This window comes from Microtus pennsylvanicus, chromosome 20 (assembly GCF_037038515.1).
Source record: "Microtus pennsylvanicus isolate mMicPen1 chromosome 20, mMicPen1.hap1, whole genome shotgun sequence".
Lineage (NCBI taxonomy): Eukaryota > Metazoa > Chordata > Mammalia > Rodentia > Cricetidae > Microtus > Microtus pennsylvanicus.
In genome coordinates, this window is record NC_134598.1 from 27,255,245 (window position 1) to 27,327,333 (window position 72,089).

The 72,089-nt window shown below is 38.4% G+C and overlaps 1 protein-coding gene across 3 annotated transcripts; it reads right to left on the reverse strand.

The window, feature by feature from the left end:
* Positions 1-3,581: 3,581 nt before the first annotated feature.
* On the reverse strand, positions 3,582-35,169 carry Dcn (decorin). 3 transcript variants are annotated; one of them, XM_075954080.1, is made up of 8 exons: positions 34,759-35,169; positions 30,860-31,103; positions 23,990-24,102; positions 15,831-16,044; positions 14,870-14,983; positions 10,974-11,067; positions 8,426-8,564; positions 3,582-4,290 (listed from the first exon to the last, which is right to left on the reverse strand). In XM_075954080.1, the coding sequence occupies exons 2-8, from the start codon at positions 31,077-31,079 to the stop codon at positions 4,096-4,098; spliced, it is 1,089 nt and encodes a 362-aa protein (XP_075810195.1). In that variant the 5' UTR covers positions 31,080-31,103; positions 34,759-35,169; the 3' UTR covers positions 3,582-4,095. The 3 variants fall into 3 exon arrangements, with proteins under 3 accessions (XP_075810195.1, XP_075810196.1, XP_075810197.1); XM_075954081.1 differs by lacking the exon at positions 34,759-35,169 and adding an exon at positions 31,886-32,143; XM_075954082.1 differs by lacking the exon at positions 34,759-35,169 and adding an exon at positions 31,890-32,072.
* Between the last annotated feature and the right edge of the window lie 36,920 nt (positions 35,170-72,089).

Sequence of the window (72,089 nt, forward strand, 5' to 3'; positions counted from 1 at the left end):
ATATTTATGAGTTTTTCTCCAGTTGTAGTGATCTTTTCAATCGCCAGTGACTGTCCTGTCCTTTTCTTAGTGTTCTAGTTACTTCCACAGGGTTTGATCTTTATGGTACTAGAGGTTTGAATGGGAAGAAAGGGGACAAAAGGAGAGGAGAGAAAAATGTATAGCTCAATCAAATCAATAAAAGACTAAAAAAAAAGGAATAAGAAGAAGTAAGTGATATGCATCTGGTTTACACTACGGTAGAAATAGAAGCCCGCCCAGAGTCAGAGCTCATTGGGGTTGCATCCCTATAGTTATCTTCTTTGTCTACAGAAGCTCAGCTGCCTCCCCTGTGCAATTAGCTGTTTGCACCATGGCCCATCCTAAGACATCCCATCATCTAGTTTTTGGTTTTGTTTTGATTCAAGAAACTGAGTCCACTTACAATAGTCCCTTCATTAACACGTCTTCCTTTCAGCATTCTAGAATAACGTCTTTTTCTGAGAACCTTTTAATATAAAACTAAAAGACACTGGTCTCAGTCTTTCTTGGTACTTGACTATAAGGAAGTCTATTTTTTAACATTTTTCAAAAATTAAAACATAATTACATCATTGCCCTCCATTCTCCTTTCTTACTCCAATTCCTCCTATGTCTGTCCCCTCAAATTCTTGTGTCTCCTTCTTTAGTTGTTATTGTTAATGCGCTCTCTCTCTCTCTCTCTCTCTCTCATAAATATAGATATACAATCTTCTTTGTCTGTTCACTGTTGCTTGCATGAACATGGTCTCAAGGCAGACTACCTGGTATTGGATAATAAATCAGCTCATCCAAGGAGGAAGATGACTTTTCTCACTCAGAATCTTTTAGTTGTCTGTAGTATGTTGCTTCGGGACGAATTCTGTGAGATTTCCCCCTTTGTGTGTTATTATGTTTATTGGTGTTGTCATTGTTATGGCTTTATTTAGGCTGAAGAATCATGGGTGAATTTTCCCTTTTATTTCTGGTAGACACAGTCCCGTGGAAGATTCCCTGGGTCTCTGACTTCAACAATCTCCCTGGCCTCTCTTCTGCAACATCCTTTGAGCATTAGGAGCAGGAATTGTACTATAGATATATTCACTGGTACTGGGCTCCTTCCAATCAGTTGATCACTGCATTATGACCAGTCCTGGTTTTCTGTATCTTTTTTTTTCTATTGCAAAAAGAAGCTTTTTCCATTGCTACCTACACTTGTCTGTGGGTATAAATGTTTATAAAGTTAGGAATTATGCTGGTTTAGTAAAGTGGTAGTAGTAGATTTTCCTCTAAGATATATGACCTCACAAGTCCCGTGTCTGACTAGATTTCCAGTACTCAACATGATTTCCTTCCTATTATATGTTCCTAAGCTCCAGACAGATGCTGGTTACCATTAAGAATGAATGCCAGCATTGCACATTTAAGGGCATCTTGGAATCTTGATCATTGTGGTTTGTGAGGTTCACAACTGGGTAGGACTTAGGATTGCTTCTTTCCCTTGGTAGCTTCTATAGCATTGTTTGGGACTATGAAAGTTAGTACACAGTCTAGAGGCTTTCCCGTCAGATACAGCCCTGAGCCTCCAATTCTGTGCCTGAATACAAGGATTCTTCAGCAACAGGGGTTTATTTTTAACTTCTGGGAGGCAACTAAGGCAATTTATTGTTTTGGGAGTCTCATGAATTATCCTAATCAAGTACATTAAGGAGTTTCTCATGCCTAGTACTGAGATTTTTATTAGATAGTTTATGGACCTTGAGGATAACATGGTCAGTCCAAGAGGCCTAACTTTATTTAGATATCTATGCATGTGCTTTTATAAATATTTATTGTAAAGAAACTAAGTCTAAATGGATTAATGACATTAATTGTGAACTCTGAAATACAAACAATATTACGCAGGACCCTGATGAGATACAGGTGTAGCAAAAGAATTTCTGAATGGGTTTTCATTTACCTGGGAATTAAGGCTAGCAATTAACAAGTAGAACCTCATAAAAATAAAAGGCTTCCACACAGCTACAGAAACAGTCAATTGAGTGAAGAGGAGGCCCACGTAGCAAGAGACAAACTTTTCTCGCTGTACCTCTGACAGTGGATTAACATTCAGAATATATAAAGAACTCAAAAAGCAGTAAAGAGCTAAATGACCCATCAAAATTGGGCCATGGATTTGAACAGAGAGCTCTCACGGTAAGAAATAAAATCGCTAGATGCTATAATCACAGCTGTACTCTTGTGTTTCCTCTTCTACAGCCTGTCCTTGCATGGTTTCTACCAAATGAAGAAATGAATGGAAGTAGTATATGAAGTTGGAACGGGAAGATATGGAGGAAGGATGTTTTTTATACTGATTATGTCTTTCCCTCCACCCTTACTAGGTAAGTACACTCTGCTCTCTTCATAGACTATGCCTCAGTGATCTTTGCTGAATGAACACGGGGTCATGAGGCTGATCATTGGTCTGGTCACTGGGTCATTTAGACAATAGAATCATCTATCTCTGGATTTTCTGTTTGGAACTTGGAATTCAGATTCAAAGTTGGCCCTGACGGCACACACCTATAACCTCAGGATGTAGAAAGCGGAGGCAGGTGACAAGTTTGAAGCTATACTGGCCTCATAAGGATACCTCAGTGCTCACAAAGCATATGCAAAGCAGTACAATCATAACAAAACTGCACACACAACCACCACCACCACCACCACCAATCACCACTGCCACTGCCACCACCATCACCACCTCAAAAAAAAAGACAGAAAGTAAAACAGGAGGGAGAGAGGAAAGGAAGGAGGTTGAAAGAACAAAAGAAAGCAAGAGAAAGAGAAAGAAAAGTAAAATAGCCAAGAGTTGTTTTTTTTTTTAATTATCCTTGGTGATTAAGGAAATGCAAATCAAAATAACTCTGAAAGTTCACCTTAGCACAATTAGAATGGCTAAGATCAACAAAATAACTGAGAACAAGTGCTACAGAAGATTTAAAAAAGGGAGCCCTTATTCCCTGTTTCCGGGATTGAAAACTGGTGCTCCTTGTGCTTAAAGCCAGGTTTAAATTGCTGTCTTACAATTGCTGATGATAAGACATCTACTCTGCAGCTGACAGAGACTGTTCTCCCATACTTTCCCACTAGGTATTGCTGGCCCGAACATTCTAAGTCATAAATTCTCCAAGCCCAGCCGTCCACTCCGGAGGCACGCTTAATTGCTGGATTCCATAGCTATTTCAAAATCCAAGTCAAAAGGATGTTTTCAGGAAGTCAGAGGTTAACTAAAGGCTATGTTGATTTCCAGGACATCAGTAAATGCAGAAATGTCTAGACAGCAGCCTGACTGTGCTCATAGTTCTCTTAAAACTGATTTCATAAATGAGTACGGGAAATATGAGTTCTCTATGCTCACGAAACTGCATCTTTTCTGCGCTTTGCAAGCTTAACACTGAACGTAGCGACTCCTCATTGCCATTCTCAAATGAAAGTATAAAGAGTAGAGGAAGTGTTAAGAATTTGAAAATATATACTAATACTGTCAACTGCCCAGAAATTTCAGCAATAGTTAGGATTAAATATTTATAAGATATCTGTTTTGAATGCATTTTCAAAATTTTATTTTTTTCAGTATAATGGCAGTGAAAATTTTACAGAGCCTGTATTGACTTTACATATTCAAAATGAGGCATTACCAATAATAAAGGAGACTAATACAGTGCTAGAGTTTGGCATTTGACTTTGTGTCAAAAGAGTTAATTTAGCTCTATGAATTACAAAAGATTTTATATTTGGTTCCTTTGAAAGCTTTACTAAACGGTTGACCTCTATGGTTACATCAGATTTTGATAGCTTAGTTTACATCTACAGAAACCTTTAAAAATGATTCTGACTATTGCAGGCAAAATACTTTTATTGTAGGCAATTATTCAATCTGCATATTTGGCTTGATGCATAATAGGTCATGTGGAAAAGGCATTCACAAGGTGCTTGAGTTTCCAACATCTAGCTTTCTTGTTTTTTTTTTTTTTTTCCTTTTAGTAATGATATTGACAGATTGGATTTGGGGGCTTTCTTTGCCAGATTATATAAACGAGACTTTTCGGGGAGTTACTTGTAGTTTCCGAGCTGAATGGCCGAGCGCACATAGACACATCTGAAGGTGGATGGCTGGATCTCCCAGTACTGGACGGGGTTGCTGAAGAGGCTCACTCCGGAGTAAGAAGCCTTCTTAGTGTTGTAACCAGGTGGGCAGAAGTCGTTGGAGCCCACTACGGAGATGTTGTTGTTGTGCAGATAGACAACCTGCGGCATGAAACGGGGCAGAATGGTTAGCCTCCCTACGTGTGCTGAGATTCTTCACGTACATATTATTTTAATTCCGACCTTTTGGCGGTAGGCGTGCGTCGCGACTCCATGGACCAGATTTTGATTCCCGCCTTCCCTCCAGAAATTGCTTTTTCCTTCCTCAGAATGTCATACTCTGTGAGCTGCACCTCAGTCCTTCTAGATGCTCATGCTAGAAACACTACAAATACTTCTGCACTCAGCTCCCTCTCACACTCTCGACTCCATCATCCCATCCGTCCCTCTGCAAAGCGTGTTCATAGAGAACTCCTCCTCATGTCGAACTCCCACAGCCCAGTCTAAGCCTCCAGGGCCTCTTCCTCAACTATGGAAGCAGCAGGTTGCTCCCCCAGGTTCCTTTTTCTTTTTTCAAAAGTCCATTTTTTAAAAAAAAAATTACATCTGAGATGAACTCCAAAATAAAAGAAGAAGAAGAACAGCAACAAAAACGTGAGAACAAAAATAAATTTAAGAGAATATCCAGGCCACAAAAACAGAAGCAGGTGAAAATGATTCCTTGCCTTTTCGTGGAGGAGAAAGAACAACAACAAAAGTTCTCACCAGGGCGTGCCCATCCTACAGTCTGACACCATTCTGCTTCCTCATCACATACAACCCTTCTCTCAACATCCCAATCTATCACTCTTAATTCAGAGTTATGTCTGTCTTATATTCATAGTGGTTATCACTATGCCATGTAATTGGCTTTCTTTGTGTTTCTTTTCTAGAACAGAAGGGTAATGAGGAATGTGTCCCCTTTGTTTGTGACCACATCTCCAGTGCCTGCTATAGTCAAAAAGTACCCTGAAGGAATGGTGTTGCTTCGCATATTAGATATGCTTTTAGCATATACTGTCTTTATGGGACATTAAAACTTTAGAGCAAAAACCAAAATATTAAATCACTTAATAAGGATATATAGAAGGAGAAAATAATGTGTAATGAAATAAAAAAGGAAAATGTACATATTAGAATTTAAATTAAAAAACACACTAAGTATATTTAAATATCGCATTTACAAAAGCAGGCTTAATAAGGTTTTCCTTTTATTTGTTATTTTGTTTGTTGGTCTCTGGGATGGTCTTTCTGAGTAGTTCAAGTTGTCCTCAAGCTTTCAATTCTCCTGACTCAGCATCTCCAATTCTGGGATTACAAGAGAGTACCAAGGTAATACTCTGCCGACATTTAGTTTACAAACTCCATTCTAAAACTATTAAACTTCAACTCACCAAAATGTTTTATAAAATACTTGTTTGTTGTCATGCTTAATAGAATGGCAATTTGTTCATAAATTTTCTTAGTGTTGCTAGACACAAGGTTTATTTAAAAACTAAACAGACATCAACCAGACGTGATGGAGCACTCCTATAGCCCTAACACTTGGGAGATGGGGCAAGAGGCTCATGAGTTTGAGTTCGGTCTAAGGCTATAGAGTGAGATAATGCAAAATAAATTGGGGGTTAAGGCATTGGAAATAAGATCTTCAAGTGATGTTTTGCTGTCTGTTACCAACAAGGAAATCCATGTCTGTGTAGTGTTAAAAACACCCTTATGAATATAATTGTTTAAAGGGACAATGACATATAGTATAGAAATCAGAAAGGAGTATTGTTAAAAAGCAGTGCAATAGTTTTGATCATTTTTTTCAGGATTTTTTACATTTTGAAAATGTTGTATTGTTATCACTGTCCTCGATTCTAGCAGAACTTGTCAAGAAAAGTGAGTAATGCTTAGTAATAATTGATGGCTCATGTTGAAAGTGAGAGAATATGTCAAGGAATATGGCAAGCAATAAACTGTGAACAAGAAGTGGATGCCACATCCTACCAGGTAGGTGTTTTCTAATATCAAGGCCAGATTGAAAACTTAAGAGAAAATCATAGTCTAATAAGCACAGATTTTTAAATATTAAGTGAAATATTAAGAAGCTGTATTTTGCAATATACAGAAAGAATGTATACTATTTCCAAGAATGATTTGTTTCAAGAATTTAAAACTGATTTAACATCTTATAATGAATTAATTTAATACACTATACGGACAATGAAATGCAGAACATCATCTCAAAAAGCACAGAGAATTATGCCAAAAAAGACAGTGTTCAAAGGTGCAGCCAAGCTAGATACAGAGGGGCGTTTCATCATTTGATAGAGAGCATTTGCAAATCAGCTGCAGCTAGTGTCTTCCTTAGTGGGAAATGTGAACAGCTGGCCCCTTTTAAGACAAGAAAGTTACCTCCCTCTCTAGAACTGTGCTGTAGTGGTGTTATGACTATATAGGTCTGTGCTGTAGTGGTCAGATGACAATATAGGTCTGTACTATAGTGCTGTAAGTACTAAAAAATTATAAAGAAAAAGCTGAGAATGCTACTTTCCAACGATAGGTTACTGCAGAATTATTTCCTTAAGTTCCACAGACTTCAAAGTGTCGTGTTCAATTATCTATCCCTGCAACTCACAAAACAAGTGGGCCTCAAGCTCAGAGCAGAAACATAGGAAGCAAAATTATAGGAGGTGGCATCAAAATGGACAAATGTTTCCTAACAAAATGCGTTTCATTCCTTAATGTTCCTGGTGAAAGAATTCCACGATCTCAATAGTGTGTGCTGATTTGATGAGAAAAACAGAAATAAAGAAGCTGAAAATGGGGTAAAAAAAAAAAAAAGCACTAAGCACAATGAAAACTTTACCAGCAAGAAGTATAGCTAGTTTTATCAAGTCTAAGATATATATATATATATATATATATATATATATATATATATATCCACTACCACCCTACTGAACGCAATACTCAAGAAGCATGCTTCATGTTCACATTTATGTCAAGCACTTACTAAACCCACTTAATGTTGAATTCGCTGTCAGTTGGACTTGTACTTGCCTCGGCTACACAACAACCAGGAGACGAGACATTTCATAACATTTCTGATGACAGAAAAGTTCAGTCTACCCTGAGTCACCCGCAAAATTCGCAGATTTTGTTATTTTACCTATAAAATGTCTCAAAATGTTGTTTCTGAGACACAGCGATTGAACTGTGTTTAACAACTATTTAAATGAAAAAGGGTTAAAAAATATTTGAGTGTGGTGGCACACCCCTTTAATCCCAGCATTCAAGAGGCAATTATAGGTGGATCTTTTGTGTTTAAGGATTAGCCTGGTCTACATAGTGAGTTCTGAGATAGCTAGAGCTACATAGTGAGATCCTGTCTCAAACAAACAACCAAAATAAGTAAATAAATAACAACCGCACCAAAAAGCACTGAAGAAATAGAAAAATAATTGTATACGTAAAACAAATTTCAAAAGTAGTGTTTTTTGAGTAGCTTGAATAAACATGTTTGTCTTAGTTTTTCAAAGTAGCAATATAAGTCTGTTATTAGCTATGATTATTTTTGCTACTACCTAGTATGCATGCTTTTCATTTTTAGATTCACAGACACAGAGGCTATCACCCACTGGACTACTGGCTCCTGTATTCCTATCTTTGCTAAGCTATGCAATTTGATAATTTGCATCCATTTAACTCAATGCATGACTTATGTCAGCTGTGACTCTATAGCTAAAATTAGTCTGTTCTCTCGCTCATTATGCTCTCACTGCCTTCTGAGCTAGGATTATAAACCAGCCTAGCTCATAAGAAATATTTATTTAGCACTGAGTTTTGTAGTATAGTCGAGGTGTTGTTATTTTAAAAATTAATAAGTCAAGCATGTTTTCTATGCAGTAAGACTGTATATGCTAAATATGAAACATTCCTTTCTATGTAGTGACTTTTATATGCCCAAATCACACCATCCCAGTAATGTCGGGTGGGGGAATGGGCCTTTGGAAAGTGGCCAGGCTCAAATGGGATTACTGTCTTTACAAGAAGACACCCTTTCTGTCATGTGAGGCTAAGAGCTGACATCAGGGGTTCAATATTCGGTTGAGGCCCTCACTACAACCTTGCCATGTGAGCGTGGGATTTTGTTCTAGTGGAGGGCTATGACGCTGAAAACTATTCCTAAAAAGAGTTCGCTTCCTCCCAGAATAGCACGAGGAGATTGCACTCCAGGCGGTCCTCACAAGTAGGACTGGCTCTGCTTTACCTGGATGTACTTGTGCTCTGCCAGCCCACCAGGCACTCTGATGAGCTTGTTGTTGTCCAAGTGGAGTTCCCTCAGATGAGGAGTGTTGGCCAGAGAGCCATTGTCCACGGCAGAGATGCTGTTGAAACTCAACCCCAGCCTGCAGAAGGGAGCAGAAATTGAGAAATTGGTGTGCATAGCGGTTAAAAATCCCTTTCTTACACTGTAGGAAATTGAGCAATTTAATGATACATTCCTTGCGTTTGCATGGACTTTTCCTCTTGAGTGTTTTCTTCCAAACTTTCTGAGTCTAGACCAAAACTATGTTCTTTGTTTGTATGTGTGTGCACGTGTGCAGATGTTTGTGAAGTTGAAAGAGCATGTGTGTGTGAGCGCATTTGTGCGTGTGTGCGTGTGTGTGTGTGTGTGTGTGTGTGTGGCGCAAGGGTTCAGAGACCAGATATTAACACTGGTTTGCCTCCTTAATTTTCCAAATAAGTTTTTGAAACAGTCTTTTATTGAACCTGGGGCCCACCAAAGTATCAAAAGTAGCCAGTCAGCAAGCTCCAGGGATCCTTTTATGTCTTTCTTCAGGGTATGTGACACCATGCCCAGGGTTTTAAAGTAGGGAGTCTGGGCTCAGGTATTCGTGATTGCACAGCAATGATGTCACCAACAGAACCATCTCCATTACCCCCAAAAGCCTACTCTTAACATCTGAGCTCAGGATGACCTTTATGAGGACTCCTGGATGGAAACCTCTAGCAAATATTCTTCTGTAGCATAATGAGATCATCTTAGGAAGTGTAAAATCAGTGTTCTAAGTTGACTACTCTGATACCTCTCCTTTGGAATAGCAACTGTCTTGTAGCAAATCTAGTTCTAACATAGAATCAGCGTAGACTCTGACATAGTCCACAAATAATCATGAATTGATTTCTCCATTTAATAAACACATTCATTTGGGAAAGAGCAAAAAGAGACTTTTTGCACTTTGGAAATGAAGCAGCTGTTCATTTATCATATACATTTAGTCATGGAAAATTAAAGATAAAACATTCTAAAATGTCACTAAGCCTACTTTCCATAGCAATAAATAGAATTAGTGTGCTATAGTAGATAAAAAAAAAAAGAGTTCTCCAGTAACCCTTTACCTGCACACTGGACCAGTTTGGTATGTGCTTCACTTCCCCCTACTCAGACATCTGACTCATTTCTCTGTTTTATAAGTTTCATTTGGTTGAGGTCTTGGTTCATAGTTCTTAAATTAAAGGCATAACAAATGAGGTTTCTATGATATTAATGGGATTCCAAGCCAGAAGAATTTGCTTTAGAGGCATGACTAATCTATTAAACATTCTAGGGATAAAACCACCCAAAGCAGAGAGATGTTAATCCATAGGGCAGATACCAGGATGAGGCCACAGCATAACAGAAGAGAGCTAACAGCTGCAAGGAAGGAGGGGAATGTTTATCAAGAATCTTGGCATGCAAAGGGCTGGTCTGGATGCTGCAGAATGATTTTCCTAGCCTTCATGTAGGCTCAAGTCTTGAGCCCACTCGAACCCAGATGCTGGTCTTACATAAATAATGCCTTCCAAGTATGGTCCTGGATGTATTATGAAATAAAGGTTAAATTACGCAGATTTGGGAGCATGAATAGCATTGCTGATTATCTTAACTACTGGTTACTAACTTGTCATCTTGGCTGAAAATGTTTAGATTTCACCTTCATTTTACATGCCCATTTAATATTTATGACATTTTGTTTTTGACTGGTAGAGGACTGGCATTAATAAAATACTGTTTGACCTTGAAAAATAAATACATACATACATACATTAGGGTTTGAAACCAAATTAGAAAGTAACACCTAGCGATGTACAAAGAAAAAATACAGTTAAACAAGGCTACAAAAACAGAATTTTTTCTTTGTGAGTCTGCAGTAAATGTTCAATGACATTTTCTTTCAAGTTCTTGAGAAACTAGGGGTTAGAGGTTTCCTTTGCAGTTATTCTGACAGTAATAGTTCTATGTGCATAGAGGTGCCATTTGAATACATTCTCAAATATGGATTGAATTGTTACAGATTTCTTAACTTTCTCCTTGATGACACTAAATTAGAACATATTAAACGGGCATTTAAATCGTGTTTTAGTTGAACACCTGTACAATTTGTCTATAAACAACAAAATATATACAAAATATTTTATCAATCTGGCTGTCTATAGTAATTATAATAGTTCAATGACTTTTATCAAGATTTGTCAGGTAAGATGGACTGTTACTTTGAAAACATATTAACTTGAGATAGTTTAAAAAATAAGTAGAACAGACAGGTGGTGGTGGCGCACGCCTTTAATCCCAGAACTCGGGAGGCAGAGGCAGGAGGATCTCTCTGTGTTTGAGGCCAGTCTGGTCTACAAGAGCTAGTTCGAGGATAGGCTCCAAAGCTACAGAGAAACCCTGTCTCTAAAAGCCAAAATGAAGAAAAAAATAAGTATGACATTGTGTTTCTAAAGATAATCCACCCCTCATCGTTTTGATAGAAAGCAATAAATTATCTTACTTAGCCAAATTAGTCAGTCCTTTCAGGCTGGATGCATCAACTTTGGTGATTTTGTTTCCATCCAGATGTAATTCAGTGAGAGAAGGAGGGAGACCTGGGACATGAAAAGATGTGAAATTAGCCATAAAACATTATAAATACAAATTTTCAGTGTGGACACATGCTGTCAATTTGTTAAAGCCATTTCAAATAATTTTGGCTTTCATTTTTTTTTTCTTTTCTAATAATAATGCACATTTTCAAGTGATGTGAAACTTTACTGCTTTTATCTCATAGGGAATTTTCAGCTTAAAATTATGAGCTTGTTACCTCCTGTGATAGATTTTCGTACTGGTACCCATAGAACGAAAGTCAAATACATTGTTCTTTCCACCTGTGTCAGTGGGCTTATACTGTTGCTGTTTTATAAACATTTCATAATGCAAAGACAAAATGAGGAGATGATCAATGGAACTGCAACGCAAGGATCATTGTATCCATGTATCATCTAAGTCTGGTATGAAAATGCAAGCAGATATTTCATTCATAACTTGCACAAGTGTATTCTGCTGATGTTGGCTGTTAGAATTGACTTATCTGTGAGAGCATTTGTTTCCTCTCCACCATGGCTGTACAGCAATAGCTTATAATATAAATTGTTTTCAATCTTCCTAATGCTACAACTCCTTGCATTCACCCAACCATAACATTATTTTCATTACTACTTCATAAATGTAATTTTGCTACTGTTATGAATTGTTGTGTAAATATCTTTGTTTCCAATGCTTTTAGGTGACCCCTGAGAAGAGGGTGTCATGACCCACAGGTTGAGAATCTCTGACTTACATGGCTGTGTTAAATTCAGGCTTTTTTATTGTAAGAGATGTGTGAAAATCCCTATAATCAAGCAACCTGACATGCGCGGAGCACCTGGTTAAATAATGTAAGACCCAGTGTGTAAAGGCACACTAAACTCTCAATGATACTTCTTGAATAGCTACGATTTCCAAATATTTAGTAACATAAGTAGTAAGCAATATTAGAATTTATTTTCATTTCTTCATGTCTTCGATGTGCTTATGTAGGACTAGGTATAATATATTGTTGGGACTAATGAGTCCTGGCCTTCAGCTGCTCTTCCCTCCTAGAACCTTCTAATTGAAGTTACTAGAAGCTGTGCCTAACTTAGAGGATCAGAGGACGGATGGGATTTTCACTTGTGGCCATTGACTGCAGTGTATTTAAGCCTCCATGGTGCTATTAAAGAAGGGCTTTGGTATCAGTGTTAAAAGGTATGCGTGTTGGTCTGTCTCTGCGCCTGTGTATTCTCAACCTCCAGCCCCTTGCCTGAAGCTCACGAACTGGGGTCTAGCGCATAGAGCACAGACCAGGGCCACCGTGCGCGGCAATATAAGGCCATTAATAATGTAGTATCCCACTGTAAAGAATAGGAGCAGCTACAAAGAAAACAGTGAAGAGATGCATGTTGACCTAGTTTCTGGTTGGAGCAAATTTTAGGGGTTTTTTTTGTCTATAAAAACTAATAATCAGGAAACAGAAGATTTCATAGCTATGAAATTTGCATTGCAACCACCAAATTAAGTTAGTGATTTTATTTACTGCAATAATTCTTCTATGTTGGTTTTAAAGTTATTACATTTCTTCATAGATGAATGTTTAGAGTAGCAAGTAACAATGAAATATGAATAAATAAATAAACAAATAAATGGCATATAGATAGGTAGATTAGATAGATAGATAGATAGATAGATAGATAGATAGATAGATAGATAGATAGATGGATAGATAAGACTTCCCATATCTTTGTCATGTACAAAAAATTGACCATGTTACTTTCTCAACTACATTGACTTTTTCAATGTGCAAAATGATGAAAATCAATTCCTTTTCTTAGTAAAGAAACAGAGACTCAAAGTTATAAATTTGCAAATGTTAAAAAGGAAGTGTACCATGCTCCCATCTGGACAACGGAATTTGAAATAACATTCTCTAAGCCAGAGGAAATTAAATAATAATTGAATTTTCTCATGAATAAATATTAAAACATCACAACTACTCTTGTAATAAAATGTTTTAACCACTGACTTCTTCCAGACATAAACAAATAAAAATTTAAAAGTCTTCCTGGAAGTGCAACAAGGGTGTATTTCATCAAGAAAATTTGAGATGCCTCCTTCCTTCTATAACTCAATGAGTTTTGTTGCTGTTTTTTTTTTTTTGCCATCAGAGCACCAATAAACAGTTCCACTATTACTGCTTACTGGCTGCTAAATGACTCTCATTCCAAGAGCACGGTTTCTCACAAGTTAGAGCCAGGAAGAAGTTTGACTTTGAAGGAAAAAGTTGCATTATTGAAGAGAAATGAATTAAAGATGATCTTCATCATCTTTCCCCATGGTGACATTTGTCAAAAGAATCTGTTCCCTTGTGACATGCTTTTTTGTTTTCTCTACCTTTTTATTTTTGAGACAAAATAAATGAACATCAGTTTGGTATAGGTACTTTACCTATCCAATATGAGCCTTAATTTTATCTGGTAACTATCACAGCCACACTAGACAGATGCTGAAACCTTACTAGTAGGCCACAGCCAGTTGGTGATACACCAATTAAGAGAAATGGGTTAATTTAAGTAAGATGTAAGAGCTAGCTAGGAATACACCTAAGTTATTGGCCAAACGGTGTTGTAATTAATATAGTTTCTGTGTGGTTATTCAGGTATGGGCCTCCAGGAAATGTAAGTGCAGCCTCTGCTTACAAACATGGACCTGTGTATGTACGTACATACGTATGTATGCATGTATGTATGTATGTATGTATGTATGTATGTACCTATCTATCCTATCCAATAGTTATTTCCCAGGGCACCAAACCACCCTCTGTATAAAAAGCCTGGAGTAACCAGGGATTATAAGAAAGCTTTCTATGATGTCAAAACCATCAGTGTTTCCTGTAGATGAGAATTTGCACCCAGTATCCAGTTACAGAGAAAGGCACTTGTGTTAAAGAGGACAGGGGTGAGGGATAGTAGCAAAAATGGAGGGACTTTTGTGAGACTGAACTTTGAGGTAGGAGGAAAGTGAAACTCAAGGCACTTATTGTAGGTTTTTTTTTTCTGCTGCTTTTGCTGGCTCAGCAGGTCAGGACTCTATGTGGCAGTGGAAGCAGCATTAATGACAATGATCCACTTTCTGGCTCTGGTTGATAGAAGAAACAGTGTCTTTTACTTCCAGTATGTCTCCACTGTACACTGTGTAAGCTTAAAACTTTAATACATGTTTCAAACAATAATAGAAGGCAATATTAGTTCTCCACTTACCTATGTTCATATCTTCTACTTAATTTTGAGACCTTAACTCTAAGAATTTGAGTGCCCTTGAACCCATTAATGGCAACTTGAGTCTAAGCAAAGACTCTGAAGTCATATGCTGTATGATAACCAACATTACATCATCAGCTGGATCTCCTTATTAAGATACTGATGAATGGAAGGTTTTGTAGTGAAAAGAGTTCTCTGTAGGATGGGAAAATCAAAGAAGAATTTGTCTCGGTTTCAGAGATACAGCCAGATATGAGTACATTTTTCCCTTCACTTTTTTAAACAAAATTTTACTACTGCACTCTTATTAACTGCATGTTTTCTTTAGGAATCATGGCAGCAGAACCCAAACTTACAGGGTCCTAAGTTAAATCTTAGAAGGGATGTATAAGAAGTCTTTCTGTGTCTGCAGGACAAGAGCATCAATTACACCCAAGCAGAACCCCTTCCAGGTACTGAGAGTTCACTGAAGCCAGGCTTTCCACACGCCCCAATGTAAACACCCACAATCATTTTTTTAAATGTCAAATCTATCAGAGCTTTGTTTCTCAAAATATTTTGGAGCATTTCCTGTCACCTTGAGGAATAGCAGTGATGTTGGTGTCTGCAATGCGGATGTACGAGAGCCTCTTCATCCCCTGGAAGGCTCCGTTTTCAATTCCAGCATTTTTCAGAGGGTTGGTACCCAGTTCTACAAAGATAAAAAAAAAGTGCAAGGCTCTTAGAGGACATTTCAGGGTGTCTGTATCTGCTTCAGTGAAAATTCTAGAAAAAAAATATTAGGTTTAAGTAACTTCTAGACTGAGAAAAAAATGAAAAAAAATAGTAAGAAAGACTATATTCTTCAGAGAAACATCAAAATGAAATGAAACTTTGTCCTACTAAAACTGGTGTGATAGTCCCAATACTCATTGACCTCAGGCAGCAAGATCATTTGCTATTCAAGGGCAGATTGTCTTATACAAAGAAACCTTCTATGAATGAATGAATGAATGAATCAGTCAATCAAACAATTAAAACAATTATTTATGAAAAATAATAGCCATGGCATTATTAATAATTTCTCCAGAAAGGCTAAGCAGGGGTTAACAAATCATACTTTATGTTATAAATTTCCTAAATGTTGTTAAGGAATTTAAATCTATCATTTTGCAAGCCAACTTTAAAAATCACACTTAATAATTACACACCCACCAAAACCTTATAAAACATTTTTTTTAGAAAGGAAATAATCTACAGATGGTGAGAAAGCAAACTCTGCAATGGAAAGTTTTCCCCCAATCTCTCTGATTAAGCACTGTCTGTCCTTCATCCTGCTCATGAGAACAGATACTGTCTTCCCTTCCCAGTCTCACATCACCGAAGTCCAGGGAGAATATTCCCTTTCTCCTGCAGCTGCAACTGCAATTCACACAGCCTTCAGATTCACGAGTTCTGTCCCATCCCTTTCTTGCAGCTAAGGATTGCTCAAAATCCCTTTATGACCCCCCCCCCACACACACCCGGGCCTGGTCCTTGAGCTACGATCAGATCTGTACCTATGACGATCATCTGGTTCAGTCCATTGAAGACGGTTTTCCTCACTTTGCTGATCTCATTCTCGTGGGCACGAAGCTCCTGGAGGGTTTTGGGCATTTTTTCGGGCAGCTCCTTCAGTTGGTTCTTAGACAGATAAAGCCTCTCCAATTTCACTAGTGGTGTAAACGCCCCAGAGCTGATCTTGCTGATCTTATTGTTGACAAGAATCAAGGTCTGCAGAAATTGAACAAGACAATGCCTGAAATTCAAATGTGCCCTCTCCTATACATGTAACATGTATTCATTCTTTTCATGAAACTAGCAGAGAAATTTGGAAAATGGCAAGAAATCAGGAGAAATGTGGAAATGTTCTCCTTGCATGTGGATATGTCTGTGTACACATACAGTTTTTTTTAAATAAATTATAGTGTTAGTTCATTTGTATTTTAATAAATGAAGCTTGCCTGAGGATCAGAAAAGTAAAACAGACACACTGGCCAGCCTTATAGTCCAGGCAGCAATAATACACACCTTTAATCCCAGTAGACACACTAGCTTGGCAGAGAAACCAGGCAGTAGTGGTGCTTTTGTTTAATCCCAGAACTAGAGAGTATTATAAAATGGGAAGGGGACAGCTCTCATTCTGAGATTCCTGGAGGCTGAATCACTATTTTCAGACAGAGATCAAGGTAGGAGCCAGTGGCTGACTGCTTTGCTTTTGAGATCTTCAGGTTGAACCCCAATTTTTCTCTGAGTTTTTGTTAGCCATGTTTCCATAAATGGTGCTAAAGAAATCATTGAATAACACCAGATTCCTAGAAACCATCAATGCCCCAGATCTCACCCCGCATCAGCCTTTCTGCCTAAGGCCTAGCCTCACTGCTTGTCACGAGGTGGCCTTAGGTTAGAATGTCACCAGAACTGAGAATCCAAATGTAGCTGAAGTCGGTGACTCCAAAGAGAGGAGAATCTACTGTCGCCCCTACAGAAGGAGACTTCAGAGAGGCATGCTTAGTTCTCCTCTGTCTGGGATTTGCTTCTTTCCTGCCATGGCCTGTGTAGAAGAGGCTTGTCAGATCTAGAAGGAGGCTTGGCTTGACTTTAGTGACAAGCATCATAAAGGAGTAAGCCTGTGATACCACTTGTAAGGCAGGATTGTCAATTTGGAAGCTGTGCTGAGCAAGTTTGGAGTACCTACCTGTTGTGCTATTTGGGGCATCTGCCATGGGACAGAAAAGGGTTGGGGCTCTTTTGAAACATTAGAGTTCTATGGAGCTATTTCAAATAGAGACAATGGGTTTGTGGTACGTAATGGTTTACGTAATGATGGCATGGAACTATTGAGGCTTTACTAGTTTGGCACCCCCTATCAAGAATTTAAGCTGACCTGTGTTTCATAAACTCGAGATGCCTTCTAACACAATTATCGGGCAATAACAGTCTACCAATTGTGCTCCTGAGGAGAAAACTTGGTCATTTGAGTTTTGCTTTTCTGTTTTAATTTTATTGTGCACCAGTAATCGTAATAGGCATGCTTTCAAAAATATATGCAGATGTATGTATAACCTGCTTAGGGTCATTTTGGACTACATAAGAGCAATCACTTCTGTGTATTTTTAAAATCTAAAATCCAAGGTTTCAGATAATATTTCCCAACAAAATACTTTTATTAATTTTTGATTATTTGGAAATTTTTCACCATCCACCTTAATCCCACTTGCTTACCAGTCCTCCCAAGTCTATCCCTCTACCTTGGTAAATTTCCCAAACCCCAAAAAAACGAAAAGAGGAAAAATGTCCAATTTGGGCTATGTAAGGAAAAAGAAACTGTACTTAAACTATTCTAGACAGACTTATTTAAATTAATTGTCATGTTAATTTTAAGCTTTTCTTTAAAATGACTTGAGTTCAGTATTTCAAATGTTAATTATCAAAACTCTGGTGAAGAAAAAATATCTGGTTACAAAACTTAGAAAAGATAATGTAAAGATAGCCAAGTATATATTTTTATTATGTGCTCATAAAAATCTGAGCTGCTTTTGCTAGAGAAACTTAAAGTGTAAAAATATAAAAGATTAATTTCAAAATTAACTTGTATACAAAACAATGAAGTCAATTTACAGTAATTCCATAGCCAACAGCTTCATAAATGAAAAGAAACCCAAAGCATTTTCACTAAAGTCAGGAAATAGGACAAGGAAGTTCACCTCTTCATACCTACTGTAGATAGAACTTAAAGTCTTAGCTAAAGTAATAAGATAATTGAAGATCAATGAGGCTCAAATAGGAAGGGAAGTATCTTTGTCTGCAGTTGACAAGGTTTTATGCATAAAAGATAATAAAGACCCCACCAAGAAACTTCTACAGCCAATAACTCTTTCAGCAAAGTAGCAGAATATTAAATTAACACACAAAATGAAGAGCCTCCTTTAATAGAAATAACAAACCTACTGAGAGAGAAATCAGGGAAAGGAAACTTTTCATAATAGCTCTAAAAATATTTTTGGAATAATGAAACTGGAGGTTCCTCTCCCACCTGCCAATTCCTAAATAACCATTCTAAGGCCATCTTTCTCCCTGTGTTCAATTTAGCATTCCCACCTAGCTAAACAATGAACTAAAAAGCTGAACCTAAAGAAAGCAAATAACCCAATTAAAAATGGGCTTCAGAGTTTGGCCTCTTACAACACATGGTGGTGCCTGTCTTTAATCCCCACTCGAAGGAGGCAGAGGCGGGAAAATCTCTGATTTTTAGGTGAGCCTGGTCTAGAGAGAGAATTCCAGGACTGCCAGGTCTACAGGAAGAGACGTTGTCTCAAGAAACAAATGAACAACAACAACAAAAATGTGTCATAGAACTAAACAGAGAGTTCTCAAAGGGTTAAACACAAATGACTGAGAAACACTTAAGGAAACGTTCAATGTTCTTAGCCATCAGTGAGATGAAAGTGAAAACCGGAGATTTCATCTTATCTCAATCAGGATGGCCAAGATCAATAAAATACATGGCAGCTGGGTAGGATTTAGGGAAAGGAAAACATTTATTAACTGTTGGCACAAACTGCTAAAGCCACTGTGGAAACCATCACAATGGTTCCTTCTAATGCTGACAATAGAGATCACCTATACTGCTTTTTGGCACATACCCCAAACTCTACATCTTACTGCAGAGATATTTGCTCATCTGGGTTCGTCTCTGCTCTATAATAGCTGGTGGGAAATTGGAAAAAGCCAAACTACCAATCACCTAATGAACCGATAATGAAAATATGGTACATTTATACAATGGACTATTATTCTGTTGTTTAGAAGAATTAAATTGTTTGCAGGGTGTGAAAACAATTATCCTCTCTGAGGTAACACAGACCCCCAAGGACATATGTTGCTTGTTTTCTCATATATATGGAGATTAGCTTTATGTTTTAGATAAGTATGTTTCAATTAAAATAAAATCAGAGTAACCTTTAGGTATCTTAAGGGACAAGAGGGAATCTTTCAGTAAAAGAAAATAGAATATAGGATTTTAAGAAAGAAAGTAGAAACTAGAATAAGACGTTTGAGTAGGGAGGGAGATGAGAGAGAAGGGCAAAGGAGAGGATATCGGCAAGGATAAATAATACTAAATACTTTTTGAACAGCCATCTGGAAACCTACTACAGGAGAAGCTTCCTAAAATATATACACTTATGAAAGAAATTTCAATGGAATCGCCATACAATAGGGGAAGCAATGCCCCAACAAGATATCTTACACTACCAAGTAAAACCCTCTGTGTCATGGAAAGGTTACATTTTGTTGACTCTTCTGTTAAAGGCGTCTCAAAGATGCCTGCCCCCATACCCTCTTCAAAAAAAAAAAAATCAAAGGATATTGTGAAGATCGCCCTCCACAGTGGTAAAGCCCTATTCCTGAGACATTACTTATGTCATCAAACAAAGAGAAATTGAATTGGTACCCAACTAAAAACTGCACCCCTGCTGACAAGAATTCATGGCACTGGGAGGTACTATTGGAAAAGAAATACAATAATCAATATCACCAGCTACAAGCCCTGTGACCTACAAAAGAACCTACTTATAAGATGTATTAGTACAAGTACAATAGTCACATGTATGTTATGAGAATAACCAATTACTTTTTAATTGTATTTGAGATACACCCAATAAGATGGAACCCACACATAAAACAATTACGTACTATTATAATCCTACTAAAATATACTAGCAATAAAATAACTCCTAATGACATATTGCTGTACTTCAATCAGAGAAACTGCTTTTTTTTTAATTTATTTATTTATTAAAGATTTCTGTCTCTTCCCCGCCACCGCCTCCCATTTCCCTCCCTCTCCCCCAATTAAGTCCCCCCCCAGCCCAAAAAGCAATCAGGGTTCCCTGTCCTGTGGGAAGTCCAAGGAACCCCCACCTCCATCCAGATCTAGTAAGGTGAGCATCCAAACTGCCTAGGCTCCCACAAAGCCAGTGCGTGCAGAGAAACTGCTTTTTGTAGTAGATGGTAATTAAGAGAGATCCACAAGTGGACAATGTACAGAGAGTGAGAGATTTTAGAGTATTCAGCCCTAATGGGGATGTCTTTATCAACCACACCCCTCCCCCAACTCAGGGATCTCTGTGGAAGAGGAAGAAAGATTGTAAGAGCCAGAGGCGCTGGATGACTTCAAGGACACAGCATATTCCAGACACAATGGGACTTTCTCACAAATGAATTCACAAACACTGAGGCACAACTCATAATATCTACACAGTTTCAAGCCAGACAAAATCCCAGAGCTGAGCAGAAGTAGTGAAGATAAAAACCCACCCCCTAACTAAGAAGCTTTTTGTGGGTGAGACCTTCTGGGAAAGTGAAAATCAGTATTGTTCAATGGAGGGTCACTGGATTATCAATCGCACTCAGACCCCACCCCATTGGGCACCACAATATGGACTTCCTATCTTTTGTCATATTTTGAGACTTTTGTCATATTATTGTTGCTGTATTTTCTGTTTATGTACTTCTATTCGTCATTGTTTATTTATTTGATTTTTGAGAGAGAGAGGATGGAAGAGAGAAAGAGAGAGAGAACATGAAGTTGGGTAGGAGAGAAATGTGAGAATCTAGGAGGCGTTTTTGAAAGGTAAAGAACATAATCAAGGGGCTGGAGAGATGGCTCAGTGGTTAAGAGCATTGCCTGCTCTTCCAAAGGTCCTGAGTTCAATTCCCAGCAACCACATGGTGGCTCACAACCATCTGTAATGAGGTCTGGTGCCCTCTTCTGGCCTGCAGACATACACACAGACAGAATATTGTATCCATAATAAATAAATAAATAAATAAATATATTTTTTAAAAAGAACATAATCAAAATATAATATATAATTTTTAAAATAGAAGATTTTTTGAAAGAAAAGAAATCAGTGATGGCTTGAGCTAGAAGAACAGAATAAGGCAAATTTCAGCATTTATATGTCCTCAAGATTGCAGAACTTTAATTTAAGATGAAACAGAAATCCTTAAATGCCAGCCAGAGAGGACTGTAATAAAATCTTAATGTTGTTACATGTATGAAATATCTGTTTTACTCTGCTGAATGTTGAAATATAACTGTACCATTGTATGTCTCATGTAGGGTTCCACTGTCTCAGGTACTGCTCTGAGATTCTAATTGGGGTCGCTCATACATTCATAAGCAATACCTAGTGCCCATGTTGGTACAGAATGCTCCTGACCTCTGTAGTCAAGAACTGGCTCTTAGGTGCTGTGTGACCGTGAATAACTGCCAGCATCTCTCTGCCTGTTTTCTTATCCATAGAGACATGGCATTAACGAGAGACTAGCCAGGGGGATTAAAATAAGGCCTCCTAAACTGGAAAACTACGACCACAGGACCTCAAGCACTAAACAGATATTTGTTAGTTTTCAGTGGCTAACAGATTTTGTTGATTTTTATTTTAAAACCCACTCCTTACTATATTTATCAAGCCGTAGTTTCAGACCAGCATATTAAATATGGCACTATTATTATATAAAAGTTATGTATATGTATACATCTAAACATATATATGGTATATAAAACTACTCAAGCAATAACCCACAGAATTGTAAATGAAGATAACAACTGAAGAATAAAGGACTTTTGTTTGTCCTCTTAAACTTTTTCTATTTTAATCTTTACTAAACTTTTGTTTCTTTCTTTCCTTCCTTGTCATTCTGGTCCAGTTTTCCCAACCAAAATTATAATGTCTGTTTGCATAATAACAAGGAAGGAAGAAATGGAGAATAAAAGGCCGAGAGAAAAAGAGCTGGTTGGCACTCCCTGCGTGATCACAGGCTCTAATGAACTCTCCTCTTCTTCCGATGGACTCTTTGAAGTAGAAGCAAAGACTTGCCAAGATCACGGCTGTTTCACAAACTTTCCAAAAAGAAGCTTTTGAAAGGAAGTAACCTATAGCAGCATTGGAGAAAGTCTTGCTGAAATCAAGTCTTGCAGAAACCGGATCTCTCTTTACAAATAACTTTCCAAAATTACTCAGATTATACTTTTTGTCTAGGAAGTTGTAGCTATCATAAGGGAAGTTTCCTTCCTTAGAAAAGTAGATTTGTAATACAATTTGTGAGAGAAAATTCATATTTAAAATTGTTTCAGTTAATTGAAATGATACTGGCTCTTTATCTTCACTTTAATGGGATTCTTTGAGCAATGACTTGGACCATTACAAACAGATGCTGCTTGGTTTTCATTTAACTCTGGCAGAGGCTTGGTAAACTGGGGAGTGGTGCTCATCCTTATCCCAGCAGGGAGGAGCTGCAGGGCTCCTGGCTCTTGCTCAGGTTCTTTCCTCAAGCATGAAGGCTGTAACTTTCATTCAGGCAGCATTCCTTTTTATTGTCAGTTGTTCATTTTCTACTACCTTTACTTTTCTCTTATACAATAAGCCCTTATTTCTCTTTGCCTTTCTACACTTCGTTAATCCTTTAAAGTGATTTTGTCACATTTTTCTCAAAACTGTCTGCTAGTTGGATATATGATGGAATCTGATTTTTCTCTCAGCACTCACCACTTATATGTGTATGCTGAGACACATTGACAGACATCTTTTTCATATATACTACTATTTTCTGTATTTGATAGAGGAGTTTTTGAAAGAATGTTGCATCCTAGAATTCTTTTTATAATTCTTTCAATTTACACATTCATTAGCAACATCAATATAGAATCTATAATTTGAGAAAACTATTTGAATTCTTTCACAAATCTAGTATAGTGTCTCATTAATATTCATGGCTATAGTCATTTTGGGTGTCAAGTAATTCACTACTAAATCTTTTCTTGACTATATTAACTCTAAAATGTTTCAGACCACCTATTCTACTTACTTTGCATATCATTGTTAATTTGTATCTATAATTTCTATTCTAATATGTAACAGCTAGTTGGTGTATTTTATCATATATATTTCTTAGCTTATTATACATTTACTCAACTACTTCTACAATGAGTATAATAAATAAAAACATGTAAATTAAATGCTATAGGCCTCAGAATTATATTACTTATGACATTCATTATCAAATTAAAATGTCTATGATCCCATATCACTAGAAATTCTACTTTCTGGAAATTCTCTTTATCTTGTTGTTTTGCAGGTCTAGCAATGTTGTGTCCGGTGGAAGGTCCTTGGGCACTTTATCCAAACCTAGCATAGATTTTAATGTGGAGTGAAAATGTGCTTCCCTGAAGTCTCTCCCCACTAGAACAATTATTGTCTCATTATTGACAAAAGTCATTGAACTTCCTCTTCCTCATTCAGACCTCTCAAATAAATTGTCACCTTCATTCAGCGTAGGCATAGACATCTCTATTTATTGTGTTGTGGACACAAAAGTCATATTCTTCCTCCCCACGCCCATCCCTCTCTTGCTCTTTAAGGCCACCTTGATTTGCTTTGTCAAGGATCGTACCCAGTATGTCAAAAGTTGCTCTGCAGTGGAGCAATATATATATATATTTTCCACAGGGCAATATGCTTTAGATATTGATGCCGGGGTTACATATATTAAGTATGCACTAACATTTTGAGAGAAATCATATGTATCCCACAGGAATCAAACTGAAAACCTGATCTTATGAGATCAAGTCTGATCGTATGAACCAAGGAAAAAGTAAAACAGTTCTTACATGCAGGTTCTTCAGGCTCTTAAAGTCCCCATCTTTGATCTCGGTTATCTTGTTGTTTTGCAGGTCTAGCAATGTTGTGTCCGGTGGAAGGTCCTTGGGCACTTTATCCAAACCTAGCATAAAAGAAACAGGAATACGTAGTCTGTGAGAAGGAACTCTCAATACTGAATCACAAAGGATCTTTAAAAAAAAATTGAGGCAATATTCACCTTGTAGGCTACCCTCACATTTGCAATCCTCCTGCCTCAGGCTACCAAGTGCTGGAATTACAACTGCTTCTGGCTTAAAAAAAATGTTTACTAGGAAATGAAAGTTTCAATGATAGGTCTGTCTGTAACATGTTTTTCTCCAATACTTACATCAATTATAGTTGAAAATATTTTCAAACCAAATCAAGTTTTTTCCCCCTTAGTCATAAACTGAAATTGTTTCCATATTATTGTTTTTCTGCATAGAGAAAAATCGCATTTCTTTTAGGATGCTGCACAAATCACCCACTCCATGTTGTACCTTAAAGACTGTTTTATAAATATCTGATAGCAGAGCAATGCGAAGCTGTCCCCTCCATACAAACACCTTATCAAGAGAGTGCTGCAGCTACGTTTCCGCCTCCTTTGTATACATCCGACACTGGCGCAGATTTGCATTTAAACTTAAAGTCATTTGAACTCGTCACCAAGCTCTCTGCTGTACAATGAAAACGTATCCAATAGGGAGAGCAATTAATTTCCTTTTAATTAGAATGCCAGGACAATAGGAGTTTTAATAGTCACTTTATAACCAACGGATTTATGGTATAGTAGTATAAATTAGGGTAAATATGGCGGTATATGTGAAATTAATTTTATGAAGCTTTCATTTTGGAATATAGATTTGCAGTATTTTAATGTACACACTTAACAGCCAAGTGGTCCTTGGTCTTAAAAAACACTTTTCACAAGTCATGTACTTAAAAAACACTTTTCACAAGTCATTTAACCAATTCTGTTGGATATTTTTATTTTCATTTTGGGGAAGTTTTGAAAGGAAAATAAAAACCAGATATTTGATTCCAGAGAGGTGGTTCAGTGTTTAAGGGTGTGTACAGCTTCTACAGGAGGTCTGTGTTCGCATTCCAACACCTATGTCAAGAGATCATAGCCATCTGTAAATCCAGCTACAGAGAATCAAATGGCCTCTCTTGAGTCCATGGACATGTATACACACACAGTGCAAATTCATATAAACAGGTGGGAACATATGCACATACACACACACACACAGAAAGAGAAAGAGAGAGAAAGAGAGAGAGAGAGAGAGAGAGAGAGAGAGAGAGAGAGAGAAAGAGAGAGAGAGAGATCTTATTTTCATAAAGTAAAAACAACCTGGAAATTCTATCCTTACATAGAGTGTCAATCTCTTTATTTCAATACATCACAACAAAACTCTAATTCTGTAATTTTTTTTTACAGAAATACATTTCCCATCATTACACAGCTTAAAGTATTACCATCTCTGACTCTTTTGACAATTCTCTGCTTCTTGACTAGAGATGCAGTTGGAACAAACAGGCTCTACCCACTTGGAAATGTAACTCATAAAAAATATAATTTGCTGCAGTTTTCAATTAAAACTCAAATCACAAGAAAATATAATAACTACTATGTTGGGAAGATTGATTTCCAGTCCTGTGTATCTAATGAGCATGTACTCAGAAACCACATGGCAATCAAATTTCAAATCTCTTCATTTCTTTCACAAAAATTACATAGATTTAAAATCACTTATTTCTGAGCTCTTTTTTTGCTGTGATTGTTGTTGATCTTGTCCACAGACCAACACTCCAATGGCAATGGGAGGAAATATTGTTCATATCCATGACCAGTACTTAATAAAGTACTTAATAAAGTTCAGTATCAGATGCTGTTGGTACTCACCTGGCATCGTATGCTCTATAAACACAGAACTCATTACAGACACGGGTTCCCATAATGTAAGACTGACGTGTTTTCAATCCTGAGGAGTGAACTACAAAGCAGCTACCTTGTGGGAGGATTTTTGAGGGTACCTCCACAATCATAATCAGTACCATTTTCAAAAAATGTCAGTCTGCTAATTTTGCTAATTGCATGCAACTAGAGGAGGCAGACTTTTGCCAAATCTTTTATAATTAGTGTGATCCAACCACGAGAAGACTTGACTTCCTTTCATTTGGAATATAGTGCCATGTCTCATTATTACTCATTTTCTCTTTTCTGGCAGGGATTTAATTTCCATACATGCTTCCTTTTGTATAATTGGGAACTAAAATTCTGGAGGCTGTCCGAACACTTGGACAATGTCAGGCCGACATGAAATCTCGAAGCAGAGCATCTCTGAACAGCTGACTGTTTAGTCATGTTGTCACCCCGGAACTTTGAAACAAAAACTGATTGATTCAAGTTATAAACTTTAGAGATGAAGACTTAGCCTAAAAACGCACTTTCAGACTTGTGATACTTGCAGATATTTGGGGTCCACCTTAGTGATAAAAACCCTAACGCTTATGTATCTGCTCTGAATTACTAAAAGACTCATACACATTTGGCAAACCTCCTGTATTGATGTTTATTATTATTACGTTGAATTAGATAGCTTTAGAGATTATTTTCAGTTAAAACTATGTTATACGGTTCCCTTCATAGCAGTAACATGATAACATATTAAACTGTTTTGTGAATTCTCTTGATAGAAACTGAAGCATAAAGCAGTGTGGTAACTCTCCTTCAACTAGTGACTTTCAGGAAGGGTTTAATGGCATGAACAAAATTCTCGTGTGGAGCAGAGGGTGTGGCTAATAGACAACACTCCAGGCTCCCAACATTATATTTGGGTGTCAGGTTTATCTGTACCCTCAAGGAAAATAAGTTCGCATATCAGATTCCCTCCAAATTCTATACATTTCATGGCTTAAGAAAGTGGCATACAGTTAATCACCATGTTAAAAAAAAGCTAGAAGTGTAATAGGTAAATTACCCAAAATATGAGTTCTTAAAATGTCCCAAAGGGAAATAATCTTAATTGTCAGCTAGTCTGTTGTTTTGTGTATACTTTATGATGAAGTTTTTAGCAGACGGCATTAAAATAAGAAAAATAAATTAGTTAATCTGACTAGTTTTGATGTTAGTTCACACACACACACACACACACACACATACACACTCACATACACAATTCTGAGATCATTCTCTGCTTTTATTTTACTTCTTTGCTTTAAATAGATCTTTTAAAATTGAATTGATGGTTGCTAAAAGGCTGTGTTATCTTTGTAAGTTTTGTTTTTAACTCTATGAAGTGATAGACTATTTTAAAATTCAAAAAGAAAAAGTAGTAGCCAGGAGATGGTGGCACACGCCTTTAATCCCAGCACTTGGGAGGCAGAGGCAGGCAGATCTCTGTGAGTTCGAGACCAGCCTGGTCTACAGAGCTAGTTCCAGGACAGGCTCCAAAGCCACAGAGAAACCCTATCTCAAAAAACCATTCTCATTATCTATGATTAGCAATGGGGAACCTCCTTCAGTCAATGAACTTTGAGAGGCCAGACCAGCATGAGGTGTGGCTTTGAGGTACCAAAAGGCTTGCCCCTCCTTCCTGTGCTCCGCATCTTGATGTTGGACCCCATGTCCTTTTCTGAGTGTTTTCCCTCTTAATAAAGGAAACCTTAAAACACTCTATTCGGAGTTAGCTTGGGATTATTTGGTTCCCGTTTCCCCAATTAAACGCACTCAGCATCTTATTAGTGTCCATAAGAAAGAATTTAGACTAATTGTTTTGCTGTTGATTAAAGTCTGTCTTTGTTTTTATCTTCGGTGCATTACAATGATTAATAAATGTTATCGTAGTGATGAATAGTTAGGAAAATTGTGCTGCCCGTACACAAGGGACTGCTGCTCATTCAAAGCTGTGAAATTCTGTCTTTTGCAACATGAGTGAAATTGGAGAGTTTCCTTCAGTGAAACAAACAAGGAACAGAAAGACAGATATTGAACGATCTCACTCCTGTATGGAACATAAGAAAACTGGTCTTACAGGAAGTTGAGGTTAGAAGGTGATGACCAGAAGCTGGGCAGAATGGGTGAGTGAGGACAGTCTGAAGATCTATGGTTGCTAAGTTCAGTTAGGGAAGGATGCTGAAGGAGGTTATACCCAGTCAACTCTAGATACCTACATCTTACTATATACTTCAGAAAGCAAAGGAAAGATTTGAAAAGGGTTTTTCGTGAGATAGGAATAAATGTTTGAGAAGATGGGCATGTTTGACAGACTTACAATTCACTCAGTGTATATGTGTACCAAAGTATTACATGGTACCCATAATGTATCCACATTTTACAAAAGCATATATTTGTTAAAAGTAAATATAAAGGCTGGGTGGTAGTGGCGCACGCCTTTAATCCCAGCATTAGGGAGGCAGAGACAGGCAGATCTCTGGGAGTTCGAGGCCAGCCTGGTCTACAAGAGCTAGTTCCAGGACAGGAACCAAAATCTATGGAGAAACCCTGTCTCAAAAAATCAAAAAAAAATTAAGATAATGACTAGACTTCTTAATTAGTTAAGACTACATTTTGCTGCTTGGTTTTTCAATAAAATGATCTTTATTTGATAAAGGTAGAAGAGAAACTCTGGGTCTCACGCTGGATTCTGGTTCAACTCAACAACTAAATTGTAACAGAATCTGCAAAAGAATTTGGCCACTCTCTATGGCCATTTCACGTTTACTTTCTCAGTCCTCCGTGCCCCACATAAGCTTGTAATGAAACGATGGTACTCTGAAGAGAGATAACTAAGGCCCAATACCCTGTGCATCGTCCAGAAGTGTTTACCTTTCCTCATGGACATGGGAGAGGGCTTTAGTTTCTCAATTTTAATTTCTCGCCTGGGAAAGGAATCAATGTTGTTTAACATCAACACAAATAACTCCTAGCGGTAAACACAAAGTCAAGCATTTAAACTGAAAACGTCTGTTTGTACTGAAATCACATATAGGTAATATTGATCCAAGATTGGACATTGTACCTCCTCTCTCTTGTTAAAACCTCTGACAAGGATAATCGTATGGAAAACGCAGCCATGGAAACTGATAATAATTCACAGTTCCACACCTAAAACGCCACTGATCCATCATAGGGTGCGATGTGCCAGATTAATGAACGGATCAATGAGTTATCTATAGCCTTTGGATAGCATTCATATACACTCCCATTGGAGGGTTAAAGTGTGTCAGTACTGAAGATGTCTGAGATAAATGTTTCTCAATTATTGATATTGAACCATTTCAATGTTTTTCTGAGCTCCTTTGTATAGTGTATTCGTTTGGTTAATATTAGTGGCCATTTCTCTTCAAAATATGGCTAGCAAATTGCCCTGAATAAACATGGGGCTTCTCAGAGACACACCTTGCTGTGTTGTGATACCCCTTTTATAAGGAAAGATGCACAGCAAAATGCTGTCCCTGGGATCATCTTTTCCACAGCATTGGACTGAGCTCCCAAGTCCGGTTGAAGAGTGAAAGGAATGAGAATATGAGCAAGGAGGTCAAGACCATGATGACTTCACCCACTGAAACAGTTTGCCTGAGCTAATGGGAAATCTCCAAGTCCAGCCCGACTGGGAAAAAACAAGCATAGGACCAAACTAGCCCCTCTGACTGTGGCTGACAGTTGTATGGCTCGGGGGCTGAGCAGACTGAGGGGCCACTGGGAGTGGAACCAGGAATATTCCTACTGCATGTGCTGACATTTTGGGATCCTGTTCTCTTTGGATGTATACCTTGCTCAACCTAGATATAGTAGAGGGGGCCTTGGACTTTCTCCACAAAGCAATGTGCCTTACCCTCTCTGAGGATTAGATGGGGGTGGGGTGGGAGGGTGTGTGGAGTGAGTGGAAGGAGAGGAGGAAGTGGGAACTTGGATTGGTATTTTTTTAAAAAAATCTAATAAATTAAAAAAAAGAAAATATACAAGTGAAGAGGAAGAAAGGAAAAACAGCTGACATGGGAATCAAACTCACTGACCTTTGGCCCAACCACTGAGCCTTCAAACTCTGTGCATATTTATCTTTTAAGCATGTGGCTCTTGGAATTCCAGGCCATTTTTTACTTTTAAAGGGATAAGCCAGCTGTCTTTAGTGTATTAGGCTAGAGTTTCATGCTCCCAGAGCATTTTGGATATTTACATTATACTATAGCCGTAGTTATTTCTTTGGAAATTTTCTAAAGACCATAAGCATCTTGGCTGCAAACTGTCAAAGAAGAAGAAAACCAAGACCGGAGGATAAAGGGAGAACTTATGTATCTGGAAGATAAATTTTTGTTGCACAACCCAACTCATTTTGTTTCTGACAACTGCATATTTTGCGAGTTAGTAATGTTTAATTCTGTTGCCTGGACCTTGTAAAGAGAAAAGGCCTGACCAGGCTTTCCTAGTATCTACCATCTTAAGAAAACAAATCAAGAACTAAACACAAAACAAACAAACAAAGCACCAACAGAAAAAGAATCCCTGGAAACAGAACAAGAAGAGGCATTGGTAGACGTTTTACTTTGTAAAAGGAGGTCTATTAAAGTCAGAATGGCTTTACTTTTAAGAGGTTCATTGCAAACTGCAGAACTGATGGAACCGATTTAAGACGAGCTCGTGTGTATGTGTGGGAGGGGTGCTGGTTGCGGGTGTGAAGGAAAAACGCAAGGAGTCCTAGTCTCAATTCTCCTTCTCCTTGACAGCTTTCTTTACTCCTCGTTAGGTGGCGCTGTCTCTCACTTCTGGAATCACAGAGATAAATCCTGAAAATGCCAATCACCGAGACTTTCCACTTCACTGAAGAAGATGCGCAAGATTGGCCGGACTCACTTACCCAAGTCAGAACACTGGACCACTCGAAGATGACATTGGCAGCGGAAGGGACACACGGGTCCCAGGGGCTCCAGGTGTGGTAGATCAGGAGGAAAACCAGAGTCTTCGGGGCCTACCCCAGAAGCCTCATCTTCTAGCATGAAGTCGAATAAGCCTCTCTGTTCAAACGGTCCAGCCCAAGAGACTTGCGCCAGAAGGAGTAAGAGGAGAGTTGTCTTCATGATTATCTCATGTATTTTCACAACCTGGGAACCGGAAAAGCAAAGTGAAGGGATTAGGAGGAGTGAGGTTGTCACTTAATTCATGCATTATTTTTTGTTTACAAAATATCCCATAGCAGAGTGAGTACAGAGAAAAATAAAGAAAAAATATAGTATCAAAAAATAACACTGTGATGAAGTCAGGCATTCAAAAAGTCTCTGAAAGGCCGTAAAGGCGACGACAGGACACATACACCATTTGCTTACCAGTAGCAATCCAAACGGTACTAAAATCGCTTGCTTCATTTAGTGGCCTGGATTTAAATGATGAGTTGCCACATCACTGGCCAGTTGTTTCTGAATAAGAGATCACGTCGGTATTTTCCATGCTCACTCAGCAGTGCCGTACCACGATCAAACCTCTGCCTATACACTGAGACATCTCCAAGTCCAACCAGAGGCACCTCATCAAGCCACGTTCCTCTCCAGATGCCCCTGCATTTTCCTAGGTCTAGGGTTTCTCACCCCCTCCTTAAGGTGTTGTGAGAGGCTCCTACACATTTCTGCCCTGAACATTTCTGTTATCCCAAACCGTCTTCCACATTGCTGGCCCAAGTCATTGTCTAACACTTGAGCTTCACCTTGCTTTTGTTTGTTTTCATCTCATGACTTATCAGTGATAACCGTGTTTCCTGAGTTGCCTGTGAAGCCATTCACTATTTGGTACCAATTGTTACTTAACGCTACCTTTCTCTTCATTTCTTTCTCTCTCTCGAGGATATACTCAATCCTGACCGCACAGACCCCCCCCTTACCATTTTGCTTACCTACCTTCCGAGGAAAGTTTAATGGTTATGCGAGATTCTGGCTTTCCCTCCTGTAATTCCTGACTCATCCAAGGCGTTTGCTCTCTGCGTCTTCTGGGATCCCAAGTATGCTGTTCTGACCTCTTTTAATGAACTTATCACATATTATAATGTGTTTTGTGTGTTCACTCTGTCCCCCACATTAGCGGATGTTCTTCCTCGGGGCGTGACTTATTATTCCTTGTTCTGTATGCCTTGCACAATATTTTGAACACGAATGACTCAGCTAACCATCAGTTTATTAACAATACAGTGTATTCTGCTGGTTCCAAGAAACCAGACAGATCCGAAGCATTAAAACACAAAGTGTCTATCTACGGCAAATGTCAAGTTATTTAGATATGAATGAAATAACTCCAAATGGACGGTATAAACAACAAAATACATTTGCTTAAGTGGAGATCAAGCAACCTATTTTGAGATGGGATGGCCAAAGATCTCTCTGCAACTCTTAGAAGTCATCACCAAGCCTATATTGTCACTGTTTCTTTTAGACTCAGGATCTCAACTTAGAATTATACATTTACTCTTGTATAGCTGTGCCTCTGTAAATGCAAACACAATGCTGCTTGTGCCCCAGTTGTCCCTCATAGCTACCAAAAAAGAAAAAAAGGAAAGAAAACAGCATCTTTGACCAGACACAGCATCTATAGCCTAGACATTTTTACCTGATCCACTAGCAGAGACAGAAATGCTTTGTAATATTTTTTTAAAAATCCCCTTTTATTCTTAGTTTACTGGAATATGTCTAAATACTGTAGCATCACTGCAGGAATACTGGAGTATGTATAAAACAGCACACCCCATCCAGGATTTTGATTATCAATTAAAAAGGCCATAAAAATTGTAATTCACTTAACTGCCCCCAAGTTCAATAAAAAAAAGTGTCCTCTAGCAGGCCATTCCCACTGAGTTACTGGGTCTCTCTTAAAAGGGAGGTTATTGTTTTGGCAAGAAGTTTACTTGGATGGCCATAAAGGAGACGCCTTCTAACCGTTTCAACATTGAAATACAATGTTTATGGTTTACCACAGGTTTGCTGGCCTCGCATATTTAATGTCTTATAATTTTCAGGGGAAAGCATGAGTCAAAGTAATCTCAGCTTTAATAAAGGGTAAGGAGAGTTAGTGCAGATGTCTCTTGGTAATCCATTCTCCAGAGCAGAGATGCCTGGTAGCTTCCCTAACAACCCAAAAAAGGAAATGTTGAGCTCCTGGCTCAGAGGAACCCTCATCATTTATATTTGCTTACCCTTGTTAAAATAGTGCGAATTCTCTGCACAACATTCCTTTAGATTAAAACTGGCTACAGTCAGACTGCATACCATTTCGGCTACTTGCTCCTCTCTCTCTCTCTCTCTCTCTCTCTCTCTCTCTCTCTCTCTCTCTCTCTCTCTGTGTGTGTGTGTGTGTGAGAGAGAGAGAGAGAGTCTACATACCTGAAATTTTTATTCTAATTTTCATAAAATTCCTTTATATAATATTTTATAATATTCATAATATTCAAAGTTCCAGCATGATAGAGCAATTAATAAATATTTGCTAAGGGTCCTCACCATTGTTTCCATGATTTTTTTCTCATGTAATGAATAGCAAATAGCACATCAAAAAGAGGTTGTCCACACACAAAGAAAGGAGGTTGTAACAGATGAGACACACTTTTTATATCTCATGGGAACTGTTACTCTCAAATATTTATAAAGTTGCTCTTCCACTAATAATGGTTTCTGTAGTTTAGAAATGCCTTATCAAAAGTATTATTTCTGGACCCTATTTAATTAGGCATATCATCCCGAGTAATATCTGTATAAACATGTTTATCCTTTTCGTGGTTGCTTCAAAGTCAAAACTTAACACTTAAGTGGCTAGACAAACTGCTAATACAGAATAATTTTTAAATGCCCCAGTAATTGAGAGATTTCCTTCAGTAATTATTTAATAGAAATAATTAAAAAATAGGCAATCAGAGTAGCATTTGTCTGTAAGCAAGAGCCACGATAAAACTCAAGTTTTGTTTTTCTTTTCTTTTTCCGGGTAAAATAAACATCAACAGGAAGAAAAAGTCATAGGCGCTGAGATCACTGGGGGCACACTTAACCCATCTGGTTATGCTGCTTAAACTTAAAATGAGAATCAACCCCACCCTCACCTCACAGGCACTGCACCTCTTAAGAAAGTTTCATTTGCACTGAATACATTGACAGGAACATTTATTTACATCCAAGAAAGTTTGCTGCTGTACCATCTCAGATCTTTAACACAGCAATGTTCAAGTTATTTAACATTATTTTGAAGTTATTTTCAGTGTAGCTTTTCACCTCTTTGGTACTAATTCCTATTCATTTTTGGTGTTGCAGAAATAGACTTTATATCTCTATAGCGAGGCACTTGCTGAGGCTTTTTAAAGATTTGTGAAGTCTGCAAGAATCCAGGAGGGGAATAAATCTTAAATAGCTCACCTAGGCACAAGCAGTGGACTAGCTTAGAATGTTTTTCTATTAGCAGTTCATAACGAGAGGAATTTTTCATCGGTACAAATGCAAAAACCTCAGCATAGGCAGTCATGGTGTTAAGTTACAGGTTTTTAATAAGCATCTTTGCAAGAATAGAAGAGAAAGCACTAAAACAATGCATTCAAACGATTCTTTTCCCGAGTACTTAATTTCTGTTTTCAAGCAACTCCTGCATCTAAGGTTGCATAAAGATAGTCAAAAGTTTAGCACGATTTCTTCCTCCTTTCTCTCTCTCTCTCACCGGGTATTTCTTTCCGCCCTCCACTTGACGGAAGTTTTATTAGCCTGTAGCAAAATTCAGGACAATTATTGAAAGCCATACCTTTTAATCCGGGTATTTGCCACGGGAGCCCTCAGAGCTGAGATGTAATTACACTAGATATTCAGCCCGAGCAAAAGAGTTCGCAGGTGTGGAAAGGAGGAGGGGGGCGTGCTGCGCTGTGACTGTCACTAGGCTGAAAACCTCCAGCTTCTACTCCATAGCAGAGTGAAAAACGAAGGTTTCATTCAATGAGAACAGCCAGCTGACACCCACATTAGATCATATGGTAATGATACGTCTCTTGTCTTGTAGCCAGAAACTTTATCGGCCTCCCTTTTCCCCCCTCCACGTTTGCTTTATTCCTTTTGCATCCGCCTAACATTCCAAACCGCTTTTGTAGTCTCGAGGAGCAACTTGATTTGAAATTTGTCTTATTTTTCTCCCTCCCCCCCCCCACCCGGAAAAGATTGCAACTGAAGGGTTTGTCTCCCCACCCCCAAACCCATTCCGCTCTCCGCCCTTCCCAGCCTTGTTTGTAAGCTGTATTTATTTTCCTTCGGAGATCACGATTTTTCCGGCTTTGGAGATGTGTGGGTCTGGAAACTGAGTGAAATGGACCTTGTCGCTGTTGTAAATGTGGTCTTCCTAGCAGCCTCCCACGGAATGCCTCGTGGGCTCTGAAGTCCCAGTGTGCTGCATTTTTTCGGTGCTTTCTGAATGTAGTTCTAGGGTATTCTGGAAGGAAGCCAGAATTTAATCTGGAAAGTGTGTCATTTATTATTTCATTACCCACGACTTAAAAATCTTTCTTATTGTCTATCCATGGCTGTTGCTAAATAAAACACATAGAAACTAGAAGCTATATAATGTTATTTAGTTTGTAGGTTAAAAAAGATAATATTTTTTTCTATAGATGAGACCTTTATGTAGTCAGGGCTTTCTGTGGCCGTTTCCAAATTTCAGTAAATAGGAAAAAAGAAGAAAAGAGAGGGAGAAACTGAAAATAGAGGACGAGTTGTTTATTTAGCCACTGGAAAAAGTTTTAGAGATTTTATGGTTCCATCTCTGGATGCTGTGGCTAGTTCTCGTTGCCTCCCCAGGTCCCAACCTGCATCTTTCTGCTCAGGCCCCTAGGCTCTTACCAGGTGGGAACATGAAATCAACATCTGTGAAAAATGAGAGGATTCCCCTCTGCACCTCCTCTCTCCTCCTCCCTCCAGCCATCTAAGGGTATGCTTTTACAGTAAATATTCCTTAGCTTTATGGAGCTCAAAGTGATTAGATTCTTGAGAGGCAATCTGAAGGAGGGGGAGGATGTAGCTACACTTACTTTGACTCTGTTCCCAAGTTTAACTGCCTGTCTTTTAACGCTTCATTCCACCCAACCGCTTCGTGCAGTGAGTGACAATATACTGGGTTATTCTGGGGTCGTGGAATGAGGTAAGTACAAGCGTTAGCTGACGTTGATGCAAAATATCAATGACCTTTCATCTGGCATTAATTTATTTTCTCCTCTGAATGCTCCTTATATTTATATCTTTCTTCTTACATATGATGACTCCTTGTCCATGTTACAGTTATTTATATACATGTCTTACTCCCAAAGAGCATACAGGGGTCCCTCTAACTAACACAGTTACAATATTTAGGGAATTATTTCACAACTATTCTGTGAATTACCAGAGACAGTCCAATATTGACCTTGCACTGCACTGTAACCGTCATCTTTCGGGATCTCTGCTTGCTTCTTAGCAAGAGTGAATGTCACTAGCGAGAATCATGGCAAACTACAGCAGCAGTTGTTACCTAATATAGAAACAAGCCAGAGAAGAAAAAAAGGTAAAGGGATAGGAAATGAAAGCAGAATAAAATGACGATAGGAACAGAAAGATATACACATCATTTCATTGTTACTGGTAGAGGCACTTGTTCACATCTGGGATCTTCCCTGGGACAGCAGGTTTATGAATTAAATAACTCCCATAACCCCCCTGCTCTCCAGTATCTGCACCTGTGGAATGCGTAGAAATCATTACTCAATTTATAGCCTTAGCTAGAACATGGAAGAGTACAGTAGATAGAAGAATTTTTTGCTTAAGGCCTTGCCTTTTCAGTGAAAGCTTTCTATAAACATTACCTTCCTTTATTTTCTAGTGTGTTACGTACTTTTCCCTTGAGTCAGGCAGGGGGGAATAGTATTTACCCTTTCCATTTCACAAGTATGCGGATTGGAAACCAGTGACCTGTCCAAGTCTGTGAAGCTAGGAAGAAGCAAAGCAAAAAGCAACTATCAGGGTTCTTATTCTGAATCACGGTTGCATAGCTGTGCTGTATCGTAAGGGGAATAAACATGAACCCACAAGGACTCACTATTAAATCTGTAAGATAGCATACCTTCTCTATCTCAAAACTTTGCTACCATTCAATACTGGAGCCAGAGAAACAGCTATGAAGATAGAGGTTTTTTATTCCTCTAGCCTGTCAATGTCAATTCAACATCTGGAACCCAGGTAAAGGTGGAAGAACCAATTCTTCAAGCATATATCACCCACACACACACACACACACATCACTTTAATCATTATCAACATCTCATTTCTTAAAAGTTTTAGGAATTTACAATACTTCATAAACTTTTAATCATATATATATGTAGAAACAAATATTTTTATTTCTGAAATATTTTCATTCATTGTCATGATTTTGGAAATTTAGTGACAACTTTAAATTTCCACACATTTATGAAACTTCATCTATTTTCTTTTTACAAATTACATATTTTATATATTGTTATTTCCTTTTTTAGATGCAAGAACCTAGATCATAGGAAAGTCATACACAGTTTTAAGTAAAAAAAAAAAGATAAGTGGGCCGTCAGTGGAGTCTGTGTCTCTGCACTCTAATGCAAAGAGTGATGCTTAGGCTGGAAACAGAGCTTTGCAGAGATTGCTTAAACACCCCCTGCTCTGCAGGGTTTAGGCATTGAATTCCCTGAAACTCTGGCTGCCACATAGATATGTGAAATATTCCAGCTCAGAGTGAATACCAGAGCTGTTGCTAAATCCACTCACATGGTGATCTGTTCCCCCTGACAGCCCACCAGCTAGCGCAACTGTAACCACACACTGTAGAGATCCATTTTAAGGCTAATCGTCCTTTCTCACCAAAATCACATATAAGAAGGCTAAGTTATGATCTCAACATAACACATCTGAAAAGTGCTAGAGCCCAGCAAGGCGTCCTGACACTCTTTTTGTTTTCTAAGAGGCCTGGAAACAAGTGACTATCTTCAGAAAGCAATGATGGTCCAAAATGGAGTCAGGACTTGAGGGTTTTATGTCACTCGAAGTCTTAGCAACACTAACAGAATTCTTTCTCAGCCAAGGAAAATAGGTGGGGTAGGATTTAGTGATGCTTGAGATATGTGTGCAGAGAATTTTCACTTTGTCTCTTTTCTGCCTCTACGTCCCCAAGCCAACACCACTGTGTTGGTGATACTTTTACTTTATATAAGTCAGCAAAACTTTGCCGTTCCATAGGCTCTCAGCATCTAAAATGTGGGCAGTCCATGCACTGTCACCTGTGTGAACTGCTGGTGAGTGTTAAAGGAGGCTAATGGGCCATCCCCAATAACGCACACACTTGCACTTTGTTCTATTGCTGTGGCCCTTGGGGACATCGTTCCCTAAGCCTTGCGTTGGGCATTCAAGATCAAAAAGAAGGACAACATCCTCTCTGTAGCCCAGCAACTTTCAGTTCTGACAACCCCCAAAGCACGGACATCATGCTGCAATTGGAAGTATTTCTTCCTTAGCATCTGAGTTAGATAAGCCTGTCTCTATTACAGCACTTTGTACTAATAATTTCTTTCCTTTGTGGGGGAGGAAAGCTTTGAGAGAGAGTTTCTCTATGTATCTTGGCTATCCTGGAATTCACTCTGTAGACTAGGCTGGCCTCAGACTCACAAAGATACACTTTGACTCCGCCTCCTGAGTGCTGGGAATAAAGGTTTATGTGCCACCACAGCCTGGAGACACAGCTTTGCCTTTGGAGATACTAAGATGCATTTAGATGTTTTATAACCTTCATAGGCACCAGGTTAAGAATCTGTACTCTATGCCATGACTCAGAAACAGGGGGTATTCTAGTGCTCATATAAACAGTGCATATATACGCATAAATATTTTCTCTGCAAGGCCATATGCTATCGTTTAATTGTACAACTCTTCCATCTCTTCCATGCTTAAGAACATTTTTTCTAAGTTTCTGTCAAAATATTTAACTTTCTTTCTGTACTACTAATAAATCAATATATCCTTGGACAATCAATGAACATTTATTAAACTGCTGGATATCTAAGGAAGGCTATAGAGAAGGAAATGTCTAGTAACCTGTCCATCAATCAATGAGCAAATATAGGCTCAAGAACCGCTAGAGGAGAAACCATCATTTTCGAACATGAGAAGGGCACAAGAAATACAGAGAACAAGTCAAAGGTCATGACATATTTATATGGCATAAAGAAGTAAGAGGCAGCAACGTATTCATATAAAAGCATCTTAACAATATCATGGCAGAAAGCTTACATATAAAGCACAATTCCTGGCCAAAATAAAATACGATGTAGTTAGCAGAAATTGTCTTAGTAAGTCAGAGGAGGAATAAAGTGGAGATAGTTTTACACTTGAGTGGTTAGATAGTTGTTTATGGAGAACAAGGTAAAATTTGAGCTGAAGTCGGAGGGATTACAAAGAATACATTTGGCAAGAATGAAGGAAGTGGCTTAATTGAGGCAAGCAGAGCAGCAGCATTAAAACCTTGAATGCAAAAAAACAAAGGATAATATGGAATTAAATAAAAGTTTAATAGATGTTTTCTTTAACAACCCAAAGCCCTTTTATCTTCCCTGGAATGCTCAGGAGTTGCCATGAGTTTTCAATGCTTATGGTGAGAGGGTAGAGCCAAACTAGAGGACTTTGAAATTCTCCCATGAGGCACTTGACCAAGTATTCATTCATTTCTTCATCAAATATTCAGTTAGTGATGAACATGTTCCAGCTACTGTGTAGAAGCTAGATTTTTATCAAAGGCACTTGAAGGACATCATAACACGAGAAAACCATTATCTCTGCAGGTCACATCCACCCAGTTTGTCAAGGGTAGGAAAACAACAGTCAAATTAAGACTATAATCTCAGGACCTTGCTTTGGTCTTGACAATAACATCTTGGTAACATGATAAGCTTGCCAGACATGGGGCTGCTGCTCAGGAAGCTGCTATGATATAGTAAAGATAATTGTTTGGATCGCCTGTTAGGCCAGACCTTGTGGGGTGTTCTTTAAAAGAATTATCCCAATCAAGGCTCGTGTTGGTCAGTTTTAAAAGTAAAGAACCAATGTGTAAGAAATCCATGTATTCCATGGTTTGTCTCACTCCAACTGCTTGTGCCCCATGGGTGGTTGCAGAAGAGTGACTGCTTTGCTTGCATTTCCTTGAATTAGAACACAAAGTGGAGAACAAGGATTATAAAAAAGAAAAAAGAATGAGTGAGTTCCCTAAAGCTCTTAATCCACATGAAAATCTTGAGAAATTAATTATCCTTTTTGGGTTCAATTCTTAAGACAGTGAAACAGTATGCATTCTCAGTAGTGAGGCTGATATTACAGTGAAGAGATAATTCAGCCTGAAATACACTGAGTTAAGGAAGGATTTACATACACCGTCATCCCTCTACTGAGTTCATCAGTGGGAAAGACTTTTTTTCTGAATGAAGGTCTCTCTTACTAAGTGTTGTAAGTGCTAGCATTTCACAGATGAAACTGCCTTCAGGACTACAAGTATTAGAAATGAGTATAAACTTTAATGGAAACAGCTGGAATCCAGGTTTTTGCTGGATGATAAGATCCTGGGTCTTTGCCATACCTATTTGAACTGACATGAGCTCTGGGAACAACGCCTGTCTCCAGAGTTCTTCTCCTTTGGTAGATTTCATCAAAGACAAGTGTCCCATGCTTTAAGGAAGCCACTAGTTAGTTCCCAGCTGCTTAGCCCTGAAATAATCACACAAAACTGTATTAATTAAATCACTGCTTAACCTATTAGCTCTAGCTTATTATTGGCTAACTCTTACATATTAATTTAACTCATTTCTATTAATCTGTGTATTGTCATGTGGCTGTGGCTTACCAGCTAAAGTTCCAGTGTCCATCTTTGGTTGGGCTACATGAGTTCTCTCTGACTCTTCCTCCTTTCTCCCAGCATTCGCTTAGCTTTTCCTGCCTAGCTTTGTTCCCCTATAGCTTTGCTATAGGCCCAAACAGTTTCTATATTAACCAGTGGTATTCACAGCTTCTCCACGAATGAGATGAGCTCTCTCATGAAGGGATAAAAATGAGTCAAGGGTCTGAAAAATCTAACAAAACCTATCATAGTTGACAGGTCTGCAAGTTCGTGTCAAGCAACAGATTTTAGAGTGAACCAAGGATTTAAGGAATTTCTGTCTCCTCCTGGCCTTTATTCAGACCCGTCCCTGAAAGCTAACATCCTGTTGACTTTGGAGCGTTCAGATGCAGGTCATGTCTGCAGTGTGTGTTTAATTCAGGGCACCTATTTGGTCTGTAAATATTCTCCTTTCGGTCTGCACTGCAGCCTTGCAGAGTTTACAAAGGCAAATGAATGAAAACTTTTATTCTGATCTCAGTACTGTAAAATAATGACTTCATTTAGGCACTTTCTCTGCAGCCCCTTCAGAGCTATCCCTTGAATAAACTTGTCCTGTCAATGGCAATAATGCACTCCTTGTTATTCAATAGTCAATATTCTTTATTGAAGGTATTGCTTTAATAATTTATGAGACGGAATTTCGATGCAGATGGATATTAACATGTCAACATGAAACAACTTCTGATTTGAATTTGGTGCGAGATTTTAGTGTGGAGACAATTCTGTGTCTTGAATAAATCCGTTTCAAACACCTGAGCAAATATTCGCTCTTGGAGATAATTTATGTGTCCCTTCTTTAGAAAGCTGCACGAACTCATAACTTATCATATTTATAAAGGCACTAAATCACCAACACACAAGCTTACTTTGTAATTAGGAGCCCGTGGGGACAGAAGAAACTTGGAGCATGATCACATTTGGCGTGGCGTTTCAGTTCTAAATCTCTTTGGCGCTTTCTTCATCAAAAGATTGGCTTCTCATGAAACATCTTTCCTCCTGGAGGCCAGTTTCAATCACTTCTCCGGCATTACTAATGGTCTCAGATAATACAGAACCCAACTAGAAAGAGAGTGCTTAATTCTTCCCACAGGCCTAAAACCATCGAAGTCTCTATTATCAAAACATTCTCCAAGTAGGTGGCTGGTCTACCCTCTAGAAGATAAGAATGCTTTGTGCCACATAGTGAAAGCTGTTGAGAGAGATTCATTTTGTTTTTCATTCTGTTCCCTGGAGTCACCCATCTTTAGTGACTAGCTAGCGATTAAACTGTGATGGCCCCAGGATTATGGCCAGGAGTGTTTAATGATGTTATTAGAGATCTGCTGGCTGTGAAAGAATGCTTTTCGTTCTCTTTTGTTGGTTTTCCCTTTACTGTGGGAAAATTGCACAGCGTAAGTATCCCCATTTTACACTTGAAGTGGTTATGTTAGCGGGATAAAGTACATTTCCTTCAACGTGGCCCATTTTCAGAGCTTTTACATATCCCCCGTGCAGAATACATCAATCCATTTCCTTCTTCCCCTAGATGCTTGGAGCCTCCACTCTACACTTCCTCATTCATGAATCCTCCCATTTAAGGACAAATAACAGACTCATAATAAGCTTTTAATTTAAGGATAAGACAAGCTTTCTATTTTGTAAGGGAGAAGTTAAATTTTCTTTTCAAAATTGAACAAGAGGAGGATGGGTTGGGAAGGAATTGACCTAAAAGAAAGGAGTTGGTATTCTATAGCTTTCAGAACAGGGGCTTCTGGAAGATAATCCTGGTGTTAGCCAACAAACCACAAAGGACCAGAGTATCAGAACTTAATGTCCTCATACCAAAGATGGAATCTGGAAGTGCTTCTCAGTCTTTATGGAAATAAATGCCAAAACTAACGTAATACCCAATGTAAAGATTTCTTGTAGAAAACAAAACTTCAATGATACTTTAATGGCATCAAATGTGTATTTACAAAATGCCTGTCATTTACCAGCTTGTGCATAGAGAGGAAAGCGCGGACTCTCTATTTGCAGGTTAATATAGTCTAAGTTTTCTTACTACAGATAGCAGAGCTTCAAGGATATACCTGTCTTGTTATAACAGACCTGTTAAATGAGGGAAATGTATCTTATCTATACAGAACAGCTAAACAAAAAATAAATAAATAAAAGATTAATTCTTGGCCTTCTTAAAAGCATTTTCTACATGAGTTAGCATTTTATAAAACCATTATAGTCTTAATGTTTTTAATAAAATTGAATGTTTCCTAAGAAACAGCATCTGCTAAGGCTTTAAAATATTTTTAAATTTTTATACTTAAATCATAAACAGAATACATAAATGTTTAATTCTAAATAATAAACAATTCAAATACTATATAAACTTTCTTACAAAGTTGCTTTTGGAGAAAATTAATTACTTTTCCTCTTGTTTTTAACATTTACCTTTTCATTTTACGTATGTGTATGAGTGTATGCTTGTTATGGTATGTATACTGTATGCACACACATTTCTGCAGAGGCCAGAAAAGGGCTTTGGAACCTCTATAAATGGAGTTAGAGTAAGTTTTGATTCACCCCAGGGAGGTGCTGGAAACTGACCTCCTTTCCACTCCAAGAACAGAAAGTACTCAAAAAGTACTCTCAATCACTGACCCATCTTCATAGATCTTTTAGTCTCAGTTTGAAAATTATAATTTAGTTCACCCCAAGATTGTTGCTGGTCGTCTCAGAATGCATTCTCTGTAAAGGTGGTCTGTTCGTTTGCTCCTCTGTTCCTTGTCAGACCCATCTTGTCTACCTGGCATTGGTACACAGTTGAACTGGGTAAATCGAATGTTTCTTGCCTATTACCCTATATGACCTAAGGTTTTGCATTTCCAGGGCACAGGCGTTTGACTTTTCTGTGTTTCATCCTTCAAGCCTCTAAATCACTGTATTCACGGGCAGCTACATTGGCATACCATCAAATCCAAGTTTGGTCCAAACTGAATGCTGCTTCAGAGTGTTAATTTTGGACATCTTAACTCTGGCTTTCCTGTCACATTCCAGAGCTGAGACTTCAGCATCCAGAACTGCTCAGAAAGACCCAAAAATGACCCAGTCAGCTAGGTTGCAAAATCTTTTCTGTCTGCTCTTCCTTTCCACCTCTCCATTTTCAACCTGCATCTTCTCTGACACTTTTACTATTTTGCCTCAAATTTACTGGTGCTGGAATATGATGTAGCAATTGTGAGAATCCAAGTTTAGTTTTGAGCACACATGTCTGGCAGTTCACAACCACCTGTAACTCCAACTCAAAGGGAAACAGATGTCTTCTTGACCCCAGAGGTACCCAGCCTCACATATACATATCCCCACACAAACACAAATTTACATAATTAAAAATGAAAGAGATTTCTAGCAATCCAGTCCATTGATTACTAGCTTTATAACATTCCCTCCTCTTATTTACTTATTACATCTAATAAAAAGTCTTTAAAATGCCACTTTGTGGCAGTTAAACTTTCTACCACACACATAAAAGAACTACAGAGTACTACTCAGCGGTAAAAAACAATGACTTCTCGAATTTTGCATGCAAATAGATGGAAATAGAAAACACTATCCTGAGTGAGGTAACCCAGACCCAAAAAGATGAACATGGGATGTACTCACTCATAATTGGTTTCTAGCCATAAATAAAGGTCATTGAGTCTATAATTTGATATCCTAAAGAAGCTAAATAAGAAGGTGAACCCAAAGAAATCCATATAGCTATCCTCCTGGTTATGGGAAGTAGACAAGATTGCTTGGCAAAAAATTGGGATCTTGGGGGTGGGTTGGGAGGGGCGTAAGGGGAGATGGGGAGAGAAAAGTGAGAAGGGGAGGATGGGAGGGACTTGGGGAAAAAGGATGATTGGGATAAAGGAAAGTTGGATAGGGGAGCACGGAAGCACATATCTTAATTAAGGGAGCCATCTTAGGGTTGGCAAGAGACTTGGACCTAAAGGGGCTCCCAGGTGCCCAGGGCAATGTCCCCAATTAGTTCCTGGGGCAGCTGAGGATAGGGAACCTGAAATAACCCTAGCCTATAGCAATACTGACGAATATTTTGCATATCACCATAGAACCTTCATCTGGTGATGGATGGAGATAGAGACAGAGACCCAAACTGGAGCACCGGACTGAGCTCCCAATGTCCCAATGAGGAGCAGAAGGAGGGAGAACATGAGCAAAGAAGTCAGGACCACAAGGGGTGCACCCACCCACGGAGACAGTGGGGCTGATCTATAGGGAGCTCACCAAGGCCAGCTGGACTGTGACTGAAAAAGCATGGGATAAAACCGGACTCTCTAAATATGGCGGACAATGAGGGCTGCTGAGAAGCCAAGGACAATGGCACTGGGTTTTGATCCTACTTCATGTTCTGGCTTTGTGGGAGCCTAGCCAGTTTGGATGTTCACCTTCCTAGATATGGACAGAGTGGGGAGGACTTTGGACTTTCCACAGGGCAGGGAACCCTGACTGCTCTTTGGACTGGAGAGGGAGGAGGAGAGGAGTGGGGGAAGGGGAAGAGGAGTGGGAGGAGAGGGAGGGAAATGGGAGGCTGGGAGGAGGCAGAAATTTTTTTTCAACAAAAAAAAAACAAACAACAACAACAACAACAAAAAGAACTACATAATTATTATAATTACATGCAACCCACTATTCTGAAGACCAACTTCCAAGTTATTTTGATGGCACTTAACTCCTAACAAATTTTAGGCAGGTAAACAAATGCAGGATTTCTATCCGAAAAACAATTAAGTTTATAGGCTTATGTTAAACATCATTCTCTATACTCAGGAGGTCATTCAAACTGTGTTCTCAATGTTGCAGAGGATTCACAATGATGCCAAATCGGAGGCCAAGGCAACGTTGTATCCTCCATCATATACTCTGTATCTCCAAATGATTGTGCAGTCTGAAGCTATTAGTGAACTTATTTCAAACTGTGTTAAGCATATCCCACACCATTACTTCCCTGATAGAGTTCCCTTATCTTGTGCCCTGCGACAGTCTTAGAATTCCAAGTCTCATATTCTCCTTGATAAGTAGGACTCTTAAGTGACTGCCAAAGTTGCTGGGTTCTCCATAAAGCAAACTCTGGGTGAGACTCTCTAATAGGTGGTCAACAGTAGAAAGTTCAGAAATAGTGTTTATTATGCACCAAAGAAAAATGGTATCAGAATGCGCTACACTATATTGACATTATGGAGCCCCAGGAAGCCAGGAAGCTTTGAAGTTTAGAGAAATTTAGGGGTGACAAAAATATAGAAAAGAATCCCATCTTTCATGATTCATCAACCTGACTGTGTCAGTTGCCCCAAGGTAAGGGTTACCATCTTGCACAAGGGAGCTCTCTTCAATCAAGGGACAAAGCTGTGAAATATCAGAGGTGAAACCTTCTGGCATCTGGAGAGCTCTCTTGGCACCGAAGACAGAATTAGATATTGACATCCATCAGAAGAGCTTTCTGTACGGCCATGGGGAAAACATGGAACCAAGCTGTCGCAGAGCAGACTCAGTGTTCGCAGGACTTACTGTTCTGGTGAACATGTCTTTGATATTCTTTGTCTCCTCAAAACCAACTCGGGAAAAAGCGCACGCCAAGCCTTTCCATAGTTTGTCTTGGTTACCTGGCATAAAAGCGGTATAGCCATTCTAAAACGGTTTGCTAAGTAAGCAAAAATTAAGCAGATATGGAAATCCTGGGAACTTGCTACAAGTGGATAAGCTCTGAGTCAAATTGCTTGGCAGTTTCTAACACAGCTGTGTGCATTTGCAAGTCCAGCACGTGGGAGGTGGAGGGACAAGGATGATGAATCTGAGGTAAAACGGAAAACAGGCAGCACTTTGTATATTGTCTAGTCAATGGAGCTGCAGCCAAGGTATTACTTGAAAGATACATGATTCTTATCCAAAGCCCCCTTTTAACACTGTTATTTTCTGTCTTATTGTTGAACCACTATGAAAAAGTCCATAAAATAGTTCTGCAGCTATTTCGCAGCACACCTCTAAAAATACACCTCTTTGTCATGATTTATTATATTTACTATCACACATAGAGTATTTAAAAGAATCTACAAATAGATACATTTGAAAAATACATTGTTTCCTAATCTGAAACGGAGGCTACTGGTTTTAGCTATTTCATTTCATATATGTGTCCATGCAGTGCATTTTCCACTGCCCCAGTTTTACGACATTCTACAGATTCAGACAAGTTTGAATTTCCATTTTCATTTATTTTAGATACTTGAACATTTTCCCCTTAGGTGTTTTTTTTTATCTAAATGTTACTTCAAGTTTTCTGTGTAACATCAGATATTTCAAATTGGACATCTTCATTTCTATTTCAATTCTGTTGAGACTAGGAGAATTTTTGAATGTTTTCTGTTGTTTTAGGTCTCTTAAGGCTTATTTAGTGGGCCTGAATGTGGTCAGTCTCGCTGAATGTTCCATGTGAGCCTGAGAGGTATGTGTTGTTATTGGCTACAGTCTTCCAGGAGTGTCAGTGAGATGAAATTGATTGATAGTAATATGGAGACTAAATACACTTTAATTTCTTGCTTGATTATCTGCCAGTGACTGAAAAGGGTGTGTGGAAGCTACCAGCTATGGTGTGGGTTAACTTTTACTCCTTTCAGGTTAGTTAACATTTGCTTCATGTTTACTAATAATGTTTTAGGCAGAACTATCTACATGTAAGAAATTTTAAAACAGACTCTTTTACCAATATATAGCATCTTTCCCCCATAACATTCGTGTTCTGAAGTGTTTTTTTTATGTTGTGTGTGTGTGTGTGTGTGTGTGTGTGTGTGGTGTGTGTTAAGCGACAAACATTGGGGTTCAACCTGAATATCAGAAAAGCAAAAACAGTCAAGCGACTAGAGTGCTCTTACCTCTTTGAAATCTTGAGATTGAAAGAGAGTGAGTTCCTGTCTCATCCCACCTTATCTTCCTCTCTAGTGCTGGAATTAGTGCCATACACCACGGCCTGGCCTCTATGGCTAACATGTGGGGCTGCTAGGATTAAAGGTGTGTGCCACCACTGCCTGACCTGTCTGGCTGACCAGTGTGTCTGCTTTGCACTGACCTCCAGGCAAGCTTTATTTATTCAAACACAAATAATTTACCACTATAGCACAAGGATTCTTCAGACTGGCGAGAGCATACTATTTTTTTTTCACCCTTTCATGTAAAACCAGTACAAATTTCTATTGGTTTTGTGCATGGGTGTAGACATATACATGTGCTCATGTGTGTGAGCTCCACATGCCTATGTGGATAGTTACAGGTTGTGCATGCACGTTTGCATGCATGTGAAGGCCAGAGGACAATCTTGATTGACGTTCTGAGACACTGTCCATCTATTCTGGAGACAAAAATTGCTCACTGACCTGGAACTAAAAAGAAAAAAAAATAAATAAAAAGAGAAGAAAAAAAAAAGAAAGAAAAAACACTAGCTGGTTAGGGAGCCCCATGAATCCATTTATTTTCCCATGCCTAATGCCAGGAGCCTAGGTGTGCTAAGATGCCTGGACTTTGTAGGTAGGTTCTGGGGATGGAACTCAGCGTCGCATGATTGCCGGGTAATTACTTTACAGAACATCTTCCCAGCCTTGAAATTTTATAATTTTGTTTTTGAAGTTAGTTTCTGGACCTTGCTACTATCGTACCATTTTGTTTGTTTGTTTGTTTTGTTTTGTTTCCTGTGTAGTTTTAGTGCCTGTCCTGGCACTTGCTCTTGTAGACCAGGCTAACCTCAAACTCAAAGAGATCCACCTGCTTCTGCTTTGCCTCTGCCTCCCCAGTGCTGGGATTAAAGGAATGTGCCACCACTGCCCGTTTTTTTTCTGCTTTTAAAAAACATTCATAATTAAGAGAAAATGCTCAACATCCTTAGTCATCAGAGAAATGCAAATCAAAGCAACTCTGAGATTACATCTTACACCTGTAAGAATGGCCAAGATCAAAAACACTGATGACAATTTATGCTGGAGAGGCTGGTGGGAATGCAAGCTGTTCAATCCCTTTGGATGCCACTGTGGTAATTTCTCAGAAAATTGGGAAACAACCTTCCTCAAGACTCAGTAATACTACTTTTGGGTATATATCCAAAGGATGCTCAATCGTGCCACAAGGACATGTGCTCTACTATGTTCATAGCAGCATTGTTTGTCATAGCCAGAACCTAGAAACAACCCTTCAACTGAAGAATGGATAAGGAAAATGTGGTACAATGGAGTACTACACAGCAGAAAAAATAACGGCATCTTGAATTTTGCAGGAAAATGAATGGAGCTAGAAAGCATTATTTTGAGTGAGGTAACCCAGACTCAGAAAGAAAATTATCACATGTACTCACTCATAGGTGGTTTTTAAAGATAAAACAAAGAAAACCAGCCTACAAACCATAGTCCCAAAGAACTTAGACAACAATGAGGACACTAAGAGAGACTTACATAGATCTAATCTACATGGGATTTAGAAAAAGCCAAGATCTCCTGAGTAAATTAGGAGCATAGGGATCTTGGGGTAGGGTTGAAGGGGGGAGGGGAGAGACAGAAAGGGGAACAGAGAAAAATGTAGAGCTCAATAAAAATCAATAAGAATGTGTGAAAAAAGAATAAATTTTATTTTTGATCATTTACTACTTAAGAGAGCAATAAACTGAATCCTTTCCCCCACAAATTATTATGAAAGAATAATAGCTAATGTATACAGAGTACTCCAATACTTAAACATTATAATTCACTTTTAAAGGTCAATATTTAATAAAGGTTGTATTGCTTTAAAAAATACTTGTCTCTCTGAATAATTTGTGGCACAGCATCTACTCCAGGTAGAGAAAACTATCCTCTGGATTCTTCTAACATATTTTTCTGTCTGTCTCATAGGGGAGAGGAAGGAGGCTAAAGTCTAGGTTTCATTTTGGCAACCACAATCTATCTCAGAGAATTCTCCTTCACTATTTCATCAGACTATCTTTTTATCTGCTGTTGTAGGTCTAAGATTGTTCAATACATTTTTATTTTGTTCACTAATTTGTTTTTGCCATTTCTTTTCCTCTGCTGGCCTTCACATTAGGAATTTTCTGAGGATCTCTCAGCTCACTGAGTTTTCCTCAGAAATAATTACTTTTCCAAACTCATTTGTTGAAAACTATCTTTTCTCCAGAGTTTCCTTGGGATCCTTGACAATACTCAAAGAGCTGTGTACTCGGAATATTTCTATGTCCTCTCCTCATTTTTATGTTTATATGTATGTCTGTAATGAAAACATAGTACTGAAACTACCTTTGAAGTGTCACTTGAAACAAAGAAGGGTAGTGTCTCAAGTTTTACTGCGTTTCACCCATCCTATTCTTCCTTTGGCTTTTAATATTTTATCAGTTCTTTTTATATTATGTAATATATTATAGTTAAAACATAAGTATATCCTTTCCCCCTTCCTTTTTCTCTCTTCAACCACTTCCACATCTCATCTTCTCCCTGTTTTCTCTCAAATTGATGGTCTCATTACTGTTATTATTAAAATTATTGTCATTATTAGTATTGCTGCATATGCATGTGAGAGAGATAGCATGGGCACAAATACATAAATACAGTCCAATAAATACATCTTTAAATGTTTGTGTTTATATGGTTCCCTTGCATTGTGCCTTGCATTCAACACCAAAAAAAAGGGGGGGGGGGACTCATTTCTGGAAGAAGCCAGTTCTTCCTTTCTAAGGAATCATTACTTACCTCTAGTTCTTAATCTAGGGGTAGGACTCCCCCTTCTGTGTCAGCATGTCTATTGTTGTTGTCATGATTCAGGTCTTATTTATAGGAGAGACAGTTTCACAGCTGGTCTACTGCTTCTTACATAGAGTCTCTTTCTGGTCCAATTTTCATGATGCTCCTTGAGCCTTATTGCAGAAGTTATGTTGAAAAAGTGTCTTCTGGAACTGAACTCCACAACAAAATCTATTGATCTCAGCATTGAATCCAGTTATGAATTTCTGTGATGTTCTCTACTTGTTGTAAAGAGAAGCTTGTTTGATGGGGTGGGGTTGGCTGATACAGTAATATTTATCCCCAGTAGAGAATAAGTTTTAGAACACAGTTAAAAAAGAATTTTGTCTGTCTAGTAAAGTGGCAAATCATTTAATCAGATATTAGTCCATTATTATCACTTCAGGAAACAGTGGTGACATGCTGTTAGGAGCTGAAACAGCTGATAGCTGTTTCCAAATTGACAGGCAGAGAGAGAGAGAGAGGGAGAGAGAGACTCTGGGCTTGGTATGGTCTTTTGAAACCTCAAAGCTCACCCCACAGTTAAATGATTCCTCAAACAAGGACACACCTTTTAATCTTTTAAAATAAAAGATTTATTGAATGCCCAGTGACCCAGCATTCAAATCTATGAGTTTATGGGTGCTGTTCTTATTCAAACAAATGCATTCCACTTCCTGGCCCACATAGTCCCCATAGATTATCACAGTCTCAATATCATTTAAAAGTCCAACATTCTAGCCTGGTAGTGGTGGAACACGCCTTTAATCCCAGCACTTGGGAAACAGAGGCAGGTGTATCTCTGGGAATTCAAGACTAACCTGCTACAAGAGCTAGATCCAGGACAGTCTCCGAAACTACAGAGAAACCCAGTTTAGGGGAAAAAAAAATTCAAAGTTCAAAGTCTCTTCTGAGACTCAAGGCAATCTCTTAGCTATAATCATCTGTAGAATAAAAATAAAAACAGGTCACATATTTCCAACATACAATGGCAAAAGATGCACATTACCTTTCTAAAATGGAGAAAGGGGAGCATGGTGAGGGAATATTGGACCAAAGCAAGGTTAAAACAAGGAGGGCAAACTCCAACCTTTGCATCTCCACACCTGATGTCAAGGGGCTCTTTAGAGCTCCAACTCCTTTCAGCTTTGTTGATGCCAACACACTTCTCTCGCTAGGGCTATTTCCATACGTTGATAACAGCTCTCCTTGGCATGCATCCTTAGACTCTGGCATCTCTAACATTCTGGGTTCTCCAACATAGTCCAGACTTAACTTTCAAGATCCACATGCTGGCCTCTCGAGGCCTCCATGCAGGGTCACCCTTGGCACCAGGCTGGCTTCATAGACTTACTTTAGCAATGGAGAAAGATTCTACAGTCTCCTTCATGTCTCCTTGACTCTAAAGCCAGAACCACATGGCCAAAGCTGCCAAATTTTGCTGCTGATGGATGGGGCTGGAACTTGACCTACTCATAAAATTGTATTTGCACCATCTTTCTGTTGTGGGTGTTTTTCTTCCCTGCTTAAGCTGTTCTTTAATTCTTTTTCACAGCTTGGAAGCTCTGGGTGTGGTATTGCCCTGAGGTCACCACGCACCTTATTCCCATTAAGCATCAGGTTTTTCTTTAACCATTTAATCTCCTTGAACCCTGGAACATCTGTCTTCTACTTTACATTGCCTGGTGCCCCTCTTCTCCTCAAGCTGTGCATTTTATATTTCTTTTTCCTGCTTTCTTCTTTTATTATAGATCTACATAAGGGGCCACTAATAACCCTGCGACACCATCAATAGTAGGCTGTCTTGAAATCTCCTCTGCCAATGCCATTAGCCAAAACCCTTCAATTTAGCCTCAGGCAGATTGTCAGGATGTGGGCATAAAGCAGCCACATTCTTTGCAAAAATATCACAAAACTGATCTTTATCTTTCCCTCTGAAAGCTGTTAAGCTGGATCCCCAAATTCTGCACAACCCTCACCACCCAGGGCTTCCACTACTAGGATGGTGTCTTAAGCCCCTTTAAAGCATCCAAACAATTTTTTGGTCTAAAATTTGTTTTCCATATTCCTACATGTCTAGTCAAAACACATCATCCATATTCCTCCAACAAGCAGCATGATCAAGCCTGTCACATCAGTACCCTACTCTCTAGTACCAACTTTGGTCCTTGTCACTGTTTTATTATTGTTAAAGGGTCTGAATGAGCATTTGATGAAACCGTACTCTCTGATTGTGGCTGACAATGGGGGCTGACTGAGAAGCCATTGATAAAGACACTGGGACTTGTTTTTACAGCATGTTCTGTCTTTTTGGGACCCTAGTCTATATGGATGCACATCTCTCTAGGCCTGGATGTAGGGGGGAGGGCCTTGGACTTCCCACAGGGCAGGGTTCCCTGCCCTCTCTCAAGCAGGGTGGGAGAGGGAGGAGGGGGTTTGGGGGGGCAGGAAGGGATTGGGAGAAGGGAAGAAAGTGTAAATAATTGAATGGAAAAAGAAAAAAAAGAAAACAAATAAATATATTTACAATAAAAAAGACACTATGATGGAGGCAACTATTATAAGAGAAAGTAATAAATTGAGGTCTTCTTAAAATTTGGGAGCCAATGCCTCATTGTTCAGCTCTTAACCAGATTTCTGTAGAAAAGCCTAGTAATTGTAGGGTTGATAAAGCTTAGTATACAGTTCTGAACAATCAAAATTGTTACATCAAAGCTTCCACATTTCTTTGCTAGGTGGGAGTGGGGTGTGGGGTGTGCCTCCAGGGACAAGGACCTAGAGAGTAGGGCCCTCCAGCCAGGGACCCAGACACTCACCTCTCCAGGTGTGGGCCAGGGCAAAGCTCCTGTGGTGAGTCATCATAGATGCTGTGGAGGGTGGTTAGGGGTGTGAGCAAGCTGCTCCCAGGTCTCTGGGTCTTCATTTGGTGGGGGTGGGGGTGGGGCATGGGCTGTGCCTCCAGGGGCTAGGCTCTCTCCAGGTAGCAATGGGGCTAAGACTTTCAAACTTTCCAAATTTCTTACACTTGATTGCCCTTTTATTTTAGCACCTTCACTTTTTATAAGTAATTGTTAACTAAATCTGGTTTGTCTCCTAAAGAAATTTATTTGTATGAGGAACATTGCTATGAATCATCTAAGCACATAATTTATGCATTCAAAGTGATCCATTACTGTATTTTTACTTGCATTAAATTATTCCATGAAGATAATTATTCCTAACTACTTTTTGTTTGTTTGACATATGAACACAGATTTTTTTTATTTATGGTGTGAATGAATATTAAAATTTAGAAGTTATTTTTCATTCCAAGAAAGAGAATATTGGCTTGAGAAAAGCGGTTTATTTGCCTCATGAGAAATTTTATTAAGAAATGAAATTGTAGTGGCCATTAAACAGCTTTGACAGTCAATCAACTAAATATACTGTTTTAGAAATTCATTTGTTACAAATCTAATCATGCTCATGGTAATAAATATAAAACAGAATCTGAGGATGGCTTCTATTACATATTCTCTGTGACATGGTCAATGTCACAAACATGCAGATTTGGACAAGATGACTTCCAGAGCAAAGGATGGAAGCAGCAGATGATTGGACTCATCTGTACTCCGTAAGGCACTAAAGGAGCGATGGTCTTTTTGTAACTATTCTTATTATGAATCACAGCTTGCTTACTTCATTCCTGAGAGACTGTGAATATGTTTTCTTCCCTGATGCTTGGCCTGTATGGTTATCTTCAGAGTAAGGAAAACAGGTGTCCTATTTCAGCGAGCAATTGTGGGGCCTTAACTTTTAGATAAGTAATGTAATGAGCTGGAACACTTTAGTTCATCAATCACCTCCCCATCCCTATAAGGAATATGAATATTTTTAAAATTATATATGCCATTTACGATGAAACAGAGGACATCAGAACCATCAAGACCTCATTACACTATAATTCTCTGTGGGGTGGGATGGTTTTCTGTTCTTATCAGTATTATATCTCAGTCTCAAAAAACAACACATCTGTTACGCCTTTATGATCTTTACCTTAAACTAATATTCTATGTGATGTTATGAGTTAGATATGAAACATACTTAGAATGCCTCATAGTTGAAGGTCTGAACCCCATCTGATGGCACTACAGGGAGGAGACTGGAATAGGAGGACACTAATTTCATTATTAGATTGATTCATTGAATGACAAGCAAGAGGTAGAATGGGAATGAAGGAGTAAATCATTGAAGAGAAAGCATTGCTTTGGAAAGGTGTGTGCTACTTCTGGCTCCTCCCATCTTGCCTCTGCTTTCTGTGCTCATGAGGTCTCAAGATGTTTCTAGTTTCATAGAAGGGAAGTGAGCCAGCCATGTACTGAAACACCTGAAACCATAAACCAAAGTAAATCATTTCCCATTTAAAATTGTCTGTCACAGTTTTTGTGAACACATATTGTGCATAGTAGGACACATTGCAGGCTAGGTGTAGGACTGTCTTCTATGCACGAGTGTACCCAACAAAGCCAGCCTCTAAACTGCCCTTAGGCACCCAGAAACTTGATATAAAGTAGACACACAACAATTAAGGTCCTTGCTCATACTTTTCAAGACTTATAATCATTTAATGGCTAGTGTGCAGAATGTAGCTGTTGCCAACTGGTTTATGGCCCGCTCAAAGGAGTGAATAAAGTTAACATGATTAAGGCAAAAGAAGGAACAAAATCATCAAAGTAATCATTCAGAAATCAGTGTTCTACTCTGACCATGAAATGCAACAGTGATGAGCGTGGCAAGATAGTCGATGAGATGCAGAACTGAGAGGCACTTATTTCTTGGGAGTAATCACCATCTCTAGTTAGACTCAAGGTCAGCTTACCAGGAAGGTATCACCTCTGATACTGGAAACACCACCCATGGCTAGTGAGGTCATGGGCTTATAGGAGAATGTACTGATACTACTTTCCTGAGCCAGCATAATTCTTAACTACATTCTAAATGCTTGTCCTTTTATACATAGATAAGTGTAGATCTTATCCCTCATCAAAAAAAGCTGCTTCTTCTTCTTCTTCTTCTTCTTCTTCTTCTTCTTCTTCTTCTTCTTCTTCTTCTTCTTCTTCTTCTTCTCCTCCTCCTCCTCCTCCTCCTCCTTCTTCTCTTTCTTCTTCTTTTCTTCAACAGAAGGTGTTTATTACAGAAAACTACATCGAGCTCAAATGTAAAGAATAACTGACTTTGTGGTGTCCAGCTCCAACTAAAAACTGTCTTAAACACAACTCCTGCACCTAAAGTTTAGGGAACATTAATGAAAAGCAAACACAAAGGTTGTAAGGATCAAAGGACCAAGAAGTCTACTGTGATGCTGTGCCCTCTAGCTATGACAAGAGAACATCTTATTATGGCTGCCTAAGTAGGGCAAGAACAATTCCAGCATCAGTTGACATCCTCTGTAGAGGGGCGAAGTCTCATGGGGCCTCACCCCTAGATTAAGAGCTACAAGCAGTTAACTGCTAAGAGAGAATTAGTCTTCTTTCGGGATTTGTTATCCAATAGCAGCTCTAGAAACATAAACACTGGCACCCTTGGTTGAAAAAGCTCAGCCGGCTTTATTTACATGCTTGTGAATTCATATGCATGAGTATGTGCAATAACAGTAAAAGAAGAAGGGACTGGGTTTAGATTCCATGAGGAGGGGTAGATTTGGAGGGGTAAAAGGAAGGAGAGGGAAGAAATGATGGATTTATATGTTACTGAAAAACATTTTTAATATCTGTAAAGGCTTTCAGAATAGAGCTAAAAGGCTGACTGCATTGTTCAATATAGTGAAATCTCTTGTTGACAGTGGAGTTAGTGATTAATTAAAAGAAAAGTACATTTGCATTTGAACATATTCGTGTACATAGAAGAAAACATTCAAATTACGAGCTTTAATGTGTGAAATCCATGATAGAAGGGTTGGAAACCCCTATGTGTGTTCTGTGTGAGGCATTCCAAAGCCAGGCAGCCATACTTACATTTTAGTTGTTCAGAAAGAAGGAGCTTCCTAGTCATTAATTTCCTAGTTATTAATAATGCCTTTATTAAAACTGCAGATACTTTTTGTTGTCCTTGAGTTCTGTTTGCCTGGGTGACTACCCAATAATTCTGAAGCAAATTTGTGAATGAACATATAAAATATTTATCACTGACATAGGTGCTCTTTCTGGAGAATTTGCATTTCATTACAGAATGCCTTCCAGATGTATTCTGCAAACTACTTGTGCTAGAATTATTAATAGCGAAAAAAAAAACTCCACTCCATCTCTAAAGTCCATGCCTGGACACACAGCACCCGCAGTATTTTATGGAGCAGAAGCCCTGTGGAATGCTTTCTAAATTCTAGCCTCCAGACACTAAAGAAAGACAGGGTGGTAGGAAAGAATGAGTCAGAAAATGCAATGTGTCCCGAGGATTCAGAATTCTGGGTCAAAGCACAGCACATCTTTCTCAAAGTGGCTATTATGGAGCAAGAGGAAAACGTTGCAAGGAAAAATTATACAGAGGCATACATTATCACGAGAAACACCAAGGGCGCAAGCATTATTTACTGCATTCTTACGCTGACCTACCTGAAGTCCAGAGCACTCTGGTTGTGAGTACTGCTCTTCCTACATTAGATCACAAACGGAAACATTAGGGTTTGACTAACTGGCAGGGGCCTGAAGCAGCGCCACTCCAAAGGGCAGCCTGTGCCCCCCAAGGCCATAATTCACCAAAAGTACTAATAGCCGTTTTTACTGATTCCTGAAATAGAATAAGCCAGTCCTCACGGTGGATTTATTTTTCTCTCTCACACAAAATACTTTGGTTTAGTGTTAGATTAAAAGGTAGGGTTAAATGCACATGATACATTGTTTCAGAGTTCTCCAGCTTTGGTGCAATCTGTATTTTTGTAACTGGTTTTTACAGAGGTAGCCACAGAATGACAGTGTGGCTGAAAACTGCTGAGAAGGCACAAAGTGTTCATGAAAGGCTGCCATAGACAGGCCCTTTCTTTGCCATCTGGTCCAGTTTTCCCCTGCAGTAGGCAGTTCCCCGGAGCAAAGCGGGGGAGCGTTTTCCACATTCCCTTCTTAGGGTCCTTAGGTACAATGTTTCTGAAGGATCTAAGTAGCAAAGACAGCATTCAGATGAGGCTGAGCTACATTAGGATTCCCCACAGCTGTGCTTTTTAAGCCTTTCAGTCAAACGTTATACCCCAGATGTTCGCACCAAGGCTGTTTCATTCTAGTCCACATTAATTTCATATTGTTGCTGAAATTCTCTTCATTTCCTGGATAGTCACTGAATTGGTCTAAGATTTAGTAGCTTGGAACAACAAGCTACTAACTTGTTCAGTTTCTGAACTGAACTGAACTGGCTAAATTGAAAGGAAGACACAGGCAGGATTGCCATTTGTTTGCGGAGATTCTGAGGTAGACTCTTCCTTCCCTCCTCCCCCGAATTTCTAGGTTGCCAATGGTTGTGGTTGATAATCTGTTTCCATCTTCTCATCAGAGAAGGCTGACCTAGTCTTCCATCAGGGCATCACTGTGGCAGTGACTCTCCTACCTCCTTTCGTCCACATTTGAAAATCCTTGTAATTGCATCAGGTACATCTGGACATTACTGGAGGAACTCCCTATTTTGCGGTCAACTAATTGCTACATTCTTTCCCATTTGTCGGGTAATGTATTCTCCGGTTCATAGCTTAGGACATGGGTCTCGTTGAAGTACACTTTGGCCTGCGGTAGTCTTCTCCAATATTCAGACACAGTATCATCAACTGAAACTTCCTAAGTAGGGAAGAAGAACATTTTGCCTCCTTGTATTAATAACTACAAAATATTTGACGCTATCTTCCTGACACTGTACTCAATCAGCCAGAATTGAGTACTTTCAAATTTTCAGAAATGGAGAAATTTGTGTTCAATTTTCTTGCTTCTGATGGAGTCTTCAGGGCCACAAAAGATGCAGAGAAAAGCAAGATGGACATGCCATGTTGAAAGAAGGTACCACCACGTGGCAAAGGGTAGATAACAAATATGGATTAATTTAAAATGTAGGGGTCAGCCAGTTACAAGCTGGCTGTTACAATTATAAATGGTCAAGCATTTATAATTAATATTAAGCCTCTTTGGGAGTGGCAGGCAGGACAGAAACTTCCGCCTACAAGATTGCAAGTTCTACGTGAACCAGGGGAACAAAAGAAGAGGCCAACTTAAAAAGCAGTAGTTGAACATTTTAACTCATCATGTGATGAAACAACTTGGTTAGTTAGCTCTCAAAGTGCAAGGGAAATGATATTTAGTCTGATAGATGACTTATGTGTTGATTCTCTTATTGATTCCATAGGATACCCAGTTCTGTCTAGTTTCAAGAGAGAATATAAGGTGTAATGGGGAAGGCTGAATCTGACTTTGAGCTTGTCATCTGCATCCCAATAGGGGTACAGAAGTGTCTGATTCTGCTCCATTCCTATGCCTTTCAAAGCCAGTGTGGCCTTTCTCTTTTATCTGATTTGAAAATAACATAAGCACAGGGGATGGAATTGCCTGGATCATGTAAAAATAATTAAGGCCAATTCAACTTTATAACCTCAAATTTACTTCATTACTCCAGCATTAAATATCACTTGATTTCAGCATATCTTTAGGGGACAGTGTCTAATTATTACATCCCCTAAAATAAGACACAGTTAAGGTAAAGGCAGCATTGTACTTGATTTTAAAAAAAATCGAACAAGGTAATCACTGGCCTGCCCTTAGCAGTGTCTCTTGTGAAAGCTAAGGACTAAGAACCCTTTTTCCTGTCACAGATGATCATATGTCTTGCAAATCATAGGGACGTCTCAGGACATCAAACACAAGATATGCCCAGCTGTCCCAGGGGATGAGTTTGCACAGCTGGATTGTTCTTTTCATAAGAAACAGATTGATGCTACATCATTTGCTGTTTAGTTCTTGAGCAGATTTCATCAGGTGTCATGCTACCACAAAACTAATGTCAAAACCATAACTTCCACACGTAAGAATCTACACTGTTATCCTAAGAAGTATTAATGCCTGCTGTGCTATCTTGCATTGTAATAGACAAGGATGATTTGGAAATTTAACACTTTTGAAAAGTTAGTTGTGACTTGATTTTTCTTAACTGTTAATTCTTCTTAGCACTTTTAAACTGTGAATTCCTTTGATATTTGGACAGGAGTGTTGTAGGTTTTTAAGTAGGTCTGTGTAATAATTGAAAGATTTAAATGTTAGAGTGATAATGTTGAATTTGAAGCTTCATCTGATTATTTAAGATACGCAACCATGGGAAGTGATTCCACTTCTGCTGATGAAGTGTTCGCCCTGTCACCCCTGTCCTATCCAGCTCCCTGCTAAGAGCTCTGTCCCAGGACTGTAAACTCTGGACCCTCTGTTGAATGCCTTCTTGGAACCAGGAATCTCAAGATCAGGATTCTATCAAACTTTTTTTGCAGTGGATCCTTTGGCAGCCTGGCATGGCACTGGTGCACCAAGGTGGGGAGAGCTTGGTTTTAAGACTAGATATTGAGTTCTTGTGTGACCCGAAGTTGTCCTTTCTAGAGCCATCACCAAGACTCTGTCCCTGCACTTTCCTCTTCACAATCTCTCCTGTGACTCACTACTAAGAATGCAATTAGTATCGAATCTCTTTCTTAAATGCAACGCACACTGCCTGTCTGCGCTCTATGTGTTACCATACAGTTTGCGAGCTTCGGGCAAGGGGCTGGAGGTTGAAACATACAAAGACACACCAACAGAGAGAAACACGGACCTCTAGTCACTGGTAAGAATCCCTTTTTTCAATAGCGCCACAGAGGCTTAAATACCCAACACGGTCAGGTGGGCCAACAGGTGAAAACCTTCTCCTCTGATCCTCAAGGCCAAGACAACTCGTGTTCGTGAAGCAGAGCTGGTAAACAACTTTGACACAGCTTTTAGTAACTCAAATCAGAAGGAAGGTAAAGCAGAGAAGAGCAGCTGGAGGCCAGGACTCCAAATGGTCCCAACACTTAAAGGTCATTAACTGGAAACTCTAAATAGAGGGTATTAAATTTATTTAATGCAAGTTGCGTGTGAGTCATTGTCCTCTGTTAGTGGACTTTACTTATTATGTCCTCCCTTTCCTGTGACACAGTTGTCAACTTTTAGTTATGTCATTCACCAAAATGCTGCAGAAAGAATCGGGTATCAGGAGGACTTATGATTGAATTGGAAACACAGTCTGCTAATATTCTTTACTCATTGCTTTGGAATTACCTAGTTGTAATTTAAGGTAGAAGACTGGGGTGGTGTTTAGTCCACACGACTCTCTAGATCAAAGGATACTGTGTTTTCCTTTGAGAAATGATGTATTACTGTCATTCTCTAGAGATGGACTCATACAATGGATATGAGATTGTTTTATGATTTGCGATTAATTTGAAAACTTGAGTCCTCTTTTCTCTTCTCCTTCCCTCCCTCTCTTAATTCCTAAAATCGCAATCCCTGCTGTGCTTTAACCCAAGAAGGCCTAGGATCTGTTTCTAGAAGTTCGTCATATGAACCAACTAAAGATTTTTGAACTCACATAACATTTACACAAATAATTTCTTTAAACACACAACCTTTTAAAAGTGTATTAAATATAAGGCGCTTGGATTCTTTATTCAGTTTTTGCTCTATATGGACTTGCTTCACTTTGATAAGCTCGCTAATTCATTTTGTTTTGTTTTGTTTTTTTGTGGTTGGTTTTATGGTTCCTATCAGATAGATAAAAATAGTGTTTCAAATAATTTGATCGACTACAGTAAATGATGTTAGGATGTGATATTATGACATTAGTGTAACTTTTAAGCATTTTTCCTCATCGCAGAACAAAGACTGATGTAACATAGAGGGAAAGAAACCCACTGACGCTTAGTGTTCAGGAATGAAAATAAAAGAACAATGCAATAATACGGAACAGCTGTGCTCGGGGCTCAGCGGCGAGAGCCTCCAGCCCTGGTGGGAGGGCTGAATAATTTTACACAACTTATTTTCCCAGTTGAAATTTGTCAGGTCCAGATACAAGATGTTAAGTTGTAAAATTTGCATAAATACTAGATTTTTTTTTTTGTAGTGGAAACAGTTCACTTAAGCTTAAGCATCACTGAGTCAGCACCATGATCGGTTCTTCCTAAGAAAGAAATGCAACTGAAATAAGTCTTCAACAGACTCATGGAGACACCGACTCGTTGTAAGCATCCCTTCTGTTTCTGTTTATTTTTGAGATTATAATCTAGTTACATTGTTTCCCCCTTTTCTTTCAGCCTTGTAATCCCTCCCATATATTCCTTTCTCTCTTTCAAAGAGAGAGCCTCTTCCTTCACTTACCATTGTTACATGCATATATATTCTCTCATATAGCCTTCTGAGACTATACAGTGTTAATTGTATGTGTATGTTGAAGGCCGACCATTTGGCATTGGCTAACCAATTGGTATGCTCTTCCCTTGGGAAGACTACTTCAGCCTCAGGCAGCATTCCTTAGCTGATTATAGTTCCTTGTGTAGGGTTGAGGCCTTATGACTTCCAGGTTTTCCACGTCAGCTTGCCTATTGCTGTTGCCTTTTCCAGCTCATGTTTAGGCAGTAATGTTGCAGAGACTTTATGAGTGTAGTTTCTGACATTCCTAGAGAATACAGTCTTACAGCAAACTCCCTGATCTTCTGGCTCTTAGGGTCTTTCCCACATCCAGCCCCAACCCCCTTCTTCAATGTTCCCTGGGCCTTGTGTACAGGAGTTCCTTTGTGTATTTATCTGTTGGGACTACCCTCTACAATTCTAGAAACAAGTGTGAAGATTTTTCTTCAAAGTATAAAAATAAATCTATTTCTTTAAACAAAATGCACCAGATTCTAATGACAGAAGGAAAACTTTCAAAGATAAGCTTGACTGTCTAAACAGTTGCCAGGAGCACGCATATGCAAGTGGAATTTTTAATTAGATTTATTTATCTTATGTGTGTGTGTTCTGTCTTTATGTGTGTCTGTGTTCCATGCTCTTGTTTGGTTCACCCAGAGGTCAGAAGAGAGCATAGGATCTCCTGGAACTGGAATTATGGGTAGTTGTGAGCCTCCATTTGGGTGCTGGGAACGAAACTGGATTCCCTGCAAGAGCAACAAATACTCTTAATGCTTTAAATTCTTGATTCCTGTTTCTAAACCTATGCATGTGTGTTTGTGCCTGTTTAATTTCAAATTACGATCACTATTGGAAACAAAGCATGTAGATAGGAATACTCATACTTTTATGACTGCTCAGAAAATCTGTGGCCAGTGGTTCTGTGTCATTGACTATTGCACATCCTCTTGGATTATTCCTTCATTCTGAAAAGTATTTCATGCTTTGAGTACACTGAGTACAAGGTCAGATTATTCCAGTACTATGCCTTGAGGCCTTGGGGACAGTCCTGAGACTTTTACGTGTTGTTTCTAAAATGAATAAAGACGTGGAAAGAGAATACTCAAACCTTCTGAATTGTGAAATATACTACAACATATTCATGTTTGGGAAATCAGTTGACTTTGGCATGCACTACTTCAAAAAAAAGGTCCTAAAATAAATGTGTATGAGTTTTACATATTGGACATTATTCATTATTGAAGTGGTTGCAGGTGACAGAGAAATTAGTTTCTCTCTTCTCTTTATCATCTCACCTCACTCCTGACTCATATTTTGTCTACTCTTAACTCTGGCTGTAACTAATCATGTCACATATCATACAGAATATCATACCATGCCAGATCATAGAGAGAAGAGTTAACACCCCAAAATGACTCTGTGAGTAGTTGAAACACTCTGCTTACTTGTGTCTGCACAGCCACCACTTAACATTGTAAATCATCAGTCTTTGTATTGTCTCAAAACCTGTGTTTTCCAGCATCATATATGATTGCAACTCTATAGTATGCAGACTTATTAGATTGCTCTCTTTCTCGTAGCAACTTGGTCGTAAGATGCTTTGTGTCTTTTGTGTTTGAAACCTCTTTTTATTTGTCTTATGTGATAATCAATGTTGTATGAATACATTGCTCTTTTATAAGTTATCCTATTTTTAAAAAGCACCTAACTGCTGCCAATATTTGTTAGTTATTGATAAAACTGTTATCCACAGATTTTATGTGTGGGAATAAATTACAGCTCTTTTGAATAAGTACCTAGAAGCATGATTGCTACTCTGTGTATTAATCTTCTGCTTAACCTTGTAAAGAACTGCCAAAAACATCTTGCAAGGATGACAAACAACTTTGTGTTCCAACCAGCAATGAATGATTCTTACAAACAAGAGTGTTATTTTAAGAAATATAATCTGAATGAACTCCATCTAAAATCTCTCTGAGCTACAGCAATAAAATTTACATCAATTAGCCTTAACTTCTTACCACATTATGTTGAAAAATGAAACATTTGGTTTTTATGCCAATAACAGGCTGTTTTGGTACTATAGCTCTGTAGTCGAGCTTGAAGTCAGGGATTATGATGCCTCCAGAAGTTTTTTTATTGTACAGGACTGTTTTGGCTATCCTGGGTCTTTTGCTCTTCCATATGAAGTTGAGTGCCATTCTTTTGAGATCTGTGAAGAATTTTGCTGGGATTTTGCTGGCCCATGCATTGAATCTGTAAATTGCTTTTGGTAAGATTGCCATTTTTACTATGTTAATTCTACCTAACCAAAAGCATGGGAGATCTTGCCACTTTCAGCAGGAAAAAAATAGCGACATCCTGAATTTTGCAGGCAAATGGATGGAGCTAGAAGACATCATTTTGAGTGAGGTAATCCAGACCCAGAAAGACAGTTATCACATGTACTCACTCATAAGTGATTTTTAAAGATAAAGCAAAGAAAACCAGCCCTTAAATCACAATTCCAGAACCTAGACAACAATGAGGACCCTAAGAGATACATAGATCTAAAATACATGGGAAGTAAAAAAAGACAAGATCTCCTGAGTAAATTGGGAGCATGGGGACCTTGGGAGAGGTTTGAAGGGAAGGGGAGAGGCAGAGAGGAGATCAGAGAAAAATGTAGAGCTCAATAAAAAATCAATAAAAAAAGGAAAATGTCAAACAAAAAAATAAAACATTTGATATATGGCCAATTGTATAATTTTTTTTTTTCGAGACAGGGTTTCTCTGTGGTTTTGGAGCCTGTCCTGGAACTAGCTCTTGTAGACCAGGCTGGCCTCGAACTCACAGAGATCCGCCTGCCTCTGCCTCCCAAGTGCTGGGATTAAAGGCGTGTGCCACCACCGCCCGGCTTCAATTGTATAATTTTAAAGAATTAATTTATCCATTAACATATATGTCTGATGCATGGCATTTACATAAGAAAGTGAAGTTTTGCATAAGACCCTTTAAATTATTGTTCTGTGTAATAAGGTGTGATGTATTTATTTGTATTTATATTACAACAAATTGTCCTATTAGTGAATCTCAGGCGTTGCGACAACTTTTCTGATATAATAATGAATCAAAAAAATATTACTAAATGTCAATACTTGGCACCTATATGGTATCAATGTTTTCTGGTGATCATATATTTTTAAAGCAAGGCTGGAATTTTTCCATGATTGCTGTATTGCTGTCATTTACTTGTCTCAACTCCCCCCAGTTCCCATATACTTTCTCAAAATTATGATCTCTTTTTCTTTGATTACATATATGTGTGTATGTATGTATGCATGCATGTACATGTATACATGTTTATATGTATATTTAGGGCTAGCTCTTCATCTAGGGATGGGGACTTACAAGATTTTCCCATCCTCATTGGCATGTCAAAGTTTTTATCATGTGTTGGTCTTTTCTTTAGGTGACCATATTGCTGATATTTCATGCATGTTACTTTCATGTCATAAACAGGAGACACAATTTCTCTGCAGAATCTAGGTCCTCTTCTCTTACAATTTCTCTGCTCCTTCTATCATCTTCCCAGAACCTTATATGGAAGAACTGTGTGTATATCTTAGCAAAAATCTAAGGTTCTAATATATCCAATCACATTTTGTAAGTAATATATTTTCAAACCAAAAATCTAAACTTTGTAATATGACATTCTTTTTCAATGCAATTAGTGTTTTATTCTCTATTTCATTCATTTCCATAATTCCTTACATAAAAAGCTCTAGGAATGAAGGTTGGTTGACAGTACTTGCTATATCGTCCCTTTGTTCTGAAAGCCCACGTGGCATGGAGAGATGAAGAGTAGATTGGCTGGGAATCATAGAGTGGAAATGTTTCTGTGAGTTCCTAAATGGGCAACTCCTTTGATATTTGAAATTAGATAAATTATTTAACTTTTATTACCTTAAATTTTCCCATTGTTAAAAGGTATTTCACAAAGTAGCCATAGAGACTAAATGAGACAATATCTCAAGATATTTTAGCACAACAGCAGGATAATGGATAATAAACTTTGGCAAGTATATCTTTAGTCATGCTGGATCTCTGCTTTGGAATGACAACTTGGCTTTGTCTTTGGCACACTCACTTACAAAGGACACCCAGGTACCATCTCTAATGAGAACCTCCCTGTCTTTGAGATGATCTTCCTCCTCACAGTCATCAGAAATCTCCACAACTTGTTGCTTCTCCTTTGCCCTGGGCAGTGCATCTGACCTTCTCTCTTTGGAAGACTAGGAAACTGCTCCTCAGGGCCCTCTAGAAACATCATGGCTCCTCACTTAACACATTGACAGAATCACACATTCAGATCCCTGGAAGCCAGGAGCATGAGAATCAGCTGGGTGTACCTGGAACCAGGAGGCTGTTTCTTCCATTACCTAAGCTCTGAAAGAAAGGAGAAAAGTTGGAATAAAACTAGAACACCATCACACACAGAGAAGAGATGAATATGTGCTAAATGAAAAAACAACCCCAACAACAGCAAAATAATATGTGTGTGTGCACATGTGCGTGTATCAAGAGCATAAAGCTGAATTTCCAAACGCCTCACTACCTTAGAGGGTGTCACACTGACATATGATTCTATGCACTTCTCCCTCTTTGAAACAAAATTCAAGTTCCAGGAATGAGGGTGGCCTTTTAACCTTCAGCGTCTATCTCATATAGTGCTCAATTTTAGCATGAAGTTCATGAAAGCAGATCCATGGCTTCTTTTACTCACTGTTAAGTCACTAAGTTATAGAACATCTGCATGTAGTAATTACGCAATAAACTTTAATTTAATGGTGATTTACACAGTTTGAGATCTCACCATGGAGAGAAGATGTAGAAACTCTGGTTAATTTTTCTTTTTAAATCCCATGTGTTCTATTTTAAATATCAGAGAATTTTACAGTTCCAATTAATGACCAATTTGCATGGCATTAGAAAATAGGAGCTAATTAAAATCATGTGGCCTAAAGAACTTAGTCAAATCATGTGAGCCGCTGTGTCATGAGTTGCTTCATGACTAATGCATTTAGTCATCAGCACGGATTTTTGCCTCCTCCGTCAGAATGCAGCCTCCATGAAGGGGGAGCACTGCTATTTTCCTCAGTGGTACATTTTGAGTTTAATGAACAGAAGTTAGTATTTATGGAAATTTCAATACATACCTATTAAACTACTGAGCTTACATATTATTCACTTATTCAAATTACTAGTTCAGCTTGCCCAAGAAGGCAAACTGAGTCTCTTGTGTGCTCGCTTGGTATTTTTCACCTGCTTCTCCTGTGAGAAAGTCTTACAACAAAAGAAAATGTGTTTTGAGCCTATACAATTCTCTGATTTATACTCTACATTTTAATTACATAACAGCCACCAGACAAAATTAAAAGTGATGCAGTATTCGAATTCATATGTCATTTTAAGTATTTGAACTTCTGATCCAGTTAAGTAAAAGATCAACACATGTTTTATTTCTCCATTGTTTTTGAAGCTGAGACTTGATTTTTTTCCAGGAGTCCCAGCAGCCCCATGTGTTCATCTAGAAAACGAAAATTTCTAAAAGGTTAAAAATTTCATTTTAATATGTAGCCAATTGTCAGAGGCTGTGAGAGTTACAGCAGAGGGCAAGTAGTGTTCAGATGTCAACCCACCAGAGGAATGATTCTCTGATGGAGGTTAATCCTCTACAGGCAAGGCCTAAGGGGCCATTGGCTCTGGAAATTGTTGCTCACATTTACTAAAACAACTTGGTATCTCCCCAATACCTTCATTGTAGTATGCAATCTCATATGATGTGTATATGCAATCTCGTGATTACAACTCAATCTTATTGGCACATATAACTGTGGATAGTCAGTAAGAGGACTTTTTATTTATCTGTATAATTTTGACATATAAAAAATACACTAGGACATGCTTCATAACTAGATCTATTACTACAAGGACGGTAAACATCTAAGAGCCTGCTTTGTTCCTTTTACTCAGACTAACATGAGAAAATAGCAATTTCTCCTCAAACACAAAGTGCACACAATTAGCTCACGTTTGCTTCAGAGCAAGTTCAAACTAGTCTAAAGGCTTTTTTGTACATAGAGCAGAAGTTTAAAATGTTACACTTATGCACAAGGTCACAATTGCAGGTCTCCAACCAAGGTTACTACACAAAGCACCCAAAGAATAGCATGCCAATTCTTTGCTGGCCAACTCTAGCTGATAAAAGATGTATGGACACTGTGCCACTGAGCTCTGATCACAGTCTTACTTCTGTAACCTTGAAACCTTGGTTGGTAAATGGTTCAGGTATTTATCACAGGAATGTGCTTTTGACCAGTGAGAGGTAACTCTTTGTTTTTTTTTTAATCACGTGAAGGCTTTTGGAAAAAAGAGAGTTTGGAGGCTAGAGAAGAAGAAGCTAGGAAAAGAAGCTAGGAGGAACTAGAATTAGGACAGGAGAATTGGAATAGAGACAGAAGAATGACGATATTTGTTTAAAACAGCATAGTGTCATGGTGAATCAGGGATGCTCCAACACATGGAATGGTGGAGTTCTCCATAGCACAGTACCAGAGTAGTCTATGAATTTTAAGCAATAATCCATCAGGAGCATGGCAGGACCTCCCCGTATTAAGCTTTCAGTAATCGGCTACACAGCAGCATCTAACCAACACAGGAGCTCTAATTCAGACTATTACCTCCCAACATCCAATTCCCCATTCCCAGACCATTTGAAGTGTTCTATTTCCTTAAACTGGTTATAATTTATCTTTGGAGCTTAAGCAAATTTTACTCAAATATCTGCTTAGAGAAAGAAATGACCCAAAGATGCAGGCTGTTGTCATTGGACAATAGTTAGACTCCAACTTAGTGTGATTCATAAGGTGAAAAAGCATAAAGTATGTTATCAAATGTGCTTCACGAAGTAGATAAGGTCAGCTACAGAGGAGATGGGGGTTTCTGAAGACTAGGCTCAATCTTAGATCTTTGACCACATGCTTATTGATATTTCTGTTCTTTAAGCTTTAAAATATGAATAGATAGAATATAAGGCACGGGCAGTCAGAAGAAGCAAAGCAAATTGTATATTGGCCCTGGTGATAGCTCCAATGTGTTTTGTTTATGCTTTTTTAAATTGTATCTCTGGAAATGTTCATATAGGCTATTTTAGCTGTTTAACAGTTCATTGAGATGTATGAACTTTGGGTTTCTATAAACTCTAGTGTGCGGTGTTTTGTATGGCAAGATTTTTTACAACAGGCTTTACAAAATACAAAAATAATTGCAAAAATAAAGTAGGAAAATTTTAAATTTTCATTTAAAATTACTAGTCTTAAATTTTTCATTGTAATAGGAACAGTATTTTATTCTTTTAAAATGTTTGGTATAGAGTACAAAACACTGGCCAATTTTTGACATCCACCCATAGTTATTCGAGTAGCAACAAGAAATAATTACAAGATAGTTAATGTTTTATAGTGCTACCATTTCTGTGTTATATAAACTTATTTGCCTTCACACTGATAGAAATTCAGAAATATTATAAATTATTTCTATGAAATCTAAAATATAAACATGTGTGAATTTTTAAATTCCATATTGCATCAATTTAAAAATAAACTTACTAAGTTAATTTTTTACATAATAAATGACTTAAGATGTTATATTACATATTGTCTATTTAATTAGACAGATGTATAATGAATGAAGATAGAGTGGCAGAATCTATATGCTGAAAATTAATTATATAATTGTTTTGTACTATTTATAGATTCTACAATGCCCCTACAAAGTTACAAGAACTTATTTCTAGGAAGAAGGTTCTAAGATAGGTAAAGATCCTATATCTCACCTGATGAAAAAGATGCAGAGACCCACAATCAAATAAAAGTTAAAGCTCTGAGAATTCTACAAAAAAAAAAGAAGGGGGAGGAGACTAAGGAGTAAAAGAAAGAGTTTTTTTTAAAAAAAAAACATTTTAACTGACTAAAAAATTCAATACAAAAAAAAAATATTCTCCATGAGTTAGAGTCATTTAAATAGTCTCAGGATAGTGTAGACAAATCTGATGTCAATAACAATCCTGTGTGTTGATAATAGCTCTACAGTTTTCTTTACTTCTTGGTCAAGTCTTTGGCAGAAAATATGAAAAAATATTAGCAAGAAAAATATATATAGTCAATTTAAAAACTATATATTTTTCAAAAAATTAGGTGAATTTTCAGGCGCCAGCCATTCCTATTATTTTAATTACTCATTTTGGGGAACATGTGTCACTAACCTTTGCTAACATTTCCCCTAAGAACTTACCGAACAAGAAAATTCTACTGCATCAATAAACCTTCCTGACTTTGCCTTTTGGGGTTTTCCATCTGCAATGACACAGAGTTTGCTCACTCAGTACATACAGCGTGACATTCTAAATCTGAATAATCACAGGTGTTGGCAGGAATCCAAACCCAGGACAGCACTGCTGGGCCCTCGTGGGCCTAAAAGTACCTGGAATTAAAATTAATTTGTACATGTATAAACCCAGGTTATATTTCTTCTACTCTTTTGCACTTGGCAGTGCGCATCCACACATCCATTAAATAAGAAGTTATCAGGAACTTCCAGATCACATGTAGAGTCTATAAAAATGAAGTGAGAGGAGGCAAGGTCCCTCATTCTTGTGGTAAGGTCCAAAGAATAGTGGCTGAAAGAGAAAATAAGTATTTGAACAAATATCTTTTTTCGTACAGCAGTTCTCTATGTAGCCCTGACTGTCCTGGACCTCTCTCTCTATATATATAGACCAGATAGGCCTCAAACTGACAGAGATATGTCCATCTCTGCCTCCTGAGTGCTGGGATTAAAGTCGTGTGCTAACATCCCCAGACGTAAATAAAATATCATTTCCTCTATGCTTTATGTGCGAATTGAATTAGTTCATACAGGAACGTGTTCAGAAAAATAATCAATGCATCTTCATTTGCATGCTCCATGGCAGGTGCTAAGCTGTCTGAAGGGCTAAATGTAATGTGGGTAATTAGGGAAGGCCTAAATTCTCTGAGAGAGAGGAGAAATAATATATGGTATTCATGTGCTACCATGCAGCTCTTTATGGAAAACAGATTTAGAAATATAATTTGAACAAAAGTCATGGCAGAAACAATCTAATATGATTCTATTACAAACCAAAAATGCACGAGTATGTGGGTATGCACATATGCAAAAGTATTTTTTTTTGAAAATTTTTTTTTTGAGACAGGGTTTCTCTGTAGCTTTTTTGGTTCCTGTCCTGGAACTAGCTCTTGTAGACCAGGCTGGCCTCGAACTCACAGAGATCCGCCTGCCTCTGCCTCCCGAGTGCTGGGATTAAAGGCATGCGCCACCACCGCCCGGCCCTTGCAAAAGTATTTTAAATGGAAGGGAGTGATGATTATCAAATCCGTGCTAATGAGCGTACTTTAGGAGAGGAAGCATGATGTGACTGAGAAAGAGATGGGATTCAAAGGACAGTTATCTTTGTCAGTAGCATATCATTTTTGCTAAAAAAAAAATGAAATAAGAAAAAAGAAAAATGGCTATTGTGACTTATCCTATTGTGTGGCTCACTGGGACCATATGAAAAGAGAATCATTGCTTGCTCTCATCTTTTATAACGTCAGTTAGTTTAAGCAGGCAGTCTATTTCCCGTAGCAAATAAGATTTTGTAGGATGGGTGTGTGTTTGTTTGTTTTCTTGAGCTCTTATTTTTGAAGTAAAATGCATTTTGAAAGAGAGTGGGGTAGCGTATATGGGAGGGTTTAAAGGAAGGGAAAATGTTGCAATTATAATCTCAAAAATAAAACCTAAAAGTAGTAATGAAGTAGATTTATTCAATACTTCAGATTTTTTTTTTTACTTGGTGTTTTGTTTGCGTGTTGTTTTCATCCAGGGACTTCATCACATCTGGGATACAGGACAAAAT

What these genes read in the sequence shown, in the direction of transcription:
- Dcn (XM_075954080.1), bottom strand. Translation starts at nt 31,079, where the DNA reads ATGAAGACAACTCTCCTCTTACTCCTTCTGGCGCAAGTCTCTTGGGCT. An exon ending in GAACCAGATGATCGTCATAG is followed by an intron (nt 14,984 to 15,830) that starts GTACAGATCTGA and finishes TTATCTTTGTAG; the next exon opens with AACTGGGTACCAACCCTCTG. An exon ending in CAGAGCACAAGTACATCCAG is followed by an intron (nt 4,291 to 8,425) that starts GTAAAGCAGAGC and finishes TTCATGCCGCAG; the next exon opens with GTTGTCTATCTGCACAACAA.